Source organism: Talpa occidentalis, unplaced genomic scaffold (genome assembly GCF_014898055.3).
Source record: "Talpa occidentalis isolate TD23 unplaced genomic scaffold, MPIMG_talOcc4v2.1 talOcc4.10, whole genome shotgun sequence".
Classification (NCBI taxonomy): Eukaryota; Metazoa; Chordata; class Mammalia; order Eulipotyphla; family Talpidae; genus Talpa; species Talpa occidentalis.
Window position 1 is genome coordinate 1,816,889 of NW_023600993.1, and position 70,757 is coordinate 1,887,645.

A 70,757-nucleotide genomic window follows, 5' to 3' on the forward strand; every position below is an offset into this window, starting at 1 on the left:
CTCGCCCTTTTCCCCTCTTCCACGTACAAGCGAAAGAGCCCATCGCAGGAGATGGGGGAGGCCCCAAAGGGGGAGCAGCCTGAGCCCTGAGCGACCGCCCAGCCCGTCCTCTGTCACCTGAGCAGGAATAAGCCCGCTGTGCCCAGGCCACTGGGGCCCTGCGGCGCACGTGCCGGGAGGCACAGCCAGCAGAAAACCAGCAGAGGCATCCATCGTCGGGGAACACTGGCTGTCCGCTGCGTGCACTCCTCCCTGTGACCCCACAAACCCCACGCACGGGCACTGTCAGAGCGAGCTCCAGGAGCTGGCCCAGACGCACACCGCCACGCGCATCGCTGGGCTCGGCGCAGGAAGCCGTGTGAGCGTGGGGCCTGCCCGAGGGGCTGCTGGGACAAGCCAAGGAGAAATCAGAAAGGAGAGCTGATTACTGAAAACAAAGAAATTGATTGTAAAAATCTCTGATCAGCTAAAAATCTCCGCAATTCAAAAGTAAAAGAACCAAATAACCCTTTGCTAGTAACACTCAACTGCCTAAACTGAAAATAGAAAACTAGAGTTTATGTACCTAAGGTCAATAACCAAAGCGGGCATGTCTAATAAGGATGTTTATGATGACGTGTGCTACAGCACAGAGTCGATGAAGTCCTTATTTCTCACCGCCAGCAAGAAGACCGGTGGAATCACACAGCCGTTAAGTATTGCAGCCGCAAAGATTTTTTAATAATACCAAAAACGGTCATCAGATAATGTGATCCAGTTACATAAAGACATTCGATTGTTAGTTGATTCAATTCATTCCAAGAAAAATGTCTCCTGAGTGCCTACCCCATGCGGGCGCAGGGCGAGGAGCTGGCCCCCGGCCCCTGCCTTCAAACCACGTCCAGTCTACCCGTCTACACCCCAGAGCACGGCCTCGTCATCTATTAAACAGGAGGTTGATTATTAAGCAGGAGTCCTGGGAGGCAGGACTTCGCCTAAACTACAGGCTTAGTTTAAACTTAGCTATAACCTCAACGACAGGACTTAGTTTTCCAAAGACCAGGGGACCCCGCTCAGGTTTCTACCCAGAGCATGCAAAAGCGCCACTCGCAGGGGTGCCTGCCCCTGTGTCCCTTGACAACAGCCAAGTGAGGGAAACCCTCGGGCAGAGGAGTGGACCGGAAGCTGGGGTCTGTGTACACAAGGGAACACTACTTGGTTATGAAAAAGGTGAACTCTTGCCACCTGTGGCAACGTGGAAGGAACTGGAGTGGGCGGGACGAGATGGATCCCAACCTAACCCCAGAAACGTGACTGCAGAATGAGACACACCAGAGGGGAGGGCGGAGGGGTAAAAGTAAAGGGGAGAGGGGCCCAGCAGTCTGGGGGGCTGTGGTTGAGCGGGGGTGTCACGCACATCTGAGGAGTTGTGAGCCTGCACTCTGTAATCCCGTGCAGCGTTGCAAACCAGGGTTACTTCACAGAAAAATGAAGACTTTTTCAGAAAACGAAGTCAGACTGACAGTGCCTGCTCTGGGGGGAGCAGGGTGGGCGTGAGGGCGTGCGTGTGTCTGCGAGGCTGTGCTCCACGACCTCCCTGACGGGCCATGGTCTGTCGCTGCGAGTTCCCTGCGGAACAGCCCACTGTCGTGGCTTGCAGGGACCGAGGGGACACCAGAGGGGGTGCTGTCAGGACTGAGCCCGGAGAGTCACAGGGGAACTGTCCGGGTATGTGATCGCCTTAGCTGCCAGCCTCCATCTCGGCCGCAGAAGCCCCTCTGCTGGCCCTGGAATGGCCTCGAGCACCAGGGAAGCATGTGACCCAAGTGCCCATGCCTGGCAGCGCCGGGCAGAGAACGTCTGGCCCGGCCGGCCACCGGGGCCACGGGGGCCACGGCACAGTTCCTTCTCCCAGGGCTTGGGGGGGGCGGTGGCTGTGACATGACAGCATTAACTCAGAGGCTGGCGGGAACCCTGACGACCAGCGCTCAATTAGTGCCTCATCTCAGAGAGCCCTATTTTCAAGTTCTGAAAGCCGTGGAGCTCAACGGCATGCTATAATTTTGTTCTCAAGGTACAGCTCTGGTGTTAGAGAGTCTTCTAAGATGATCACCCTGAAGTTTCACCCTCTTTCCCCGTTTCCACAGAGATCAGTACGAGGAGGCTAAAGCAATTATAATGTTTCTTCAAACCAAAGCTGGAAAACCCCCAGGGCTGGCAGGGGAGCCCAGGGGGGTTGCTTGGTCTCCAGGAGCCAGCTCTCCTGTCAACAGGAAGGCCGCGCCCGGGGCCTCCGGGGAGAGGGCCTTGCCTCCACCCCCATCACCCTGCAATGCCTCCTGGCCTTCCCCAAAGACCAAAATAAATAGGTAGGAAGGTAAAGTCCCTCCTTACTCATAAATTCAGGACCCCAGGTCCAGGGGTGCTCAGAGGAGTAATTCATATGAATCTGAGGCTCCCCAAGGAGATTCTCAAGGAGAAAAGAGCCCGCTGATGGGGCGCCTCCTGTTCGTTCAGCTGCAAGACCAGAGGCTTTAAGTGTCAGGTGATAAAGCAACCCCTCGCAGAGCTACAAAACGGGAGTCCCTAAAATTGGCGCAACTAACCATGTAGGCCCATGCTCCAGGCTCCTGCGTGAGCTGCGCCTGAGCTGTCCTCTCCCGACCCCTGCGCCCCAGGACAGCTCCTGCTGGTCTGAAGCTCCTGCTCGGAGCCAAGTCAGCACAGTGGCCAAGCAGAAACAGGCCACTTTCCCGTTCTCACCCTTGCCTCGGGGAAGAGGACGATTGGTTTAAATAAATGATACGCTGGTTTTGGGAGACACTGACCTGGAATAGCGGGGGCACAAAGCCCGCCTCTCGGGGGGCGGCTAGCGTCCCGAGCGTCAGCTCTATGACATCAGCGCCCCACTTGTCTGACCGGACGCCTTGCTCTGTCCCCGGCCCCTGGCTGCACCCCAGCGCTGGCCTCTGGGGACCGCTTGCAGGCCACCCTGCATGGCGCCACGCCCTGGTCCACTTGCTCCCTCCACCCCCACGGCCCTGGGACAGGCGCTGGGACTAACTCCACTTTACAGCCAAGGAAACGGTGGCTTCGAGAGGTGCAGCGACTGGCCCCGAAGGACCCAGCTCCCCAACTGCAGTGCCGGGGCTTAGTCTGATTTCAGTCTTGCGCTCGGTGCTCAGAGACCTGGCTTCTTCCCAGGGGGCTTTGGGCCACTGTCAAGAAGCCTTTTGCGAGCCCCAGAGGCTGTGATGGCCACACCTCCTAAAAAGGCAGATCCCCACCACCATTTCTTGCTTCAACTGCCCCCCAAGACCTGCCTCTCACAGCCCCCCTCCGCAGACTACTGCCTGTCTCCCTCCCACTCACAGAAAAACCAGACCCCCGAGGAGACCCAATCCATCCTCCCTGGTCCTTCAGGGTCCCGTCTCCAGCAGAGCCCTCCTTCCCCCCACAAGCGCCAAGCCGCCTGCAGCCCTGTGAGGAAGGGGGAGCGAGGGCCGCACGACTCTGGGGGAAGGCTCGAGACCCAATCTGCTTGGAGAGCTCTAGAGTCTTAGCCTTGCACTGCCAGGCCCTCCCGCCCTGGCTGCACCCGGCCTTTGGGGGAGCTGTTCTGCTCCCCGCTTCCACCTAGGGCGCGAGGCCCAGTGCTCCCCGCACAGCAGCCTCAGGATGAAGCTCATGGACACCAAACAGCAGCACACAACGGGGGACGCGGGGGAGACCCCAAGAACGCGGTGGGGCCGAGGTATAAGATGTCTGTGCCAAACGTGCCGCTCTTCACGGAATTCCGAATGCGACCCTGCGCTGGCGCGTCCTGCCGGGGTCCCCAGGGGTTGCGAGCAGCCAGCGAGGACCCGTCCCCGAGTGCTCTCCCCAGAGCTGTCCGCAGGGCGAGGATGCTGGCGAGAAGGACATTCCCGCTGGGCGCCTGCCCGGGAAGGTGAGGCTGGGTCAAGGGCGGCTCTCAAAGACCCACCCCTCCCTCCGCTCCCTGGGGCGCGCGGACACCCCCTTCAGGCCGCGTTCTCAGCCCCTCACTCACTCGAAGCCAACTTTCACGCCTAGCAGGGCAGAGAGCTGTCATCACAAAGTTTGGGGAGCTTTCTGCACCTCCCTAAATCGGAGGCGGCTGCGCCACCCGCCGAGGCGCCGGAACCCACCATCCCGCGGCGGGCAGCACCCGCGGGGCGCGGCGGGGCGTGAGGACCAGGGGCCACTCCGGGCGGGCTGGTCGCTCCTCGGCCCCGCGCCCTCGCTCCGCGCCGCGCAGAGCCGCCCACGGCGCAGGCCGGCGCCCCCGCGCAGGCAGGATTGGGGGCGAGCTTCTCGGGGAGCGGCCGTGCGCGCTGCCTCCCGGCCCCGCCGCGGCCGGCGGCCCAGACAAAAAGCGGCGGCGGCTCCCTGCAGCGGGCGGCGCGCAGGATGGCGGGGCCCGAGCCGCCGCGCTGCGCCTTTGTCGGGCGGCACAGATGGTGCCCCGCGCGGGGCCGGCGGGGGCGGCGCGGGGGGCGCGGGGGCGCGGGGGCGCGGGGGCGCGGGGGCGGGGCCCGCGGGGCGGCCAATCGGCGCGCAGCCCGTCAGCTGACCGCGGTGCCTACCCCAGGTGCACGCCGGCTGCGGGCACAAAGCGGGGCGCTCCGAGGGCGCCGGCTGCGCGCGGAGCTGGGCGAGGCCGTGGCCCGCGCCTGCCTGCGGCGCTCTCGCGCGGGGAGAGGGGCCGGCGGCGCCGCGCGGGGCCCTCCCCGGCGCCCCGCGCCTTCCCGGGCCCCGCGCCCGCGGCCCCGCCCTCCGCGCCGCTCTCCGCGCGCCCCTCGCCCGAGCCGGCCCGCCCTGCCGCGGACGAGGGCCGGGAGCGCAGGCCCGCGCAGCTGTTGCTCTGGCGCCGCCTCGCCCCGGGCGCTGGGGCTCGGCCCGGGCCCCCGAGCCGCCGCGCGCCGCGGGCTGGGGGCGGACGCCGCTGCGCCCCGCCGGCCTCCTCGCCTCCCGCCGCCGCCGCGCGCCCCGACACCGCCGGCCGCGAGGTAGGTGCGCCCGCCCGGGCGGCGCGAGGGACCGCGGGGCAAACTTGCGGCGCGGCGGGCCGGGAGGGCCGGGGAGCCGCGGGCGCGGGCTCTGGGGTCGGGCGCGGCTGGCGAGCGGGGAGCGCGACCGAGTCGGGGCACCGAGAAGCCGCGGCCCCCGACCGGGGCACGCGCCGGCGGGCGGGCGGGCTGGGGGGCCGCGGCCGGGGAGGCGGGGAGGGGCTGCTCCGCGGGGCGGGAGGTCGCCGGCTGCGGGGCGAGAGCAGCGCGGGCTCGGCGCGGCCTTGCGGGTGAGAAGGCGCCGGGCGGGACCCGCGGCCGGGGCCTGGGGTCGGCGCGGAAGAGCCGCGCAACTAAGTGCGGAGGGGAGGCCGCGCGGGCTCAGCCGCGCCTGGAGCCACCCGCGCCGGCTCCCCACCGACCGCGTCCGGATCCAGTAAAGTTTGCCGGCAAGTGTCCTTTGTGCGGCTGGAGGGGGCTGTGGGCCCCGCAGCGCCGCCCCCCAAGGCTGGGGTGGAGGGGCCGCCCCGCGGCGGACAGGTGGCCAAGCCCAGCCCCGGATCAGGGCACGCCGGGCGCCCGCACTGGGGCCAGGAGATCCTGCCTGCAGCTGCTGGGGAGGCGGGACCCGGCCTGCCCGAGTTCCCGCAAGCACAGCGCTTGTCCTGCGTGAAGGGGTGAGCCCCGCGATGAACGAATGAGTGAGTGAGTGAGTGAGTAAGGGGATGCCAGTGGTTTGCAGGCTTTTGAACCGGGAGTTCAGGAAAATGAGCCCTTTTCTAAACCGCAGGGCACCCCTGCTACTTCCACTGCCAGGCCCAGAACAACCAGGAACGCCGGGTTCGTGGGGAACAGGTCCTGCTGGCTTGGCTTCTGCTGCTAGGCTTTTCGGAACATGGTGTTTTGTTTTGCCACCACCATGGCCTAAATAATTAATAGTTCTCAAATCTGTTCTTGATTTCATCGGAGAGCTGGGCCGAGGAGTGGAAAGTTCGGGAAGGCACTTTGATCTGCGTCTGGAGTGAAAGTGGTGTTGTGGGTCCCTGGGGCCATGTGTGTCCCCGTCTCTGATTTGCATGCAAATGTGAGCGAATCCTGGCAGATGTCTGGCCTCATCCATTCACACGAAGGAATTTGAAAAGACAAGGAGTCTTTAGTTGACAATAGACCTTAAGAACCCGGAATAAAGGCGCACTGTGAGTCTCTCTGTTTGGGGATTCCTGGGCACGCTGACCCCTTTATTGCAGAGCCAGTCTCCGAGTGCTATTGTACCGGAAGCTCTGCGGGCTCCTACCTGGCTGTGGGTGCTAGGCAGCGCCAGGCCGGACGTCCTGGGCTAGTTAGGGGAACGCGGGGAACGCGCTTATACGGCAGCGGGCAACTTTGGCTGCTGCTGGTGGCCTGAGACCGTGGGTGTTGACTTCTCAACTTTCCGAGCGACCTCTTTTTGTGTAATGATCCCGCTCCTGTTCACATTTGCTCTGCGTCCTCAGGGACACACCGCAGTGGAGAGTGGTAGTTGACCGACGTGACGATCTCACTGGAGGCTCACTGTCCAGTCATAATTACTCTGGTGAGGGCACCAAGCTTGCAGAACTGGGGGGACGGAGCCAGAGGGGCCGCAGGACTGAACAGTGGGGGGATGGGAGGGTGACCACACAGCAGACCCCAAAACAGGGTCTTTCTGCCTGGGCTCACATTAGCCAGGTGTACCCAGGACACACCATCCCTTCTGTCACCCGACACACCGGGAGGGGCAGCTCCTGGCACTGATCACCTTTGCCCCTGTATTTCATAGGCCTGTGCAAGGAAGGGGAAAACACATTTTTCAAAAAAGGCGTTGTTTTGAGGGCTCGGGGTGGAGGGAGGTGCAGGCCACAGAGCCTGGTCTGCTGATGTACATATCTCCTTAAGTTCTCTCCTAAGCTGCGGGCTCAGCAGCTTTTACGTGTAAGACAGTATTTTCCCAGGAGGGGAAAAATGAGCTGAGTAAAATTTAAATAAGAAACTGTTATCGCCAAGATTGCAGCATCTGTCTTCAAGGTTTCTAGACGGATGAAAGTAACAAGTCTTATGATGAACTCTTCGGTGGCTCTTGACCCTGGATTCTGCCTTCCCTAGGGGCCTGGGCTAACCAGAGGGCGCACTGGACATTTCTAAACTAGGCTGTAAACCAGTCGCTGGGCAGTGAGCACCTGGGTGTTTTGGAAACAAACGTGGAGACTCGATGATGATCAAAGCCTCGTGCTGGTGCAACCCTGTCTCGGGCTGTTGTCCTGCCTGAGCGCAGTGAGAGGGACGAAGGTAACCAAGAGCTCTTTCACGGGACGGGGTCACTCCACCGCCGCAGCCTTAGCCCCACCCGCTGCGGCCTCGGTTCTGAATAACAGCACAGGTAGCTCTGGGCTGTCTGGTAGACTCACAGGGCAAAGGAACATCCCTCCCTGCTCTGAACCTAGTGAGACCAGCCCCTGGACCCGAGCTGCTGTACCGCGTAGTCTAAAGCAGCGGTGCTCCTGGGAGCAAACCCAGCGGGCCCTGGAGAAGATCTGCCTCCGCAGAGCGGCCGTGCTGCTCCCCAAGCTGGCTGAGTAGGATATAAATATCAGAATATGAATAACCAGAACTGTTATGCCACCATCCATGGGGCCTAAGCCATAAATAAAATACGGTAAATTATAGGACCTGGATGTCATTTTACTAAACTTTCATAATGCATTCTTAAAATGTATTTTTAAGCTACAAAATAATAGTTCTTTGAATGATTCACTTAAGCACTAATGTAAGGTTGTTCAAATATTGCATTTAATTTTTCAAAATCATTATGCTAAACATCTATTTTGGGCGAAGCCAATCTGGAGATAAAGTACGTTCCACTTCAGAATCGTACTCTGGCTTCTGGGAACAGTGGAAATATCTTTAACTCATGAATAGGGCTTTGATTAATATTTTATTTAGGATGAAATTATAATTATATAGATGAAGTTAGGAAAATATGTATTCTCTCTTCTTTTGGCTCAAAGTGCAAACAGAGACAAAAATTAAAATCTAACTGTAAAATTCAGGACTGCAGTGGCTGAACAGGGATCAGGCGTTCTAAAGTCTTCAATGAACTTGGCTTCTAAATGTTCTAGTCTTAGCCTATTATCACTCACCCACTTCGTAGATATATTACATGCTGTAGCTTCCAAGTGTCAGGCACCGACAGATGTTAATAAATGGTTTCCTGACACTGCATTTACATTACATGATAAAATATTGTGTGTATTTCCAGACCTTATACGCCCTGTACTACCTTGAAGCTCATTATTCGGTAACGCAAATATAGACCCTATTGTGTGACAGTTGTTTTTTTCAGTAACATTATTCAGGCTTACATATTGTTGCATTGCTTTCATCTGGAATATTTTCGAAAGGTCTAGCCCAGGTAGGGTGTTGCTAGCAACTTTCTGAGTTATTGGTTGGTGAGCAGCTATTAGCGGGTCACTTTTAGCGAGTCTGGACCATCTTGGATCAGTCTCTTAACTGCACTAGCCTCAATTTTCTCACTGGTAACGAGGTTGCTGGCTCCTGGAGCTGGAGGGCGGGCTCCCCGCAGCGAGGGCTGCCCGGCGGGCAGGCTCTGCCTCAATACCACAACCAACGTTACGTGTAACTTGGCTGGACCCGTCACACCTAGTACTGAAAATCACCCCTCTGACATGAAGAAACCAGACTCAAACTTACAATAGACACACCGACGTGGACTGACCCGAGTGCCCACAGACTGGCCCTGCCTGCCCGGCCCTGCCTGCCCGGCACTCTGGTGAGGCCGTGATATGAAAACGGCTTTTGCACTGGCTGAGTCCCTTCATTTGCTCTCTCCAGCTCGGGGCTGGATGCTGTTGAAAGCCCCGATTGGTATAAATGAGCTGTAATTTCTGACCCAGGCCATCCTGGATCACATCTATTATGCCGCTGGCAGACGTGGACGGCACAGCTGTCCCCTCATTGTGTGTGAAACGGACACACGGGTGGCATTCTCTGGTTACCACAGCAACATGAACGCTACATGCACATGACGTCCTTCTACGTGAAAGGTTTGGGCAGAGAGTCGGCGGACCTAGAGGAAGGGGCAACTCTGGACAGTCGCAGCCACTGTGGCCATCCCGGGAAGCGAGGCACCCATGGCGGCGGCGGGAGGGGCAGCTGCCGTCCAGGGCAGCTCCTCTCCAGGAGGATGGCCACTAAATAAGCATTTCACGGTATCTGCTCTTCCTGCTACGAGCGCCCATTGTGAGATGGTGTATCAGCATCTCATCTTGAATTGGCATGGGCAGGATGGACGGCGCCACGTGCGTGTCCACCTCGGACACACCTGGGAAACGGGCGCGTCCGTCTGCACCACGGAGCAGTAAGCACAGAGAGAATCTTCGTTTGGGAAAACCAAAGAGGCTTCCGAGAAAGGAAGGTTGCTTAATTGGTTTCATGCCTATAATTTTCCCCTCTAGCAAAAAACGTTAGCATGGCAATAAAGAATATCATTAACCTGCATTGTTATTTCACAATAGTAATAAGTCTTAATTTGCATCTGTAATAATCACTGTAATCAAGTACTGTACAGGGAGTGGGGCGCAGGCGCTGCCCGGCCCGCGCTGAGGCTGAGCACGTGACCTCGGGGTCCTGCGCCCTCCTGGGCTCCACGCCCTCCTGCCAGGGTCTCCAGAGTCACCGTGGCAGGGAACCTCACCTCACCTCCCGTCTGCCCCGGGTGCCACAACTGCACGGAGAGAGAAAGGTCTGGGGGACTCAGCCTCGAGATTCTTATCTGCAAGGTGATTTTTCTGGCCCCTAATCCCAGAGCTAAGAGATGTTTTGGATCCTTTTCAAAATTTTCTCCCCCTCCCCCCCCCCCCCCCCCCGTAGGACACTCCCTCACCCGGGCCCTCTGGGGAGGAAGAACTATGCCTGGGACACAGGGTGCGGCTGTGACCGTGGAGCGAGTGGCACAGGGGCTGTGCTGAGTGCCAGCTGTGTCCAGCCGGCCACAGCCCAAGGGATAGCATGATGGCCGCAGCGTGCACATAGTGAGTGGGTCCCCACCGGCCCTGGGTTCGGGAAACATTACCCAGTGCCTGGTATGAAAAGAGCGGCCTGCCAGATAGAGCGAGCACAAAAGTTAGGGCCTGGGGGCGATTTTGCCCCCTCGGGACATTTGGGACTATCTGGAGACATTTGTCAGCTGTCAGGACGGAAGGTGGGGCTGCCACTGCATTCCCTGCACCGGGGGTGACCTCACACCCTGAAGTGCCGGAGACGGTGTCACGTCCACTCATCAGTATCACCGAGGCCCAGCGGCCCCGCTCCAGCAGACCTCACTGCTCCCTGGCGCCCTCGGGACTGGCGGGGGCTATAGAAAGGGGCTGGCCGCATGGAGAGTGGGCCGCGGAGGCTTTAAGAAACACACCAGGGACGCCACGGGACATGCCACCTCTGCAGCACCAGCACGGCACGCGGCAGCAGACTCCAGCCGCGGCGGGCAGATCCTTCTAGATGACTGTCTAGAAGCCCAAGGGGAGGAGGCGTTCCTTCCCTGGAGGGTGTGGTCTGGATTCCGCGGCTTCCGCCACGGGCAGGCATGAGGCTAGGCTGGGGCGGCCAGGAGCAAGTGGCAGCACAGCACGGGGTGACAGGAGGATGGGCTGAACTGACCAGAGACTGCGCTCTGGTTCTAGAATCCCAAGCTGTATGGATGCCCCAGGCAGGGATCGCATTTCACCACAGTGGCGGCGGCGTCCACGCTCCCTTTCTCGGTAACTAGGGGGCCATACTGTGGACAGCTTTGGTGTGGCCCTGTGTGAGCCGCTGAGCCCATGTAAGGTCTGACTGGCCAAGAAGGGGGCTCTGGAGGCCCCTCGTGCAGATCTCTCTGGGGCCGCACAGCTAGTGAGAGGGAGCTGGGGGCCTCCAGTCCTTGCCTCTCGGGACCTGGGCCTCCGTGTCAGCCTGGTACGTCCTGCCCTGGAGTCACAGCAGCTCGTGCCAGTGACTCGGCACCCCAGTTCCCAGGGAACCAGCCAGGAAGGTCCTGGGACGCGATGATTAAACAGCCACACTCAGGAGACAGAGCTGCCCTGCCCAGATGCCTGAGGCCTAAGCAGACTCGCTGAAACAGCACAAACTGATTGAAAAGCTCAAAAAATACTGTGAGAGCTGGGAGGAAAGGGTCCTAGGAGACAGACCCCAGGGCAGGAAAATGAGGTAACCCAGAACAGGTGGGAAGAAAAGACAGTGGCCCAGTGTCCTGGTTTTGCTTGATTTTTGCCTTTTCAGGGAGGGAGCTGGAGCCCCCTGCGAGGGCGGGGCAGGCCTGGCTCAAAGCAGGGAAGCTGGTGCTTTTGTTTTGAATAATAAGACCTGCACATCAAAGTGAGTTTCGGAGAGAGCTCTCTGTGGCTCTGGTCTTAAAGCTCTGGCAGCCTCACTGCCCCCACGTGCGTCGGAGAGGCCTGGAAGCTGCAAGGCCCAGAGGGGCTTTCGCCTTCCTAGTCGGGCCCCAGGTGGTGAGATCTGCCGGGCTCTGGCCTGGGGCTCAGCGTCTCCAGGACGCAAACGGAACCTTCTCACCGTCACCCCCCAGGTTTCCCCGCTGCTCCCGCACCCACAGCAGTTCTGTGCAGCGAGGTCCACGCGGCAGGGGGCAGGGAGAAGGCCCGGGAGCAGCTAGTGCTGCCGCCCTCCGGCTGCAGACTCTGCACTGCAGCCAGCCTGCTCCTGCCTCCTCAGGGGTGGGCCTCATGCAAAATGTGGGTCTCCTCAAAGTCACGAGGAGGGAAAACCAGGGGTGCGGGCAATGCTGGTGAGGGCCCACAGCACTATCCAGGTGAGTTGCAGGTAGACGTTTCCAGGTCGCCCCAGGGCTGAGTCCATTAACTAGAGTTGGGCTCCCTGCAAACGGATGCTTGAGCAGCGGGGAGCCTGGCACATAGGATCCCCCCCCCCATATTCCCAGCACGTGCAGCACTAGCACGGAGCAGGTGCCGCTCAGGGAGCGGCTGCTGTCACTCGGGATGGTGCCCGCGCCCCACCCATTTCCAGGTTTAAGGGCAGCTACAGCCAGGGCCCTGCGCCGGCAGCTCTCCCAGCCCACGCCGCCTTGAGACTCTGCCATTCCGTGGTCGAAGCAGAGCCGGTGTCGAGTGACATGGGACATCTTCAGCATTTAACCTTTGCAGCCTAGTGTTCTTACCGGATCTTCCCTGAGCTGCCCTCTAAACTAAACCATATTGGAATTATTAACAGCATGTTTTAAATCTTATTTAAGATAAATACTTTTTAATAGATGAAAATGGCCACTGAGATTGTATTCTCCTTGCTGTCACCTGCTTGTTAAGTTACATCATCTTGTCTAATTTTAGACGTCTAAGAATTGAAGCAGAAGTAAGATGATTAATTTCAAAAAAAAGGGACTGTCTTTGATATTTGTAGAGATAAGCTGATTGCGGAATCTTATGAAAGCACGGAATAATTTTTACAAGAGCTTTTTCACGGCTGGCAATATTAAAAACTACCGCTTGAGATTTGCTCCTAAAGACGGTTTTGCTTCCGGGCCCCCTAACCCGCCCGGATGCCGGGCCCGCGAGCCAGGCGCCTGTGGAGCTGGCGATTGCTTCCAAAGTGCGCTTAGTTCTGTGCCCTCAAGCAGCCCCAGAGTCCCCCTCTCTCTGCACCCTGGGGGTGCTAGCGGACCCCGACTCACAGGCGCTGGGCTGGGCCTTCGATGTCCCGCACAGAGCCCCCTGCACAGGGCTGTGGGGCCGGGCGGGCCCCGGGACAGCTCGAGGGGTGACAGCAGGAGGGGCTGTGAGGCTGAAAACTGGCACCCCTGACCGGTGTGAGAGTCAAGTGGAAGGATTGAGAGGCAGAGACGGGACCTTCCGACGAGGTGCTGGTGCAGGGGTTCCTGCGGCTGTGGCCCCCAGAGCTTTGCAACACAAGACTTCTCGAGTCTGCTAACGCGCTTGAGGACCCGCACGCAGAGGAGCACGTCACAGATGTTTTTGTTTGTCTCCAGCTTGCGCTTTGGAGCCGCTGTCTCTCCCGCTCTGACGTATCCCAGTGCCCCATTCACTCCCCTCGTAACTCACAGTCGTGTTTCTGGAGAGAGAGGACAGGCTTGGTTCACAGGTAACGCACCCCAGAGGGGAGTCAGAGTCGAGACCTTGTCAGAACTAGCAGGGCCAGGGGCGCCGACCCCAGGGTCCACTGTCAGGCGACCAGACCAGGTCACCCGGGGGACGACATGGCCACAGGTCGCGCGACTTAGCCTCCCAGCACCTGCCTGTGACAGCCTTTCCTTTTCACGTGGAGATGAGAATTAAGGGCCTTGTTTTCCTCGAACTTTGGGGGCTGGAAATAACCTCTACTTACGGAGCACCCCATGCACGCAACGCAGTCTACCCGGTCTAACCAGAGTGTCCCGAAGCGGGTACCAGCAGCACAGACACTCTGGGCTCTGGGGCAGTGGGTACCACTCACCGCCCCCCTCTCGCCCCCCTGAGGGGCCGGCGAGCACTTTCCTGAGGATGCTGAGAGGAGCACATCACCCCTCCGAGAGGGCACAGGGGGTGGGGGGGGGCTCTACTCAGGCCAATCATAGGCCTCACGGGCCCCAGGACCCAGACATCCCTGTCTCTACTCAGTTTGTCTTCATCTGGGACGACATGTTCACCTCTATTAGCACCCCCTCCGCCAGCACGTGGGTCCTGAGCCTCCCGGTGCAGTGGCCTGGGTCCTGCTCCTCGGAGCCCCCAGCACCCCCTGGGGGATGCGAAGGAGCCTCTGAGGTTGTCTGTTCTAAGCCACGTGGGGTTTCCCGCTCCTCAGACACAGCCAGCGCCTCCCAGCCTCCAGGTCTGGACCCACCAGCTCTCCCCTGCACCCTGCATCTGGCTGACTCTCGTGTCCCCTTGAGACCTGGGTCTAAATGTCACTCATTTAGGGAGACCTCGAAGCCCCCAGGCCATGCTCTCTGCTGGCTGGCGGGTTCCTCTCTGGGCTCGGACAGCCGTGCTCTCCGTGTTGTGGAGACGGGACTGAGGCTTTATCACCCACCACGGGGCAAGCTCCACTGGGAGGGGCCACGTTTCATCCGTCTCATGTGGCCCAATTCACAGAAAAAAAGACCTGCCCGGTGGGGCTGCCCTCACAGCCCTCGCAAGACTGAGGTCAGGACTGTCCCCTGCTGGGCACCAGCTCAGAGCCTTTCCACAAATGCACAACAACACTCCCCTGCGGATGACACCCTCCACCCCACCCCACCCCCGCACACAGGTCCTTCACCCCACAGACAGCGCCCTCCATCCTAGGCACGATGGCGATTAGGGCGCAAATTAACTCTTTGAACTGAGATCAGCCGGCGAGGATGTGGTGGGATGAGAGTCAAACTGACCCGTCGTGTGTGAGTCCCTGTTGTTGTTTTGCTGTGGAATCCCACAGACGGTCTCCCGACACGGCCTGTCTCTTGCCTCCTCGTTCTCGCGAGCCTGCAGGCCCACCCGGGCGGAAGAGCACCGTGCATCCACCCCACAGCCCCTTCCAACGCCGCCTGGTATTCTGCGAGCGCTCAACGAGCTCTGGAGGGTCAGCCACACGTCTGGGCGCTGCCGTCATAAATCCCGCCCGGCAAGATCCGCTTTCCACAGTAACCTCTGAAGTGGGGGCGCGTAGGGACCTCCAAGCCTCTCGGGGCCTATGACGCAGCCACTTCCACCAAACGCTGCAGGAAGTGACTCTGCACATGGTCAGCAGCGCGGGGAGGGCGCCAGTAGCCACACCTGAGACAAGACCCTCCGCCTCTCCTCTGGGTGACGTGGGCGCCCCGTCCCCGCGCCACGCACCGGGCCCCAGCGGGGGGGGGGGGTCCTGCTGCTCCGAGCTCCGAGCACCCGCCGGGGGAAGGGCCAGTGCCGGCGCGTGGACCCGCCAGGGCCCCGCTGCAAGGGCCGAGGCCGCCGGGAGAGTCTCCTGTGTGGGCAAGGGCCAGGGCCCGCAGCTTCCTCCCGGCTCGGGTGAGGACGACGCCTGTGGCGGGGACATCAGGCGGGCGGGCAGGTGAGCACTTTCTGCCACCTCCCATCGTCTCTCTCCTCACCCTGCTCTGCCCCTTAATCACAGCCGGCCCGAGGACGACCACCCAGCCCACCGCCTGCCCACCCAGCGTGCGGTGTTGCCTGCTGGCCTGGGCAGACCCCACAGAGCCGCCCGGCTTGGCCTGCGAGCGCCTCAGCCCACGGGCTGGGGTCCGGGGAGTTGTTGCTGATGGGGCCTCAGTGGAGGGCCCTGCTCCGGGGCGGGGCCATCCCAACACCGCGTCCGCAGGCTGCCCGTGACCACCTGCTTCGGCTCCGTCTCTATGTGGACATAAAACCAAAGTCGGACACCGGCGCCAAATAGTTACCAGCGAGACGGCGAGTCAAAGTCCCTGCTTTTTCAGCGAAGTGCAGAGCCCGCCTTCACACCTTCACACCTGCTCTGAGCTTCCAGGGGAAGGCGGGGTCTCCCCCGCCCCCTGCATCACAGACCTGCTTTTCTGCTGTCTCTCTGTGCCTCCTGTGATCTTAGTCTAATGGGCCAGACCTTCATGAGAAAACCTTCCAAGCTTCTCTCTAGCCGTGCTTCCCAAACTCCAGTCCCACGCTTTGCAATGCCTGCTGGATACTTGCACCCTAAAAGTCAGTGTATCACTGAAGGGTAAAGAGGGGGCAGTGGTGGGTAGAACCCTGAAGGCGCTGGGGCCGGACAGGAGAGTGGGGTGCCTCTTGCAGAGACCAGGCGGGGTGCCTCAAGCGCCACCTAGATTTTTGAGACTTAAAAAGCCATTAAGTTTTTTAATCAGCTGACCGCCCACATTGTATGCCAAGTCACCAAAGCTTACAACTTAAAGTTGCTTAATTCCCCACGAATGTAATTCTCATTTTCTGGTCTCTTTTTCAAGTTATGCCTTAATTAACCCCATTTAAATACAATTGGAAGTGATAATAAACCACCATTAAGACACATTTCCTCACTCTTGTAACCACTTGGACATTCCACAATTTTAGTGGCTTCCCCTTAACCCTAAAATTCTACAGAAAACTTTTAAGGGATCATATTAGTCCTGTAGATAAGATTGCACTCCGTTTATTCCAAAGTATATTTTATGAAGAAATAAACTTTTTATCTAGTCAACTGTTCTAAGAGATAACCGAGGTTTCGCTTCATTTAAAAAAAGATTCCGACTTTTGCAGTTCAAAGAGTAACTACAATTTCTATTCGAAAACCAGGAAGGAAAGTAATAAAAGCAATCCCAGGCCACCATTGATTATTTTATGTTTTAATGGTTATAAAGGAGAACGTGGATAGTCAAGTAAAATTATTCTTTTTACTTTTAATTTAGTAAGGCATGTGTGTGAAGAGAAGGCCGTGCGCACTGTAGTTGACGCGTCTGCCCGCATGTTCTCCCTTTGTGCCGGCTGATCACTCAGAGCCTGTGCAGGGTGTCAAGGACCATCCCGCTGATGTGCCCCTGTGACTGATGGCGCCCGGGTCACTGTGATGTGGGCACGCTGAGTATCAGCCACTGGTTTCAAACGCACCCACATGGGGCGCACACGGCAGCAAGGAGGATCGATAAGAAGCAGCCTGCCAGTTCCAGGAGGCAGCTTTCACCTAATTCTAATTTACCAAAACAATTTAAAAACCTGATTACCAGAAATCCTAATTCATTAGAATTTTCTTCCCCTGGAGTCCACTTTTAGGAGAAAAGAGGAATTAAGTTAATTACAAAGGATTTAGATATAAAACGAAAGATTTCCAATATGAGTTCACTAGCAGGGCCTTTAAGAAAAATATATAGGAAAAAACCATACCCACCTTTATCAAAGGCCAGAACATACACTAACAGCTTCCTAGGAAGCCTCCAGCTGCTCAGAAAATTACATTTATAAGCCCCCTGCCCCCAGCCTAGTCTGGCTGGCCAGGTCTCACGCTGCAGGTTAGTTCTCGGCCCGGCAGGTGAGGCGCCCAGTGTTTGGCAGCGGTGCACCCACTGCCGGGCCGGTAGGTGTGTCTCAGAAAGGGCCTGACTTCAGAAGGCCGCAGACTTGGGCTGGACCCAGCCGGCTGCGGGGATTCTGACATGTCAGCGGCGAAAGGGGAACGTTCACACCGACCTCCAGGGGGCGCTGTGATAAGGCGTGCGCTCTCCAGGGCGTGGTTCTGCCATGGGGTGACCTAGCCTAGCCTCACCACCCTTGTCCTCCTGTCCTTGGGCCAAGGTGACCCTCTCCCTGAAGAGCCACTGCAGCCCCCCCCCTTCAGAGGGAGGCTGGCGCAGGCAAGCATCTGTACTGTGTCCGTTCCCTCCCGGGGTTGAAGATACCCAGGTCCTTATTAGAACAGTCACATAAAAATAGTTTAGAAGAACTCGAAACCAAGTTTATATTAAGAGTTCAGGGACAGATGGGTTTATTTTCCCTCTAAAAAAAAAAAAGTGGTATTCTGCAGCCACACAGGAGCGCCGGGTGGAGAAGGTGGAAGGCTGCACCGTCCAGCAGGGAGCACAGCTGCCTCTGGCCTTGAGTGGGCGGGACTCGTGGCTGAAGACTGTCCACGGCCACCCACTGGTCTCCAAGTTAGTATGCCCCTGGCGTTTTCTCCGTCTAGCTTAAAGAGCACTTAGTCTTTTAACAGGCACATTCCAAGCACTGAGACCCTTCAGGGAAGTATGGCCAGTAGGCACCGGGAGTACAGGCTCCCATCTTAAGGACACTGGGGTGTTTTAGATAAAAATTATGTTAAAAGCCCAGATCCCTAATAAAGTTCACTGCACCGTGGGTTAAAAACCTAACAGAAGACGGCACAGAACCTCTCCGAGCAGCGCCAAGCACCGCCCCTGAAAGGGACAGGAGCACGCGCCGTTGTCTTGGTGAGAAGTTGTTCTCACTCTTCCAGACTAAACGGGAGTTTGGCCTGGAAGGAAAGCAGCTCCGGTCCAGCCTGAGGGACTGTGTGGCTGGGCTGGGCCAGGAATCCGCGGCCCTGTCCTCGCGGCCTGCACATCCGGGCGTTTAGACCCACCACGATGAGTCTGTTTTTTCACTGGTCTCTCTGGAGTGTTGAATGTACAATCAAGAGTCCTTACAGCAACTGGCTCCTTCTGCAACATTTATTAACACGGCAATCTGTCTGCAGTGCAAATACTAAGTGATGCACGGGAAGTGCCTGCACAGACGTGAGGAGGCTGAGCCTGGCAGGCGCATCTAGGTGCCAAACAGAAGATTTAGCATTTATTTAACGTTTAATCACGTCAGTAATTACAAAGCAATTATTTCATATCGAATGAGATGAGATGAGAATTAAAATAATTTGGTTAAAAGACGAAAATTAATTTCTTGATAGCTTTGCCATCACCACACTTGCTGGCACCGACACAGCAGCGGAAGTCGCCCGGTGCTGCTCCGGCATCTCCGCGTCCCCTGCTGTCAGCGACTCGGTCCAACAAGGTCCCGGCTGCTCCGACCCCAGCTGTGCCCATAGCGCGTGTCTCGGAAGTGGAGAAGACAGACTTTCTCGATCCTACAAGTGATCTAAGCAGATGTTTACGTTCTCCTGCTCCTACCCCGTGGCCAGTTGCAGAAGCTGAGATTTAAAAGGAGCTTAAAGACAGACCACTGGCCCAAGAACTCTTCACACTGTCTGGAACGTGACTTTCAAAGCGTCGAGGGCAGGAGCTTGGCGTACAGCAAGCGGGCGCATGAGGAACTCGGGGCCCCAGGTCCTAGGAGAGTCTACCCCAGCCTTTCATGTTAAGAAATGGGGATCCCACCCTCCCTATGGTTAACACAAGGGGTTGAAAACAACCTTCAGCCCCGAGGTGTGGTGGGGATGCGGGGTGGCGGGGGAGTCTCTCCCTGGGGGCACCAAGGCTGAGGGGACCCTCCCGCACCGCGCCCTCCAGCCCTTTCCTCCAGTGGGAAACAGGAAGGTCGTTTCCTAGCTCTCGGGAACCAACCCCACCGTTCCCATGACCGCAGGAATTTTCCATGCTAGCTTTGGAATTACTTTTATCTCGTATCTTTTGCAGTTTCTTTGACTCAAGGATCTGATCCCAAACGACATATGTTTTTGATGAGAAGAAACTAAAGCCTGAAATAGAAAACCAATGGGTACCTTGTCACCCCCAGGCTTAGTCACTCAGCCGCCATCGCCACGTCCGCACACGCCTGACTCTGGCTGCAAACTCGCCACAGACGCTGGGTTTGCAACAGGCCAGTCAGCAGCCCTGGCTGCAGCAAATCTGTGCTGTGTCTGGGGAGCCATCTTTTATGTTTCTTTTTTATGCAAAATACTCCCTGCCAACTCTTCCATTCCAAGGCGGGCGAGGGCGCAAGCTGACATGTGCCTGGAAGCCAGGAGTTCTGCTCTGGTGAAAACTTTCCTTGGCCTCCTCCTGACATTCTGAACGAAGAATTCTCCTTGCATCCCTCTGGATTCAGATGAGGAGTCTTCTCCAGAGTCTGCCGTCTTGGTGCGCTGGCTTTGCCCACCCTTGTCCTCCCTGCTCTGGGCGCCTCTGTCCCTTGGGGCTCAGACCCCAGCCGCGAAGACACTGTGAACGAGCCCGGTGACCTGCCACGGTCACTGCAGCCAACACTGCTGGGCAGCTGCGGGCCGGGCCCTGTACCCAGCCCAGGGTCATGGGCCAAGTGAGGCATGGCCCTGGGCTCCAGGACAGACTCGCTTAGAGTTTGGGGGGCCTCCAAGAACATGAGGGTGAGCAACCGGAGGAAGCACCAGGGGCGGGGGGGTGGTTTAGAGCAAAGCCACGTGGAGCCCTGTCTCAGGGTCAGCCGCGGCCAGCGTTTGCCGGGCCTCTGAGCCCATGAGTCATGGCCAGGCCCAGCCAGGAGGGCCTGAGGCTGGAGCATTGAAACTCAGGCTGAGCTGTGTTTTGTGTGTGTGTGTGTGTGTGTGTGTGTGTGTGTGTGTGTGTGTGTCTTTCATTCCGATCCCCCTATCCTGCGCCTCCATGAGACATTACAACATGCATTTTTACAAAGCTCCCTGGGTTACCGACAGCTAAGCTGGGGGGCGGTCTCGGGCTGCATCCCCCAGTGGGGGTAGTCGCTGGCCACATCTGGCTATTTAGAGGCAGTAATTGCAGTAAAAAGGGTCCACCTGTCCTTTGCACACTCACATTTCAAGGGCTCGGGAGTTACTCGGCAGCCCTGTTGGCAGCACCAAGCAGAAGCCCCATCTGCAGAGCTGTTCTCGGGGCTCAGGCGGCTGCTCCCTCCTCCAGGGATCCAGACCTCCCTGCCCTTCCTGCCGACCTTCCTTCCTCCTGCCTCCCCTCCCCGCTCCCTGCAGGATTACATGCTCTTTCAGGGCGGGTCTGGCCCTGCCCTGTCACCCAGTGAAGGCCCAATCAGCATTTGCTTAAGTGAATTCCTCTAATTAAATTAGGCACCAGTTCACTGCACTTCTTTTGCATTTAGACTGACTCCAGATTTCATCAGGGTCTGGAGAAAAGAATGAATCAGAGTAGGCTTTTCCCAAATCCCAGCATGAGGGTGAGTGGGGAGCAGATATGTGCGGGCTGCAAGCTCTGGTAATTTTTAGCAAGAGCACCGCTTTGAAGGCGCAAGGTCTGTATCGGTGCAGATGCAGGAGAGATGAAGCTGGAAAGTCAATATTTGCAAGCTTCAAATTGCTACATCTGGGCACCGGGAAGCACATTTTCATGGACTAGTCAGATATCTCACTTATCTGCCGAGTGTCTGTGAAGGAGATGGCCGGCTGCTCTGGGCCTTGCTGACTCACGAGCGGCACAGAAGTGGGGTCCCGAGAGCGAGGCTCACTGGCTCTGGTGCTGGCACACTGAGTCCTGGCCAGGACCATCCTACCCTGCAGGGGGCAGCCCAGGAGAAGGATCTGGGCTGTGGCCTCAACGCCTGGACTCTGAACCCCCACCACTGCAGACGCCAAGGCCCGGGCCAGAGTCTTATTTTTCTGAGTCTACCTTTTGTCACTTGTGAAGACAGGAGATACTGGTTCCCGCCTCACAGGGTTGTGAGCACAGAGTGGGTGCAATGCTGGGTGCCATCGCGAGCCCCTGCCAGGACCCTGGCCTGCCTGGCCGCTCCCCACTCGGTCAGAAGGACCCTCGGCGCAGAGCACATGGGGTGGGAGCAGGGGGCAGAACCCGCGTGTCTGCAGGGCTCGGCACCGTCGGGGGAGAATGCGCTGTCTTTCTTGGGCTAACAATTTCTCTTAACGTCAATATCTTTGCACCCGGAGTGACTGAATTTATAACTATTTGGGTAGATGCCCATCCCTTGTTTGCTGCTTTGCCTGGTGAAGGATCTGACTCATTGGAGCACTTCTTCCAATACAACGCGGGGCAATGCTTGGGGTATCAGCACCCTCTGGGCGCAGAGAGGTGTAGCTGGGGCCTGGAGAGGACACCCTTTCTACACAGGCTCACCGTGACACGGCACAGCTGACGCGCTAAGGACTAGCAGGCAGAGATGTAACTAGCGCTGTCTCACTAAAATAGGTGTGTGGGTCTTTTCTTATGCCAAAGATGTCACTGCCTTTGAAAACACCTCCTGGAAGTGAGCTGGGAAAACAGGGGGATTGAATTTCAAAGGCAGTCATGTGAAGAGGGCTAGGGGAGTGTGCGGGGCGAGCCTTTTCTGAGATGTGTCCTTGGTCTAGTCTGTGCTAAAAGGACCTCTGCTGACAAACCTGTGTTTCATATTAAAATACAATGCAACACAATAAAAGAAAAATCTTGGGACCTACCAAATTGTCCCGTCAGATTCAAAGCAAGTCAAATTACAGAAAAGCCTTGTACTTCGATTTAGGATCTTTCCAGCATTCCAGAATCTACGCCCCTCTTAGCCAAGGGATAGAAGATATCGCAGCGGGACCAAGGAAAACCACCGCCCCGCTCTGCTGGGATCTGTTACGCTCCCATCACTTGGAAGAGCCTGTGTTGTCTTCAGAGCCACCCGGCCCCCGGCCAGCCCACCTGCACCCCTGGCATCATGGGCGGTCCCGCTCATCTGGTTGGAAACCCGGGCTCTTTGGGATGGCAGAGTGACCGTGCGAGGTGGGCCCTGGGTTCCAGCGGGGGGTGGCGAGCCCAGCCCGCCACGCTCTGGGGGTGGGACTTGGGACGTGACTGAACATCTCACGCATCGGTTTCCTCCGTAAGAAGGAAGACGTGGTCTTGCCATGCGGGGTACAGTGAGCAACAGCGAGGGCAGCGGCGCAGGGCTGGGTTTCGGAACAGAGACAAAGTTCTGTTCGGTGTCACTTTCAGGACATGGACTCAGGCATTCGGCGCCTGGCCGGGGCCTCTAAGTTGGAGTTCCCAAGGGGACGCGTGAGGGCTGAGAGGTGCCGCTGCGTTCCCAACCCCAGACCAGTGTCCCGGAGCGGCACTGACTCGTCCCAGGGCCCAGGACCCCCAGGAAACGGTCCTTTTCTGTCTGCCTCCCGGGGCGACGCTTTCCTAGCTTTAGAGAAACACTAAACACAGTTTTTGAAAGTGCCAGGGCCCAGGTGGTGCTCCCGGCCGTGGAGTGCCGCGCAGCGCGCAACTTGAGGAGGAGAGACCTGCCAGGAGGAGCAGCGGACACGCAGAGGCCCGCAGCCCAGAGCCCTGGACAGCAGGGAGTCTTCATCTGGCCTCACCGCTTCCGAGCCCAGAGGCCAGAGTGAGCTGAGCGGGCCTCCAGTGCCCGGCCCCACCCCCACCGTGCCCTTGCGGGGGCACATCATTTCCACAACGCAGCTGGAGGCTGTGGTGACGCGCCCTCCACGGGGCTCCCAGCTCACACTGTGGGCATTTCGCTCTGGGTAATGTGTGAATAAGGAACATAATTTTTGGGAAAAGGCTGGAGAAGGAGATCTAAGAGTCACACAGGTGAGGGGCCTGTGAAAGTCCACAGGGGAAGCCTTTAAAAACGGTCGCCGCGGATGCGGCATTCACGGGGCGGTGGGAAGGCCTTTCCTCCCCAAGGCAGCTACGGAGCCCCAGTGAACCCCAGCGAACGTGCTGCCGCGACGCGGCTGGGAGGCCTCGGCCGGCCCCTGCAGACTGAGTCCTGATACCTCTCCTCGGTTCTGCCCACCCCCCCTTCCTCCTCAGCAGGACACGGCAGACCTGGGAATGACAACAGCTAACATCGACCGGCCCTTGCTGGGTGCCAGGCCCTCTGCCAAAGGCCTTACACTCACCGCCTCTTTCTTTACCTCGCTACCCTTGCAAAGTAGGTTTCATGACCTAAAAAAGGAAACCCAGACTCAGAAAGAAAGCATCAGGAGCATGCCCAAGGTCGCAGACTGAACTTGAAGCCAAGTCTGTCTCCAGAAGCCAGTGCTTACATCTGTGCTAAACTCCCGGTGCAGGAAGTGGAGCAGCCAGGGCGGGCGCCTGCAGCAGCCAGGGCCCTCAGCTCCCCCAGGGACCTCCTGGAGGGCCTGGCTCCTCCTCCCAGAAGAAGAACTGCTTTGAGCTAATGCCTCTGCTAACCCCACAGGGCAGGGGAAGCTTACAGGGCCCAAAGCCTTACCTCCCCCTACCCCCAGCCTCAAGCCAGCCCAAAGCAGATACGAATCTCAATGCTTCCCCAGGCCCGAGAGCTAAGAGGGATTTTCCTGAACGTCGGGCACATGGTATGAACTTGGCCTCCAAAGAGAACGCACAGACAGGCACAGGCCCTGCGAAGGCACTGTTCTTCCTGTTTGCTGGGGCGCTGTTCCTTGCTGTGACGACAGTGTCTGTGAGAGGGTCGTTTCCAGGAGGGAGATTTGTCTTTCACGATTGCTTGCCTGCACGCGGCTTTGATTTAGCCCTCGTGCAACATCTGTTCTCTGGATTTCTAATACTGCTAAATCCACCAATACTGGTTGGAAAATATATTAAGAATGGTAAATAACATCCACTTGTCTTACCCGTACCTAAGGGTCTTTAAAAGCTTTTGCTCATTTAACAGTGGACGCTGGTGGTGGACTGGGTGGCTGGTGCCGGGTGGCTGGTGACAGGTGCTTCGGAGGAGCACATCTGATTGTGGTGGGGGTGGGGAGGGAGACTACCACTACTGCAGTTAAAAATAAATATTTTAAAATGTGATGAAAGTAAAGTGGGAAAAAAATTGAAAATGAAAAGTCTGCTCCCTGTCACCTCCCCAAAGGCCTGCAAGGTGAGAGGAATTCTGTGGCCAGCGAGTGTCTGCAAGGGCCCTGTGTGCTGGATGCTTCCAGACTCCGGGCTGGACACTGGACGGGGGTTGCTTTATTTAGTGGCACTTTCACAGAAGGCATATGTAGACAGCGTTAGCGCTCACGCTCGCTATGGAAACGGAGGCCCACAGCACTGACAGTTTGTACAAGGAAATATCTAGTAAGTGAGCAAGTTGCAGTCTGAATTCAGCTCCCCTGATCCCCCAGGGCAGGGCTCCTGCTACCCGCTGAGAACTCGGGGTGTCCCTACAACTGGAGGTCACGTGACCGGCACGTCCTGTTTGTTTCTTTTGTACAACCACATGGGAGTTTAATGCCCAGGAGGAGGATCTCAGCCCAGAGCTCTACCAGTCCTGAGGGCTGTTGCGCTGACACCCACTCGGACCTGACAACATGAGGAGAACGGGTTGGGGAGGGCTACGAGGGTCTCTCCCTCGGGAACTGTATATCTGAGCAGAGTGTCCCAAACTCCTCTTGCTGGGAAAAGCAGTGCACCTGATTATACGGTTGCTGGTGGATTCTCTGAAACGTACCCCTTGCCAATCCTGGTCCTCCTAGGTCACGCTTGGTGTTGAGGGGACTGTTTTAAACTGCCAGCCTTGTTTGTGGGATGCCGTGCTGGCAACAGCGGACCTGGTCCAGCCAGCGCGAGAACAGAGCCGTTTCACTTTTTAAAATCTCCACCGGCCATTTTTCGTTTGGTGCAGACTTTTAGACAGTATGTGTGTGATAAAAGTCAGCCTGAATTACCATGGATTTACTTTTTTATTATGACCAAAAAAACTCTGACATTGAACTTGCCAGCGTCCACGTCCAGTGTACAGGTGCAGCGGCACGCCAGGGCTCTCCAACTGTGGCGCTTGCAAAGCTGACGCCATGCAGCATTTCCTCTCCCCGCGCCCACAGCCCTTCCTATCCACCTTTCAACTTTGTTTCGATGACTGATTACTTTGGACACTTCCTCTGGTATAATCACGCAGCCTTTCCCCCGTAACTGGCTGACCTCACCTGGGGGAGCTCCCCAAGGTTCACACTGTCGTTGTGACAAGGCTTCCTTCTTCTAAAAGGCTGAATGATATTCCGCTTTATGCACAGGCCACGTTTTGCTTTATCATTCGTCCACTCGTGGACAAAGGAGTTGCTTCTGCTCCTTGGTTACCATGAGCAGGGCTATAATTTCCAGTGCGAATATCTCGTGAAGATTCTGCTTTGAATTCTTTTCAGTGTGCACCTGGAATTGGAATTGCTGAGTCAGTGGTAATTCAGTTTTTGATTTTTTTGAGGAGCTCCGTGCACAGTTCCAGTCTCTCCACAGCCTTGTCGCACTTGTGATTTTCTGCTCTTCTGATGGTCGCCATCCCCGAGCGCGTGAGGACGTATCTCTCTGTGGTTTGATCCACGATTCTCTAGATGTTGAGCTTCTTTTCCTATTGGCCATGCTTCTTTGAAGAAATGTCTGTTTAAATCTTTTGCCCATTATTTAGGGCAAATCTTTTGCCCATTGTTTAGTCAGATTATTTGGGATTTTCTTGCTGTACTGTAGGAGTTCCTTGTATGTTTTGGACACTAAACCTCTCCTAGATACGTGGTTTGCAGATTATTTTTCCTGTTCTCTAGATTGTCCTTTCACCCTATTGTTTGTTTCCCTTGCTATGCAGACGTGACCTTTAAAGTGTGATGTAGTCCCTCATGTCTGCGTCTGCTTTTGCTGCCTGTGCTATGGGTGTCTGTGCTAGAAATCATGGCCAGGCGCAATGTTCTGAACTTTTCTCCTATGTTTCCTCCTAATTTTCTAGTTCTTGCTCTTAATACAGATGAAGATTAGACCTTAATCTAATTCCGGTCTTTAATCCACTTGGAGTAACTTGTAACTGGTGTAGGTGTGCTATGGATCCATTCTTTCGTATGTGAGTATCACACATTTGTTGAACAGACAATTCTTTTAGTTTGTCAGTCTTGTCAAAGGCCAGTTGATCACAAACAGAAGGGTTTATTTCAGAGCTTTCTGCCCCCTCGGTCTGTATGTCTGTCTTTATGCCAACACCATGTCACCGACAGACTGCTACGATATAGTATGTTTTGAAGTTGGGGAGTCTCCAACTTGGTTCCTTTCAGAGTCGTTCTGGCTATTGAGGGTTCCTTGAGATTCCGTTTCATGCCTTCCTCACTAAGTTTAATCACTTAAGTTCTTCCTTTTACTTGAACACTTGTTATCAAATCATAGCATTTAAAAGTAAAATGGAGGCATTATTCATGACAGTATTCAAAGTGTGGCCCCATAAAGGATGTTTTTCAGTGGCAGTATCTGTTTTGGGAGGCTCACGTGATTTTAATACACATTTTACTTCCTGCCATGTTTGGTTAAACTCCATCGGAACATTAAATTGGTTGAACTCATCTCAGAGTTGTGAAAGGTAGATTTATTCTTTTGCTTTTCTATTTTCAATCAAGATCAAGGAGTAATCTGTGGCAGGAATTTTCCTAAGTGTTTCTGAACATTCATCGTGGTCATTGCATCTGTTTTAGGATTACTCTAAACGGAAATACAAAGAGTGGAATGTTTGTGGTGTTAGTAACATTTGTAAATGTTATTCCCCAAAGTATGTTTTAAGTTTATGAAATTTTCTGATGAAAGTCAGAATCAGGTGATTTCCTAACATGCAGATGATACCTGGCGAGCTAGCCACACGGGGGAAGAGAACACACGTGTTTCCTCCCCAGGGAGAACAGGCGGCCTCCAGCGCTGGCCCCGGCCCCGGCCCCTCTCCTCCTCCAGCTCGCTGGCTCTGCACTGGATGGTTTTTTTAAATTTTATATCGTTAGACCAGTAACTTGGTTTGTGTGTTTTGTAAAACAAGGAAACAAAATACAGGGCTTTTCTTTTTTCCTACGAACACATGACCAGCACTAGAACTTCAGGACTGGCTCTCTGGTGGTCAGTCACAGGGTGACCATGCTTGGCAGTATCTAGGATTGCTATGTTAGACAATCTGGATTGAGCGTCTGCTCTTTGTTGGCCACGAGGCCTCACACACATGATATGCTCTATTTTGTCGAATCTTTACAAGCTGTAAGAATGAAGAAAACACTAGTCACTGAAGTCCCCTCAGCACCTGCATGCAGTGCATTGCAGCGGGACAAATGCAGAGACTAGAACTACTTTTAATACCTTAGCAAGTGATGGGTCTAGTCTTGGAAAAGACAGACACCGGATGCATATTACAGCCTTTCTACATGTGACTGGGATCCAGAAAACTAGAACCATTAACTATTAATATCATGTTTGCAAGCAGGTGGACAATACCTATTTGACCTCAGAAGACCTAATAAAAATCAACACACGACGGCTGAATGAAATCAAATATCCCACCTTCCTTTCACTTGTCCTCCTGAAACTACTCGAGCTAAAACTGAAATGGGTGAGAAATACAAGGGGATAATACATTAACTTTTATGAGCATTTCATGTCTGCCAGCCACTACACTAACTGCTTTCCGCAGAAGCCTTTAATTCTCTCAATAATCCTATGAAAGAGGTGCTTTTATGACCGGCCCTGTTTTATACTTGAAGAATCTGAGACCTCGGCCTCAAGAGGTTAGAGAAACGTACCGATGGTCAATGACTATTCAATGGCAAATAACTGTCGTGAGACGGAGGAACTGGGCATGTGAGACACATGGCCACACACAGGCACAAGTGTGTGTTTAATGAAAAACTACGGTGTGGGGCAGAGCCCCTTACTAGCTTATTTGGTAAAGATCGGAAGTGGTTATTGGACCATAAGAAAGACTGATGTCAGTTTTCCTTTTGTGTTTGTGTTAGTTTTTTTATAATATAATTGAACTAGAAAAGCATTCACTATGTCAATAGGTTGTACCTTCTTGGAAAAGAGAATTCCTGAGAAATAAATGAGGTATTCATTAAAATATAAATAACTCATAATGAATTGCAGTCTTCAATAATACTTTTCTAGCTCAACAAACTGTTTTTTAGGTTTTGTTTGTACAAAGAATAACCTTTTGGGTTTTTCTACTACAATAAATATATGTAGTTTCTGAAGTTCGCCTGTGGGCTTTTCTGAATGTTCCCACGGTATGTGGATGTACTGTGAGGGGGGTGTGTGTGTGGTATGGTGTGGGTGTGTGGTGTGTTCAGTGATTTTACCCAAATATACAAAGCAGCCCAACTGTGAAAATGGTAACACGTTTTAGTGTATGTAGTGAGTTGGATGCAAATACAAGTGCACTGCTCTGTGAAAGTCCTAGTCATTTTGAAATTCTGTTAATGGATTTGTAAGTGATTATGCCTTTTTAGTAGAAAAGCACGGAGCAACCTAACACCTGTCCTGATCTCACTTGCAGGCCCATCTCCCCGCTTGTTGGACGGAAGTGCTCTCGGGTCTCTGCGCTGTGGACATGTCTGGCACTGAGAGGCAGAGTCAAGGCGCCCAGGCGTGTCCTGCCTCTTGAGGAGTCCAGGAAAACGTCCTCCCGACGCCGGGATCCTATACAGCACATCGTGCCTGAGACCCTGCTCGGCAGGTGCGCCCCCACAGGCCCTACCCGGTGTTAGCCCTTCGCTGCTGTCCGGGGCATCAGGGATGGGGCCTGCTCAGCAAGCTGGCGTAGCGAGGATGAGCTTCGTCTTAGCCGCTTACCGGCTGGCGCTGGGCCTGCTCGTGACCTCGTTGACTGGGTCTTCCCTGCAGAACAGCGAGTGCCCACAGCTCTGCGTGTGTGAGATCAGGCCCTGGTTCACCCCGCAGTCGACATACAGAGAAGCCGCCACCGTGGACTGCAACGATCTCCGCTTGACGAGGATCCCCAGCAACCTCTCCAGCGACACCCAGGTGCTGCTCTTACAGAGCAACAACATCGCCAAGACCGTGGACGAGCTTCAGCAGCTCTTCAACCTGACCGAGCTAGACTTCTCCCAGAACAACTTTACAAACATTAAGGAGGTAGGGCTGGCCAACTTGACCCAGCTCACCACCCTGCATCTGGAGGAGAATCAGATCACGGAGATGACTGACCACTGTCTACAGGACCTTAGCAACCTGCAGGAACTCTACATCAACCATAACCAGATCAGCACTATCTCTGCAAACGCTTTCTCGGGCTTAAAAAACCTCCTAAGGCTCCACCTCAACTCCAACCGGTTGAAGGTTATTGACAGTCGCTGGTTTGACTCAACACCCAACCTGGAAATCCTCATGATTGGGGAGAACCCCGTGATCGGCATTCTGGACATGAACTTCAGGCCCCTCTCGAATCTGAGAAGCTTGGTTTTGGCGGGGATGTACCTCACGGACATTCCTGGAAATGCCTTGGTGGGCCTGGACAGCCTCGAGAGCCTGTCATTTTATGACAACAAATTGGTCAAAGTCCCTCAACTTGCCCTGCAAAAAGTTCCCAATTTGAAATTCTTGGACCTTAACAAAAACCCCATCCACAAAATCCAAGAAGGGGACTTCAAAAACATGCTCCGGTTAAAGGAACTGGGCATCAACAACATGGGGGAGCTGGTGTCCGTGGACCGCTATGCCCTGGACAACCTGCCCGAGCTCACCAAGCTGGAGGCCACCAACAACCCCAAGCTCTCCTACATCCACCGCGCGGCTTTTCGAAGCGTCCCTGCCCTGGAGAGCTTGATGTTGAACAACAACGCCTTGAACGCCGTCTACCAGAAGACGGTGGAGTCCCTCCCCAACCTGCGTGAGATCAGCATCCACAGCAACCCACTGCGCTGCGACTGTGTCATCCACTGGGTCAACTCCAACAAGACCAACATCCGCTTCATGGAGCCCCTGTCCATGCACTGCGCCACGCCGCCCGAGTACCGCGGGCACCCGGTCAGGGAGGTGCTGACCCAGGACTCGAGCGAGCAGTGCCTCCCCATGATCGCTCATGACACGTTCCCGAACCATCTGAACACGGAGATCGGCACCACTGTCTTCCTGGACTGCCGGGCCATGGCCGAGCCGGAACCTGACATCTACTGGGTCACGCCCCTGGGCAGGAAGATAACCGTGGACCTGCTTTCAGAGAAGTACAAGCTGAGTGGCGAAGGCACCTTGGAAATAACCAGCATCCAGATCGAAGACTCGGGGAGATACACCTGCGTCGCCCAGAATGTCGAAGGGGCGGACACGCGCGTGGTAACAGTGAAGGTCAACGGGACGCTTCTGGATGGCACCCAGGTGCTGAAGATCTACGTCAAGCAGACAGAATCTCACTCTATCCTGGTGTCCTGGAAGGTGAGTTCGAACGTCATGACGTCAAACTTGAAGTGGTCGTCGGCCACCATGAAGATCGACAATCCCCACATCACCTACACGGCCAGGGTCCCGGTGGACGTGCACGAGTACAACCTCACGCATCTGCAGCCTTCCACGGACTACGAAGTGTGTCTCACCGTGTCCAACATTCACCAGCAGACTCAGAAGTCCTGTGTGAACGTCACCACCAAAAACGCCGCCTTCGCCCTGGACGTGTCTGACCAGGAGACCAGCACGGCCCTGGCCGCGGTGATGGGGTCCATGTTCGCGGTCGTCAGCCTCGCCTCCATCGCTGTGTACACCGCCAAGAGGGTTAAGAGGAAAAACTACCACCATTCTTTAAAAAAGTATATGCAAAAGACCTCCTCGATCCCGCTGAATGAGCTGTACCCGCCCCTCATTAACCTCTGGGAGGGCGACAGCGAGAAGGACAAAGAGGGCCCCGCAGACCCCAAGCCCACACAGGTGGACACATCCAGAAGCTACTACATGTGGTGACCCAGTGGCTATTTCGCTTCTGGTAGTAAGGAGCACAAAGACGTTTTTGCTTTATTCTGCAAAAGTAACAAGGGGAAGACTTGCGTATTTTTGACTTTGCTGGTTTGTGGCAGAGCGGAGAGGACGGGTGGATATTTCAGATTTTTTTAGTATAGCGTATCGCAAGGACTCGACACGGCTGGCGGCGGCGCCTGCTCCGGCTGTGTTTGGTTTTTATTCTTATCATGATTATGATTATTATATTATTCTTATTCCTATTACTTTGTTTTAGTTGTTGTGCTAAACTCAATAATGCTGTTCTAACTACAATGCTCAATAAAATGATGACTGGCAGGCCGGGGCCCCTGTGCTTTCACCAGTAGCAAGAGCCCCCCCTTCTGAAGCCATCTGTGGGAGGCCCCGTGTCCCCGAAGAGCTGCGCGCAGTCCTGACGCCTGCGGGCTGGAGCGCGGAAGCTGAGGCCGGCCTTGTCACCTTCTGGAACACATTAGTTGGCTGTACTGTAACGTTGTATCAACTGAACTGAATGTTTACCTTCCAACAATACCTTTTTTGGTAATAGTTAAAGAGGCTTAGAACAAGCTAACAGGCAATAGAAATATGTATATCAGATTTTTTAATGTAACAAACTACACGTTAATTGTTACCTTATTCTTTTTATCTTTAGTAGACACTTTTAAAAGAAAAGACAATAATTTTTGTTGTGTTTGACTCACCAACGTGGTGTGTAATGAAGACGGAACTATAATAAATTAGTTTTGTTCTGATTTTTTTAGAACACTTGCAATAATGTATTGTTTCCAGTTCTTGCCAGTTGCAGGGGTGGCACTTTCCACCATGCGGAGAACCACCACCAAAATAAGTCAGCTACAGCATGTTGCTTTTAAAACCGGGCCTAAAAAGTTTTGATTCTTTTTCTAAGTGAAGAAATGCCTATTTCAATGAATGTAATTTCTATATTTTAAATATTACTGGCCAGAACATGAGGAGGGAGGCGTTCCTGTGCAGAATAAAGGTGTGCTGTAGCCCGTGAATTACACACGGGAAGAGACAGGCAGACGGTGCACGCTTCACATTCCTTTTCGGCAAGGGCTTGTGTTAAAATCCGAGCTGTTGCTATATCCCTACTCCCCGCCCCATCCACCACATCAGGCCGCCAGTGCTGAGTGACAGTACACGCACTTTCCTTCTTAACAGCCATCTACACGCCAGGGCCTCATTAGTTCACATACTCGTGTGGAAATATCTGCAGAGACATGAATGACTAATAGGAAACCCAACAACTTCTGTCCAGTTGGTATTTTTCACCCAGATAACACAGAGGCAGAGGAAGCGGCTCCGGGCAGTGGGTGAGCCTTGGAGCAGAGGAGCTGGGGAGGTGCACGGCGGCGCCACACAGCGGGAGGGGAGGAGAAGGGGCCCTTTCACGTGGGGTTGGAGAAAGCGAGAGGTATGGGAGGGCTGCTCCGGATGAGGTGGCACCTGCCGCTAGGCACGCACCATCTCAGCAGGGCGAGATCGACTGCCTGGGAGCAGCAGGCCGCACTGAGCGGCGTCAAAGCAGGGAGCAGGACGCGGCAGGTGAGGCAGCAGAAGGGGAAGGGCTGCTTTCTGCAGCCCCTTCACAAGTCACTGGGAGAGAAAAAAGATCATTCCCATTTCCAAAGGGTGGGGAGGGGGTCAGGGCGAAGCACGTGGTGCAGGAGGCGGCCGAGCGTCTGAGCTAGAGGCGCCCCCCACCCCGTGGCCTCCTGGCGGGCAAGGACGCCACGAGCCTTTGCTGCCGAGGCCCAGCAGCCACCCCTCCCTCAGGTGCGGAGCTGGTCTTTCACGGGTCTCGATGTCCTGATACCCCTGCTTCCCACACGCATTACCTTCGGTCCCGGCTCAGGCAGGACACAATCCACACATGGCACTGGGCACTGAATCAATGCTACAGGAGGCGACAGAGCTCAGAGGACAGCGCCCAGGTAGACAGTCGATGGGTTCTGACCTGTGCATGCAATTTCAAGACCACTCAGGCCCAGGGTGTAAGAACAATGGGGTTTATTTAACAAACAGAGGAAACAGTTTCCAAGGCCACAAGTGGCCGCCTGTCTCACACCAGATAGTGTCCAGGCTGTCCAGCAATCCCAAACAAAAGGTCGCTCATTCAAGATGGTGCTTTCCCGTCAGTGAGAGCCTGGAGCTCGTGGCACACCAGCAAGCAGGGGGCCAGGATCCAACTCACAGCTAGAGGTGCTCACAGGTGCAGCACCCACAGCAACAGTCTGAAGGCCAGGCTGTGTATGCCAGATGCTGGCCTGGATAGTAATAGAGACAACAGTCCCAGGAGGCCATGGCAGATGATCAGAAAAGGTGCACAGTGTTGGGCCCTTGTCAGTGCTGCACAGCACTGGCCAGTAGCACCGGTCACCACCAGTCACCAGGAACAGTGTCAGAGACACCAGCGTTAGCAGCTCTTTGTGAACTGGAATGAACCAACAGCACAACAGTCTTCGAGACACCAGCCAAGGCCCATGGTGCTCCTTTCAGGTGGGGTCAGAAGCTTGGCTCGAGACAGGTGCCATGGCCAGGTCTCTGCAAATGTCTCCAGCTTCTTTTTCTTCAAGGTCAGCTGCTGGATGCTTCTTCAGAATTGGCCGCTAATCCGTCCTTCCTTCTTCAGAGGCCAGGGACAGAACACTCTAAGCAGTCTCCTGCCCTACCCTATATGCTCGTTCAGGGACCCCACCCTACAGCCTCATTGGACCATTTCCAATCCTAAGGAACTGACTGGACCACTTAGCACCAATCAGCTTGTTTCCCACTTTCAATCCAAATAATTAACTAATGAGCTGGGACTAAACCTTCTTGGTTCATTTAGCTCTCACCCAACTGGTCCATTCTATGATCCAGATACCAAATATAAAAGGGAAAACTTGGTGCCTGCACAGAACCATCCTGCCCTGACCTCAGAGCAGGCTTGCAGGCTGGCGCTGGTCTCTGCACCCAGTGCCCCTTCAGCAGAGCTGGGTGGGGAATGTAAGGGGAGGGACCTGCAGCAGCACTGTGTCATGGGTTCCAGCTGCTGCAGAGTGGGCCCCACTGGTAGCCGACCATGTTGGCCCTGGTCTCCACAGACCTCTCTACTGCCTATGCCTCCTGGGAACCACAGCACTGGAGCTGGCCCAGTGGGTCCTATGTTCTTCCCTGCAAGCCCTGAGCCAGGGGCCTTGGGGCTTGCTGTTGCCTCCTCTGCTGGAGCTTGCTCCGGCACAGGGCAACCTTACCACTTCAGCCCCAGGGTGCTGCATATCCTGGGGCGACAAGGCAGCAGAACCACCGCCCCCCACCATCACTGCTGCCAGCAGTCTGAGCCCCCATGGGGCCATTGGTGGCAGGTGGTTAAATACCTGCCAGCCACTGCCGACTGCTACCCATAAGCACTGTGATTCTGGAGACGGGCACTAGGGCCCTGACATGGGGGTGGGGAGGGAGAGCTGGTGTTCAAACCATCTAGTGCCCGGGCAGCCATCAAGCCTGGCCCACTGGGGTGGCCATAGCACCGCAGGACGGCCTGGGTGCTGTCTGGAGGCAGCATTTCTGGTGGCCAGCAGGAAACCAGCTGCTGTCGCTGGAGCCTTACGGGCTCCAGGCTCAAACCTGGCTTGCCTCGGGGCGGGGCTGCCGGCAGGCTGCATGCTCAGAGATGAGGGCCTCTCCTCACCGCTGGAGCCTTTAGAAAGCCATGAGCTGCAGGAATCCAGGCTCAGTGTGGCAAGTACTCAGGGCAAAACAGGGGCTCTCCAGCCAGGGGTTTAGATTACCCACAGAATCCCACAGCTCTCCTGGTGACCCCGTCAGCCTGCAGGAGGATGGCCCACAGCAGGGGAGCATGGCTGACCCTTGGAAGCCATGATGTGAGCCTGGCACATCACCGCCTCCAATCATTTCTCGCTTCTGAGCCTTCTGCAAGCCCTGGAGAGTCAAGTGGTTTTGTCAGCAACTCTTTCCCTGGCTGGCTAGAGGGAGACATCCCTTTTAGCTTTTCCTCCTCCAATAAAATATTTGGGCTTATTTTTTCTGGTTTGTGCTAATTGAGTTGGTTTTCAGTTGACAGAAAGCAAAACAGCACCGTACCTTTTCCCCTAGCTATGTATTTCCATTAATTTAATGCGGTGAGTTAGACAGCCAGTGAAAGTGGACCTCCGACGAGGTGCTGACTGATCTGGAGGTTCTATGCCGCCCCAGAGAAGTGAGTATTAAAAGCCACTTTCTAATTTCATATTTTCCCTTTTGCTTCCTGCTGTCCGCAGGGCTCATAATGTATCTCCAACATGACTTCACAAGATTATTTTGGGGGCAGATTCTTAAAACTGGCATTTCTCTACTTTGCTCATTTAATTAATGACAAATTCAACTGATGCCGTGAATATATAAACAAATGCGGTGTCTGGGTGTCCATTGCTCTAATTTGGCCGCGTCGTGGGCAAAAAGGAACCATGCCCTGCTTCGCAAGCGGCCACCCCGGGCCCACTGCTCCCTCGCACCTGCTTCCTCGACCATCGGCTCACGCGCCGAGGGCCGCCCAGCCCGCGCCTGGCGCCGCTTCCTGCCCGCCTCTCTAGTCACCTCCCGAGGCAATGTCTTTTCTTCATTCCTGCCTTCACTGCTGGAAAATACTCGTCTATGCCTAATGCTTTGCTGTAAAACCATCCGCTCTGCCTTTCCATGGAGAAGGAGAATCTAGCTACTGCTGACGCATTCTGCGTACCCCCGGGAACGCCATCGTCACCTCGATTCTTTCACGCTCAGCCTGTCGCAGACGGACATGTCTGTGATCATTCACAAGGAGTAGCTGGAGGGAAACGCTGCTTCAAAGATGAGTTTTAGAATCACCATCCAGAGCTTGGGGCTGATTTTGGCGCCGATCCTCTGCAGGGCTGGGTCTGATCTGAGTGGGCGCCATCACTCTGCTTTCCCTCCACCACCCCACCATCGCTCCTTTCTACCCCAAGCCTCGAGTTTAGGGTCCACGGCAGACCCCAGATGGCAAGGAAGTGCATCCCTCGGCTTGCTGGCTCAGCATGCCCAGCACTGGGCAGCAGCCATAGGGGTGCCACGAGTGGGAGCTCTCCAGGGACACGCTGCCACTGGGCTGTAGTGGGTCTCGGTGCTATGCTGAACTGCAGGTCCCGAGAAAGAGGGGTTCCTGGAATCCTGGAAACAGTCCAGGCAAGTGGGGTGCCACCTGCTGACACTGCCCAGCCCCGCCCCTGTGAAGGTCCTGGTCCTCCAGCCCCTTCCCCTCCACCCAAGCACCTTCTGACGTGTGGGGAGGGGGCACCTTTGGCAGGGCAGGTGCCAGCTTCATTCCGAAGAGTAGAAATTCGTGGTAGTAAGGAATGGTGGAAGTTTCTTTCCCCCAATTTTGATCCCAACACTGGTGGACATAACACTGAAGGTCTTCATATCAGAGGGAGGTTTGCCCAAGCTTCTTTTCAGATACTCTCAACCCTGTCTCGAGTTATTGGTCTCTCTCCAGAGAAAGACTCAAATAAGCATCCTGCAGGTGTCTCCATTGCAGCCCGCTGCCCGGGCAGACTGCGGAAGTCACAGCGGCTTCCCATTAGGTCCGCAAATTGGGACCAGCAGTTCTACAGAAAGTGGCAAACAGCAGACAATCTGAAAGTCGACGGTGGTTTGCTGGATGGGTGAAGCCACACACGGTTCGACTTTGGGGTGCATGATAACAGCTGACCACCACAGAATCATCCTCGCAGTTAAGATGTTTTATCTGGTGATAGATCTGGGGCTGCTGCAGCGAGCAAGCTGCTGTTTGGCTGAGTTGGGGAACACACTGCATTTCTTCTATTTTTTCCTTCTCCACCGAGCCTGGGAAGCTCTGCCTTAGTCACCCAGTCTTGTGGGAACCCACCGCCCACACATACACTTGATGGAGCTGCTGGGGTGGCTGGGTCTGTGTCTGCCCCTCCAGGCGCTAGAGCTAGGCATGTGGCGGCTGGGGTGGCCGTGGTGGCCACAGACATGCCCTGCAGTGCAGTGGGGGGCACCTCCCCTCCCCTCAGCCCTGGAAGCCTTATCCAATGCAGCGCCGCCGTCCTCGCTCCTGCTCTTCCCCCGAGAACGTTGCACGCTGGAGATGACTAGTAGGTCACACACAACCTCCCTTCCACAGCTACTGGTGTCCGGCTGGGGGCGTCGGGGAAACTGATGACTGGGGAGGGGTGGACATGAAAGCCAGGGTAAAAACGCCGACAACAGGGGCGGTGCAGACAGAAGCCTGTGCTTCAGCCTGAGCCCCCCTAAAGCTCTGTGCCAGGCCCGGATCACAACCCCTCACATGCTCCCCTTAAAGGCTGCCTCCTCTCTCCCTGCTTCACTCCCCTCTTTACTCAGCGCTCCCCTAAACCAGGCTTCCCCAGACCCTTGGGCCCTCAGGTCAGCCTGTGTGACTTCCCTCCTCAGCTATTCCCCACTTAGCAGTCGTGAGGGCTGGGGACTCACGCACCCCTGGAGGCAGCGGGGCCCTCCTCACCAGCGCACCTGCCCGAGACAGCACCCAAGCGGGGTAACTCTGTGACTGCGGTTTTCTCCTGACCCCACCCCACCCCAAGCCATGCGCAAATATGTCCTGCTTCTAAGAAACAACATTTTAGCAGTAGTCCTTCAAGCTCTGTCCCTGCAACACAATTGCCCCTAAACTCTCCTGCCTGGTCCCATTGGAATTTCTTTAGAAAGTGCGAGGCATCTTGGGTTGGCCCCACTGATCTGGAGCCCCACTGATCTGGAGTCCCTGATGTGGAGGCTGAGGTCTGAGGAGAGGAGTCAGAGGGCTGCTCTCCCGCCGAGGCGCCTCTCCCTCTCTCACAGACATCTGTCCCTGCAACCTCCTGTAGCCCGGCCTCCTCCCCCTGCTGCAGCTGAGCCTGCTCTTGGAGAGGGATGCCCGCCAGGTCAGACCAGACCCACCTGGTGACCAAGTGCCCAGTCACCTCGCTGGAGGGCCGGCCCCAAGGCATCCCGCTCTGGGGTCTGGGTAGGCCGTCAGCACAGAGGTCTGGGAGGAAGCGCTCTCACCACAACAGTCCTCCTTGGATGGGCACAAACAATCAGCCGCGGTCACTGTGGGCGCAGGGTGGACACACATTCACAGGACGTGCAAAGGCAGCTCTGCTCTGCGTGTTTGCCAAGTGGTGCCTCCGACCTGGTAAATGCTTGAGATGCAGAGAACCATTTCCATCTCAGCCACGTTCTTCTTGACACCCTTCTTTTGCAGATGGAGAATTCTGGGCCCAGGGAGTGACGCCCCTTGCCCAAGACCTGCCCACCCGTGAGTGGGGAAACCGCACTGGAGCGCAGGTCCCCGAATGTCAAGATGGTTTCCCATTTCTCCTTCAAACGTTCCTGCTCACATCACCAGGATAACTGCTAAGGCTCCCGTCACACGTCACCCCGCCCAGGAGGACGCGCCTGCGGTCAAGCAAGCCGTGCTCTCCGCTCCTGCAACGGGCGAGAAGCCCCTATCTGTCCTCCCCCCACCCTGGCCTAGATCACCTGTGCTGAGCAGACCACAGACAGCGCCCGCCAAGCTCATCTCTGTTCTTCTGGAAAAGACATTTCTCAAAATACAGGGGACTTCATCTTCCCTCTCCCATTTTATGAAGAAGACAGCAAAACAGAATAACCCATCGTAATCTCTTCAAACACCCAGCGCTCTGCTTCCCGGGCCCATCCCTAGCCCGGGCCAGGAGTGAGAGCTGCCAGGCACAAGGAGCTGCTCAGCGAAGCGCCTGCCGCACCCAAGCCAGCCTGACCCGCGAGCCGTGACCTCTCAGACGGGCCTGGTCCTCCCCGGCTCAAGCCCGGGCCCCATCCTCGTCCCCGCACTGGCTCAGGGGCCCTGGCCTGGGACGGAGCCGGCCTTCTGTGAGGGCCTCTCGGCCTCAGCGCCTTCTCCTGCCCGAGCAGCTGCTGTGTGCTGCGGCGGGGGCTTCTGTCCACGGGCGGGGCCGGCAGTCGCTTGAGAACATGGACACGCCTGTCCCTGTGGCCCGGGCGGGAGAGACGCACTCGGGGTCTCACCAACTTCTTGGGAGCCCAGAAGTGCAGCCTTGATGCAAGTGGCTTCCCCGTTCACCTCAAAAAACACAGAAAGGGGAGTAGAGAGCAGAAAAGTAGGGGCTCTCTGTGGATGCTCATGGGGCAGCTGACGCCGCAGGACTTCAGAGAAGGCAGGACATCTGCACTTGGGGCAGGGGGAGTGAGGAAACACTCGCTGACCCAAGGACAGCGGGCACAGGGCGCTCGCACGGTGAGGTCAGTGGTGCTGAGAACACCGACCCCTCCCCGGGCGACTGGCGCTCTAGGCACCAGGCGGGCTGATTTCATGTCATCTTCAGAACATGTCTTGAGGCAGCGTCTGCTGTTCTCTCTGCTTCACGCGGGAGGAAGCGGGAGGCCTGGCCAGGACGGGCAGTTGGCCCCAGGCCACCCCAGGCCGCCCCAGCCCGGCGCTGATGCCTGCAGCCCGGCCCTGGCTGGGACTCGGGACGAGGAAGGCGGCGGGCCAGGGAAGCCTCAGCCTTTGCTTACTTTACTCTGCAGGCGTGGGGGGCGGGGGGGCTGTGAACTGTGGAATGACGTAACGGCTGTCTTCAGGGAGGCGAGGCAACCTATGGCCACAGGTCGAGTCCAGACCACAGACCAGCAAGATGTCCTTGGACTTCGCAGAGACAGAGGCGCCCAGCGTCCATGGCAGAGATTCCCCAGACCCATTCAGGGCCCAGGCGGTCAGCGGCAGAAAGTCAGCTTTGCTCCCACCCCCACCTGAGCAGCAGCCTCGGCGAGGGCTCTGGGGGGCCGGGGGGCTGGGGTGGGGAGGCCGGCGTCCTCAGGTGCTGGCTGGTGGGAGGTCTCACACACAAATCGCTCATTTTTTACACATGCACAGCAGCAAAGGTCACGCACCCATAGAAGCCGCGCATGCGTGCGGGGAACTGTGGCAGCGACTGACTCCCAGGGGCCCCGGCCGCCCCCACCTCCTTTCTGCCTTCAGCCACGGGAGCTGCTTAGCTTCTCGGAACCGACATAAGATGGATGCATGTTTTTTACAGCAACTTAGCACACACCAAAAATGTGAGGTTCTCCATCAGAAAGTAAGGAGAAGGACAACTTCTTCCAAGTCTCAAAAGAACCATGTGCGATTACCCGCTTTCCTGCTGCCAGGTGAGCTGTCATAAAGGAAGGGCAAGATGGTGTGGGTTATGCAACTGCTCGTCCATTGTGAGGCAAGTCTTGCGGGGTTTCCACTATGTGTCAGTCACTGTGCCGGGCTTTGGGGACACAGGACAGAGCTGACCAGCCCCGACCCTGCTTGAGTTCTGTTCCTGAAGGGCCACCGGGGGATAAACAAGTTGAACAGCTAATCAGTGGCATCTGAGATCCCAGGGGACGAGCTCAGAGGAAAGGAAAGCTCTGTGCTAAGAACCTCAGGCGAGAGGGGTCTGCTCCTCCCCCGCTGGAGTCCACAGTCCCTTCCAGGTCACGCCACAGGGGAGGCCGCCAGGAGCTGTGCTGCCGCCGCACCGGCTGCGCTCAAGGAGAATGCCCTGTTACTTAAGTGTCTCCCTAGCAGAGGACTCCCAGCAGTTTGCAAACGGCACTTCCATTCATCACTGCAGCACTCCTGAGAGGCGAGAGAGGTTCAAGCCTCATTACCTCCATTTAAGAAAGAGGAAGGACAGAGACAAGAGAAGCACTCAGCCAAGTCTCGACCGAGCAGCTGTGCGGATGGAGCTGGGCAGAGCTCAGAACCGGTCCCGCCTGGCCCTGCTGGGCTGGTCAGTCAGTGCAAGCTGGAACGCACAAGCCAGGAGGACTGCAGACAAATCGGCTCAATCTTAACTCAGCAAAAATGGCTATTTGTTAAATGAGCAAAATCATTCCTGATCGCCGTTATACAAAGTTTGTTTACCTTAACTTACAAAATGTCCCCTGTGAAATTGTATTTTTTATTTCTAGTAAATGGAATTACTGAGTGATTTTGATGGAAGTATGTTTCACTGGCCCTTTTCTCCTTTGCAAGAGCAGCAGCAGCAGCAGCAGCAATTAACAGACACCTGACGCTGGGGATTCTCTGATGTGAGTGCAGAGAAACCACCTCAAGTGGAATCCACAAACCACAGCTAGAGACTCAGGTATTGAAAATCCAAAGGACGATAGAGTCACGAACGAGTCAACGAGTGTTCTGGAAGGGATGGGACCAACCACTGAGATCCAATCTTTAATACCCAAACATGGCCTGAAGCCAAGAAAAGAAAAATTACTTGTCAAAGTCTAACAACCGTTGAGCCAGAACTCAAGTCCCGCCTTCCTGAGTCAAGGTATGGCGCTGTATTCCAGTGGGAACTACTCAGCCCCTGCAGGTGACCGGGGGACAGTATGAGCTGGGGGGCTGGCCGCACAGAACCTGCTGTCTCCGTGACACGCAGCATCAGGGCAGGACTCGGCCCCCAGTGACAGTAGTGCCTGATGCTTCCTACATTTTAAAATTTTGTCATACTCAAGACATACGAAAACGTTGCAAGAATAGAACTTATTCCCAGCTACCTTTTAACTCAGATCCCACAAATGATAACATTTTGCTACCCACCCCCTCCCAACTGGTTTTAGGAATGAGTTTCAGATATGTCGTTTTATCCTTAAACACTTCAGTGTGCATTCCCTAAAAAATAAGATTATTTGTGGCCTCCCTGGTGGTGGCGGGGTTAAAGACACAGCACTATGAAGCTATGGGCGGCAGCCACCACAGCATGAGTTCAATCCCCAGCCAGGGAGGTGACCCACATGACGCAGCAGACTTCTGCCTCCCTGCTGCTCGCCTCAGCAGTGTATTTCAGTCAATCTGCTTGTTCTACTCCCTGCTCTGTCTATGGTGAATCCTCTCACCCCCCGCCCCCACTTTTGGCCTGTACCCCAGTTCTTGTATGCTTAAACAAATAAATCTTTTTTTTTTTAAAGATTTATTTTCATTTATTTATTTATACAAGCACTGGGAACAGTCAGAAGCGCGGGAGGGTGAGAGAATTCACCAGAGCCAGAGCGGGGAGCAGAGCAGGCAGAAGGACCGAGGTACACTGCTGAGGGGAGCAGCGGGCGGCAGGAGAGGTCTGCGCGCCATGTGGGACCCTCCTCCGGTGGCCGGGGAGCAGCCAGGGATCAAACTGGCACTGCAGAGGCTGCGGGCAGCTTCGCAACCCAATGCTCAACCGCTGCGCCACCGGGGAGGCCCCTAAACAAATAAATCTTTAAAAGGAAAGTAAGATTATTTACTTAAGTATGCTAAGTATAAAAAAAGAATACTCATGGATTTGCCGAAGGTATAATCACAAAATCAGGATAATCAAAATTGATAAAACACTATTACCTAATTATAGCCTTATTCAGATTTTCCAGTTGCCCCAATGATACTCCTACTAGCAAAACAAAAACCCAAGCCGAGTTTGCGTGGCTTTTGCACTCCCTTTAACCTGGAGTGATTCTTGAATCTTTCCGTGTATGTCGTGACACTGGCTTTTTGGAAGAGGACAAACCCATGTTGGTGGGATGCCCGTCAGTTGGGTTCTCGGCCCCTCTTCTATGACTGGGTTCAGGGGAGCACAGTAGCAGGAACCGCAGGCTGGTGCTGGGCCCCCTCAGCGCGTTGCCCGCGGGCACGAGCGGGAAGCCCCATGAGCCAGTGCGGTGGTGTGACTCCAGGGGCGGCCGCCATCTTCCCTGCCGTAGCAGGTATCACTTTACCCCTTGTAAAGATCTTGCAAGGAAACTCTTTGAGACAGTATAGACATCCTGTTATCCTCGCACTTTCACCCCGTGGGTTCAGCATCCTCTGCATAATCTTGCCTGAACCAGTTATTGCTATGGTGTTTGCCAAATAATGATTTTATAATTCAATCCTCCCTTCTATGTTTATTTATTGAATCGTGACTGTAAAGAAGAGCTTTGTCTTCTCAAGTGTTCATTTATCAGTGGATGCATGGATTCTTTATTCAATAGGTCACAATCTTTTAGCATTGTTTTTTACTGCAGTCACCCAGGCCCGGCCAGCTGGAGTTCCTGGGAGCTGGCTGCTGTGTTCTTTCAACCTACTGCCGTCATTCTTGGTGCAGGCAAAGAAATTCGCACTTCAAAGGGTTTTACAGAAGCTATGAACATGAGTTATAAAAAAGCAGCCCCGAGATTTGAGTGCAAATATTGAATTTCATTATGCCAGGGGACCTCTGGGGGTCGGGGGGAGGCAGCACTGAAATAGGAAACAGAAGGAAACCTGTAGAGGATTGATTCTCGAGCAAGAGCCAACACGGACAGCTGGAGCCAAGCCTCACCGGGACACTGGGGACGCCGTGGAAAGCACGCACAGAGCTGTCCCGCTCAAGAAGTCAGGGCTCTGTGGTATTTACACACTGAGGTCAGCAGAAGAATGACCCCAAGCATGGCCACATGCTAATGACCGGAACCTGTGACTGTATTACCTGGGGCTTTCCTGCTGTGAGCAGCAGAGCAAGGTGAGACGCAGGTATTATCTGGTCATCACCAAGGTCCGGTCCCTGCAGAGCAGGGTTCGAGAGAGGCTCTGGTGCTCGGGCCAGAGAGGATAAGCCGTAACAGGCGTTGGTGCGTTGGCGGAGAAAGCCAAGTCTTGGCCTGTGGCTGGTGTGTGTAAGATGGCGTCCCTGCTGTGGAAAACCACCTGATGGCCCCTCAACGACAACATGGTTACCATGTGCCCAGCAATTCCACTCCTGGGCATGCACCCAAGAGAAGGAAAATGCATCTGCACGAAAGCTACACGCGAAGGCTCTCTGGGACAGCACGCATAGCGTCCAGAGACGACCAAGTGGCCATCAGCGGATGAATGGATGACAATCTCACCATGTGTGCGTGCTGATGTGCACGACATACGTCCTCCAGATACAACACTATGAGCGCTGCTCTGCCACAGTGAGGGACGCCTGGGACATTCGCCACGAGCAGCATGCTGAATGCGTTGAAGGAGTCCTTCCCACGGGCCCACACACTGCATGATTCTACTGGCACAACAGCCCGACTATACTGATGCTCATGAAGTCACCCGGTGAGCGCCTGTCGGGGACTGAGGGGGGAGCGGGAACAGGGAGTGACTGTCACCAGGTACGGGATTTCTCTGGGGGTGATGAAAATGTTCTGGAATTAGCAGAGATGGTTACACCATTTTGTAAAGAGCCTAATATAAAACCCATTGAAGTGCAGACTTTTCAGAGGTGAATTTTATGGCATATGAATTATATTTTCAAAACGTAAAAAATAAAAGACAAAAGAAGCCGAATGCTCCTGTATTCCAAAGGCCGTTCACTTTTACAGCAGCCACCACACACAGAGCATTCTAGCCGCCCAGATAAGCTGCTGAGTTTGAATAAACACAGCATGCTTTTTTCCCAGAAATTCCTGGGCAAGAACGTCTACACGTTTCTACGCACTTACCACTCATGCCTGATTTCTGTCTGGAGGCCAATGAAGCTCATGCTGTGACCTGGCCAGCAAGAGCCCTCTGCACATGGGGAGAGCAGAGGGAACATGATCCGAGCGCTCACTCTCCTGCAGCAACCTGTAGTCACTCCCTGCTCCCTACGGGACAGGCCCCCCACCCGTGGGCTCTCCCCAGCACAGTTCGGCCTCTAGCCCTTAGCTTCTTGCCCCCAGGCACCCTCCCTCCAGGGGGCCAGCCTCATCCCATGCTGCCTTCACCCTCCCCAGGACCACCCCATGCTCCAGACATCGCCCCTGCACACGCCCACCCCACTGCCAGAGCTGTTCCTCCGCCCCGTCTGGGAACTCCTTCCTGCTTAGGGATGCATCTGGGCACACAGAGGCCCTAGTGTCTGGACTTGCCCGTGTCCATGCCCACAGCCTGGGGTCATGCGCCCCCACGCCCCAGCTTGGTGGGGTCACCGCTGGCTCACTCCCTGCACTGGGCTCTGAGCACGTATGCGGCACCAGCAGACATTCTGTAACTGTCTGTTCACTAAATGCAAGATGAATATTTGAAGACATTTCGCAAATCTAATTTAGAAGGAGGGCAGCTTGATCTAGTGCCCAGACTCCTAATGTGAGAGCGAGCAGACCAGCCTCTGGCTCCGGCCTGCAGCTCGGCCGCTGCGTGACTGGAATCAAGACATTAACATTCTCCAGGCCTTAACATGCACATTTGAAAATGAGAGACTTGGACAAACTGTCCAGGGAGTCTCTTGGCTCTACCTTTCTAAACTCTTAGAATTTAGGAAACCTTGCTGTTAAGAAACATCCAAATAGCATGACGTGAAACAGTAAACTGTATAATCTAGACTCCTACGTCCGGAGCTCAGAGGACAGGAGAGTGCGGGGCTTGCACAGGAAGGAGACTTCGGGAGTCTCTTCTGTGGCCTGCTAGAGGCACTCCCAGAGGAGCTGAGAACAGGCCCCCTCCTCCTCTTTTAATTCCTCCCTCAAACCTGCCCCTCCTCCCTCCCCAGAAACACAGAGCTTACAGGAGCTGACAACCAAGTTTTTAAGGAAAGAGTAAAAGAAGTGACTTTTTCTGCCGAGAGACACAGAGCCGAGAGGCGCAGTACGGGGTGCTGAGGGGGGAGCAGGCTTCTACGAGCAGCTCTGAGAAGCCCAGGAAGGAGGAACCGACAGCCAGAGCCAGGAGGGTGAGTCTCCCCAAGTCCTGTGTGGCCGGTGGGCTGCCCTGGGGAGTCCTGTCCTGACAACTCCGCCAGCACGCTGCACTCTAGGCCACAACAGACAAAGACCTTAGATCACAACTTCCTGCAGAGGGAGGCTGAGCTCCCTCCCAGCCAGGCCCACCCCAGGCCGGAACAAGGGGCTGCCCCCTGTTGTGGGCCTGCCCTTTAAATGTCTCCTCCATGTCCCTGCAAGGAGTCCTGGACCTTGTCTCTGCTGCTCTCCTAGCGGTTTCCAGTGTGAGTCAGTCTTCAGAGAGGACAGCGCAGGCCACCCTACTGTGCGCACATCCAGGAGCCTTTCTGCAGCTGCCCCCTCCCTGCAGGACAGAGCCCGCATCTGGGGCCTCACTCACTGCGGCTGGCTATTTGCTGCCACTAAAAGTAAAAGCCACCTTAACAATGGGTCCCTGTAAGTCCAGGGAGGCCTCTGAACCTCTGCACCCAGGCCTCCGCCCTGCTCTCCTGCTGCTGGTTTCTGGTAAGTCACGGAGGCAGCGCACACATGAGGTTCCTATGGGGAAACCCTTGACAAGGAATTCAGGTAGGGTCACCACGGCCCTGCACATTGCTAAGTGGCTCCATCCACAACTAACATGGTGACCTTGCGGTCGCCCTTGTCAGCAGGAACCTGACACGGTGGCAGTCCGTGTGCAGTGGGCCTGAAGTGGAGCTACAGGCAGAGAGAAGACAGTACATAGCTGGGATCTTCCTATTTTCCAGGGTAGTCAACAGCCGAAGTTGAAGTCCTCACAGCACTGCCTGGCAAAACTGGGGGTAAAATCTACTGTGATGAAAACTCAAGAATCATCTGTAATTAGTAGTTTTCTAAATTCTTTTTTTTTTCCATGACACCAACCTCCATCATAACTTCCCTAATTTTAGGGAGGAAATGCCATTGAATTCTGGGCGGGGCTGTGGCTGGTATTTCTGCCCATTGGGCTGCAGCCCCGGGGAGCAGAGGTGCCAGGCGTGCGGACAGGGAGACTGCACGAGGTGAATCCTCCCCCCGGACGGCACTTGGCATGTCTCGAAGGTGCCGCGGTGGATGTCCATGTGAGAGGTCAGGGCAGGGCAGGGTCAGCTGTGGGGTTGGAGATCATCCCTGCCTGAGGGAGGGGACCCTGACCCTGGCCCTGAGGCCTAGAATGACCAGGGGACTCTGCCGTGTCTGACAGTTCCCATAGCTGCTAAATTAGGGGGTTAGCAAAGCTGCTCCCTGAAGGTCTCCTCCAAACTTAAAACGCCATGAGCCAATGCACTGTAATGACTGTGTGACAGTTCAGAGATAATTCAGTCCATCAAGTCATACTGCCTTCACCTAAATGGTCTTTAGTTTCAAAGTTCAAATGTAATCACAAAGAGATGCCAGGGACAGACCTGAGTCACCACTTAGCGGGAACAGCCCCGTGGGGCGGAGGCCCGCTCCCTGAAATGCACACTGGCAATGAGCAATTAGCCTCTCTGGAGACGCCCACGGCCAGGGGGTCTCCCTGTCCAGCGCAGCGCCTCCCTGCCCAGCGCGACAGCGATCTGCCCCACGGTGGCTGGAGATGGTCCAGGTCCTGTGCGCTGAGACTGGCTCTGGGCCTGGGGAAGCGGCTTATCCATGAAGGTGTCGGTGCGTCTGTGCGCACAGAGGACAAGGGGCCATTGTGTCACCTTCTCTTGGTGGCCAGTAGCAGAAAACTAAGCCCACCCCAAGGGAAAGATGGGTGCAGCCATGGGAGGTCCGCTCCCCGCCCGGCCTCAGGTACGGGCTCAGAGAAGCCCTCGGGCCCAGTCTCGGGCCATACCCGCCCTGAGCTGGCTGACCCCAGGGAGCCGGAGGCTGAGGGTGTGTTGATCTGCACCGTTATAAGCAACCTGTGCACAGCGACCGGGCCTTCAAAGTGCTGGATGACACCAGGGCTTGCGTTCGAGCCACAGCCTGGAGAACACAGTTCACTCCCGAACAGAGGAGAGGAAGTGGAGGCACTCAGCACCGCTACGTTGCACGCTCTTCCCCCTGAGTTCTCAACTAGGCCCGCGGTGTGGGTGGCTTCCGGGGCCGCCCAGTAGCACCATGTCCCCTGCTCTGCCCTGAGCCCTGCAGGCCCGAGCCTGTCCCCAACTGGCCAGCACCACGCAGTGACCTGTCCCCTCACCTGCCTGTCCTGGCTCCTTCCTCAGCTCACATCTCACTTCCTCCTGCCTGCACTGGTTTCTCCTGGGGTCACCTTCCCAGGAACCACTTCCACTCAAATTCTTCTCTCAGGGTCTGCTTCTAGGAAAACCGAAATTAAGACATTCTTCCTCCAGCGCTGCTTCTCCCAGCAGGTTACAAGGGCAAGGGAAGGGAGGCAAAACAATCAAGAAGTTTAGAGTCTGTGATCTCCATTTTCAATTATTTAAGCAAAAAAGAGAGGGAGCTGTTAGAAAGTCAGTCATTTAATAGCCTGCAGCCTGTTAAATTCACTGCAAGTCAAATCTGCTTACAGGAGTCCTGGAATGAAGTTGACAGTTGTCTTGGAATCTAAAATGGAATGGGCTAGATTTTTTTTTGCATTTCTCTGGCTATTTCCATTACAGAGAGAAATACTTGGACGCTTGTCCCCTGGCTCTGGTTACAGCTGGAGGCACCTTCAGAAATCCTTCTACTGAGCTGGAAGCCCCGCTCATGCCAAGTTGCCAGCTCATCCTCCAAGTCTCACAGCTCTGGCATGAACACCAGGAGCGTGACATGGGCAAGGAACCTAGCAGACAGCCCAAAACACCGTGAACAGGTCGTGCGCAGCCGCACCGGCCGGCGGGACTGCCGGAGGCTCCCAGCTCACGGCGCGCTCCGGTCCAGCAGGTTACCTAAGTCCAGGGCCGGCTTCATCATCATTCTTCTGAACTGTCTGGTCTCTCCCCAGAGGGGAAAACTGGAACCCAGAAACATGCAGCCAAGTGGCAGAGCTGGGCTGACGCCTTCAGAGCCGACACGCGAAGAGCAGGTGAGATCTGAGGAAAGCATGACCCTGAGTCGCAGCTTCACTGTCCGCCCATGAGCGGGGAAGGACATCCACAGGCTCAGAGGTGCCACCCAGGTCAACACTCCGCCTGACGTGATTTCTCCACCCTGCGACCGGGCAGTCTACCCTGGCGATGGAGGTGCCTGCTCGGCTCAGGCGCCAGCACTGCTGGAGGGAAGGGATGCCCTCGGCCTGCAGCTAGGGGGGGAGCACATCCTCCGAACCCCAGGACAGCTGGCGCGGGGACAGGGAGCGTGAGCTCTGGTTGTGACCTGGAGTCTCGGACCGCTGGCAGGGGTCGGAAACGCAGCCACCAGGGGTGTGAACTGAGGGAGGGCAAGTGGTGAGGGTCCTTGGAGCGCTGATCCTCCGCGCCGCCTGAAACAAGGGTGTCCTTTCAGGAGAACTCTAGAAAATCAAGGCAGTGGCCTCTAGAAAGCGAGCATCCACAGGAAAGCAGAAGTGTGCTGCTCATCGTGCGGCCAGGAGACAAGACATGGTGAACACTGTAGCCTGCTGCGACGAGGGTTGATGAGCACGGAGGGGGCTGCAGGCCTGTCTGGGGGCTCCCGTGGGTGGCGCAGCGGGGAGCGGGGAGCATGTTCCCGGTGTGCTGGGAATTCCCTCACTCGATCATCCTGAGATAAATACGCTGAATAAAGATGACCTGACGCTTTCTCTCTCCTCAGGTAAGATACACTCTGTCTTCTGCCCTGTCCCCAGTGACCCAGGAGGCCGGAGCAAGCCCTTAAATAAAGCAGTGACGAGAAAACAAATCAAAGCATCTCTCATGAAGAGAGAGCCCTGGAAGAGCTCAAACATTTCGCCCAAAACCTCGTTTCCTCAGTCTGAGCACCGACAAAACTGGCGCTGGACGCTCCCGGCAGCTGGCTGTATTGCTTCCATTTTAGAGACGATAAGGCTGAGGTTTATAGGGAGGAAAATGTAGACACCAAGCCATTTTGGGGTCTACCAGCCCGTAGCTCCACAGCAAACATCGCTACTGAAGTGGGAGGGCATGTTACCGGACTGTGTGACCAGAGAAGTCAGCTTGGCCTCCGCGGTTGAGACAGACTTTCTGTTCTTCTCCGGGCTGCGCGCTGGCTCCACGGCTGGTTCACATGCCGGCTGGCAGTGGAGCAGTAATTGCCAAAATAATTCCCGGTTATTGCTCGGCTCTCTGTGTGCACTTTTCTTCAGTAAGACCTTATTAGACCCACTAATCAGAACTATGAAAATGCCCTCCAAGACCTCTTTTGAAGTCTTGTCTTCAAGAGAAGTCTCTTTTGCAACCTAGGAGTCTTTTGTTAGTTTCCCCCCAGAAAAGATTTTTCACGGACAATGTTCTTATTTGCAGGAAGTTACCAACATTAGCTGCCAGGTCTTTGGGGTGGGGAGGCTAAGCTGGGAGCCGGAGGCTAGGGTGCTAGCCTCACATAGGGCGCTGCTTGGGTATCTGCTCTTGGGTAAGGCATTTAATCATCCCAGTCACAAATTTCTCATTTGCAAAATAAAGAAACTGGAATGCAGGGTCTCTGAGCCTCGTCTCAGCCCTAAGTCTGGTATAGTCCATGATAGACACTTACTTAAAGAGCAGATGTGGAGGCCTGGACCGAGCAAGTGACAGCAGCACCCTGGGACTGACCATGGCTGACCTCAGCTTCATCCCCCTCTCCGGCTGGGCTGTCCCTGGCGGCCACCGCTTGGACTCAGCCCCAGGGGTTTCCTGCTGCAGTGACCATGCTGCAAATCAACGGCCCTAAGATGTCACTGCACTTGACACTTCTGGGAGTGACATGGCTCCAAAACTTAGACTTTCCCACTCTGAAACCTTCACTCTATTTCTTGGCTTATGATGGTGAAACGACGTCCCCAAAGAAAAGGGTGGAAAGCCGCTGGGGTATTACCCAGAGAGGCTACCCTGAGCTGCTGCTCAGCAGGGCCCTGTAGACAGGAGGCCCAGAGCAGCCAGGGCAAGGCAGGCCGAGGACAGGCCGTGCTGGTGCTGCGGCTCCTGACGCCCACGGTGCTGCGGCGGATGTGGGGTCTGGGGTCAGGCTCGGGAAGGAGAGTGACGAGAGCGAAGAAAAGGCCCTGATGGGCGCTGGACTGCAACTCCTGACAAAATGACAGCTCCTGTTTCATCCTCTGAGAACACTCCCTGAGGTGCGAGCGAAGACCATGTGGGAGGTAAGACAGGAAACCGCGGGAGCCGAGACCCTCGACAGAAGCAGCCAGGCTTGACGGCCACGGTCCCGATTCAAGTTAGTTCAACTCCATTTCCCATTCCCATTTCAGCGGCTTTTTGTCTAGCTATTCAGTCATTCTAATAATTTCAAAATGATATCTATATATGTGCGTGGGTGTATTTCATAATGAACTCAATAAACTAGGACTAGAGCATCACTGCCTGCGGGCTCCGAAAGCTCGTCGTGGGGAAGCTTACCCCGCAGAGACCTGGGACAGGGCAGGCTGGGCAGAAGGACGACCCTGCTCATCCTGGTTCCGACTTTCACCAAGCTGGTGGGTGCGTCTCGCGGCAGATGGCTGACTAGAAGCAATCACCCAGGCCAACGTGACTCGTCTCTTAGGTGAAACAGGGAGCACTTTGGGAAGGTGCCCATTTTCAAAATAGCAAGATCTAGCCTTTGTCAACGCTACAGACCCCATTTTTACCCCAGAGATCACAAGGAAATTAGAAGGGGTAGGCCCAGAAACTGGAGTTCCAAAGCCAGTAAACCCAGGCCAGACTCCTATGAAGACAAGAGGAGAACAAACTGGTATTAAAGAAGATGCTGAGGAAGGAAAGCTGAAGTGGCAGAGTCAGGGCTGTCGAGGGGAAGCCCTGGCTCCCGAGGGCCCATCTCTAAGTGGGGGAGGGGTCGTCTTGGTATTCCTGGCTCCCCAGGAGATGAAAGGGGCAGAACATCAAGCACAATCCTATTGCTCACTCGGTCTTAGGTCCTCTCCTCGGGGCTGTGTTGAGGGCCATACATCACTAGAACAACAAGACAATAGATTTAACCCAAAGACATTAATGTCCTAGATTTTCAAGCCATTCCCTGTTAAGTTGAAGGTATATGGAAATCATCAGCTGAGTTCATTTATCATATTTACCAAATGCGATGCTCTATTTTACAAACTTTTAGTATCATAAAATTATATAGATACAAATGGACCTAAAACCCAGCGGGATTGGATGGCGTTTTCCTTAATCAGAAAGCAGAGTTGGAGCTCAGAGTCGGGCTCATACTTTGCAGTGCTTTGCTTTTCCATAATCAAGGGAACAATTGTCCTTCCTGCACTAATCAGCATGAACTCTGATCCAGCTTTGCTCTAATTGGCCCTAATGAAGTGAAACGGTTCCAGCTTTTAAGCTTTCCTCCGTGTCGCTTCGGTTTGCTAACACACCTTTTAAGCAGGCTTTTAAGAACGTATTTTAACAGTGTTTTTGCATCTTTAAATGCAAAATATATCAAAGAGTTTGTATTTGCCAGGTTATTAAGCCAGGATTAAATTAGGTGTTTGGGAAAGTCTATTAAAATGGTAAAGTCCTAATTATAACAATAACAATAAACATCCAAGGCCTCCCAGCGCGGTGATGGTGATGCCTGGAAGACAGCGGCCGGGCGTGAGTCCTGCCGCGCGGCCCCACTTCGGTTCCCTCACAGCTCAGGACCTGTTTTGCTGGCCTAAGAAGTGCAAATAATCCCAGTGTCTACCTCCGGCACCTCAGAGCCACGCTGGAGACCAAGGCCCCTCCCAGGAAGAGGTGGACTCCAACTCCCTCTCCCCAGTGCAGGCTGGACACAGTGACCTCCGCGCACAAGGAGAGCAGACGAGGAAGCTTGGGTGCCCGACTCCACAGAGAAAAGCAGAAGGGAGAGGACAGGATCGGCAGCCTGAGCCTGGAAAAACGGGTATCTTCTTGAATTCCCTCAGAAAGTAAGGGACAGGACAAGAATGGTCATTCCAAAAGAAGGTGGAACAGCCCAAACGTCTAGATGAAAGTAAACATAACATCGCCGCCACTGTGAGAAGGAAAAATGGAGTCCTCAAGCGTGTGTGACGACTGTCATGCCAAATCCGGATGATCGTGCAGTGTGCACTGTCACGACTGTAATTCTGGGTTGCATTATAAATGCAATTCTTTCTGATACTGTTTTTAAGTTACCCATGATGAAAAAACTGGAATATATCTTCTTCCATTTAATTTTTTTTAATTCCCTTTTTTGCTGCTTGCAATTGGTCACCGAACTTTTTTTTTCACTGAACTTAGAAACACCCAACAAGAGACTTCCTTCCAGCAGCAGTCTTTGAGAAGGCACAAAGGCACTGGAAGAAGCCATTGGCTTTCAAAATCATCTTTTCCTCAAGCAGCAAACAGTGGAAAAACCAGATTCTCTTCCCCAGGGCAGGCCCGCAGTGGGCATCTAAGCCTGCTGGGAGGGCACGCGGCTGCTGGCTACTGCTCTTTCCTTCCTTTCTGGAGTATGTGAACAGTAAAGTCCCTGACACCTGAGGTAAATATGGTTTTTTTTTGGCCACCAGAAGGAAACTGGTTAAAAGAAGAGAATCTTAAAACATTTAATGTTTCCATTTTTGTCCTGGCAACCAGGAAGCCTTTGCCAAATCTTCAGGGGGGCTTGCTACTTCTAAAGGTCAGAATTCTGCTCCTTTCCTCTCCTTGGTCATGATTTCCCAAAGTCCTGGACATAAACTCCGCATGTCCACATGGGCGCTAGATGCCAGAAGTTTCCGGAAACCAGTTGCTCAGTCTTTGGAGGGTCAGGCAGCCAATAAACCGAGACGCCCATGTAGGAGCTGCCGAACTTGCCTTCTCTGATGCACTTACAGTGGCTTCCAGCATCAGGGTCTTTGGGTTTCAGCAGCGTCTAGTTTGTCTCACAAAGGAAGAGAGAAACAAAAGCACCCACAGCTTCCAAGGCTCAGGCACAAGCCTGCACAGCGCTGAGGGAGGGCCGCGGTCAGCCCGGCCTGTGTCCCCGTGTCTGAGCCCGAGACGGAGACACCCCTCTCCTGCGTGGGGGAAGAGCCATTTGCGTGACACTGCAGCATGGCACCTAAAAACACCCTCATATCTCTCTACTTCAGGAATGTTCTCTCCAGATTCCCAAAAGGTATTGTGATGTGAAACTGGAGGGGAATACAGTCCCGAGGCCCAGCCACCCTGACGAGACCCCCCCATGCCGCCCGCCCTCCCCTGGGCCTGCTGCCGCCCAGCCACACGAGGAGCAGCCGCGGGCTCTTAACACGCAATCCTGCATCCACACTCATACCTGTGAGTCTCTGAAAGGTGCAAACGAATGTCTAAGCTTCCCAGGCCCTCCCACTCTGGCCGGAACCCAAGGAGGTGACACTAGGGTAGTGGATGTCTTCTTAGACATCCAGTTGAGTTGCCAGTGCCAGTCAGAGGGGCACATGCACCCGGCCTCAGCAGGCGTGAGAACAGAGGGGCACGCTGACACCACTGCCCTGCACGCCATCCCCCACTGGGCTGAGGACAGACATTGCAAAAGCAGAGCCAGGCACGAGTCCACCCGCACGAGAAAACTGAAGGTGAGGCGCGAGGCCAGACGTTGCCCACCATGATGGGGGCGTCAGCGCTGTCAAGTCCCTGCGAGGCTCAGCGCCACACGAGCGGCGGCTCTGACAGCCCCATCCATCAGCTGTGTGCAGCCAGCACGAGCGCAACGTGGTGTCACTGCCGACCCGGGAAACACACTTGCCGAAGGAAAAACAAATGCAGCGATTAAATTTGGTTTTGAATAATTGGTTTGTTGTAATTCTTGGGCTGAAGCAAAGTGGCATTTCTAATTCATAGAAATCGCTATTTGAAATAGAGTTATGGCTGCTCGGAGAACCCCTGGAACTAAGAAAATTTAAGTTGGCACATTTAAGAAAGCCATTAAGGGCACCTAACTACCCCGCCCCCATTATCGCCCCAGGAGTCCAGCCCCTCCTCCCGGGAGCCAGAGGCGGCTCAAGGCCTCTCACTCCCACGTCACCTGCCAGCGCGGGAGCCTGCTGTGGCTCAGGAAGAACGTTCTGGGCAGGAAAGGCGGAGCGATGAAACAGACATGGAGGTGTGAAGTCGTGCTCCGAAAGTGACGTCATTACATACCCAAGGGGCGAGTCGGTAAAGCTTGAAAAACCCAAACATTCACATTGGCCACTCCAAGGCCTCCTGGGGCTGCTCTCATGGGTGTGCACTGCGTGCTTGCTGGAAAACACCCCCACTGACCAGCCCTGGGCATGGGCCCCCTCATTCAAAGGCACTCCAGGAACATGAAGGGCCAAGGGGTCAGCTGGTTCTGAGCCTGGCCCGTGCACCATCCACCGCAGGATCTCGCCAGGGCTGGCAAGACAGGCAGATTCTGAGTCCACCAGCACCACCGCCCGGATGCTGGCGGTGAGCCCCGATGCTCCACTGCAGCCACAGGGTCATGGTATGTGAGGCTTAAGTGTCAAACACACTGAGCCCTGGCTTACCAATAAAGAAACTGAGGCACAGCGAGGTCACCGAGACAATGCGGAACGCCTTTCTGCCTCGATGCACCTTTCTGCTGGGAAGCCTGCCCCCCCTCCCCAGGGGCTCACCCCAGGCCTGGGCACCTGCGTTCCCCTGCAGTGCGTTTCCATCCGGGGCTGCAGCTCACAGTTGCTCAGCAAGCACGTGATGGATATCCCTGCCAACCAAGTCGCCTCCCAGGCTCCAGGCAAGTCCAAGAACCAGCATCCCAGAATCTGTGACCAAGGAGCGCCTGCCTCTGGAAGTGAAACTAAACAGGATGTCTTTCCAAACACCGTGTCTCCCGTCTTCCTAAACACCCAAGCACTGTTGATATGATGAAGGTTTATTATGTGATAAGAACTGCTGACAAGGCAGACCCCAACTCCCTGAATAGGTCTACCCACGTCAAAAACGACCCTGCCAGACCTCTCACCTAGAAACGGAAAATACGCCTCCCTGCAGGGAGGCCTCGCCCAGGCAGCCCCATCTCTGGCTGGCACAGGGCTCAGCGACACGCTCCGCGGGGACAGCTCTTGCCCCTGCCCAACTCGGCCTGACCCGAGCCGCACCAACGCACCGACGTGCTCCCAGGCGGGCTGAGCCTTCTCTGCGGGCGTCTTCCTCGTTCTGCTGCCTGAAGTCCATCATGGAACGCCACCGATCAATACATAAAGCACCATCCTTTGAGCAAAACAGGGCGCACATAAAGCAGACCCTGAAAAAAGAAGTGCCCCCAGTGGCGTGAGGAGCAAGCCCCAGGGCATGGCGCTGGGAGACCCAGAGAGCCAGACTGAGAGGCAGGTGCACACGCTGGACAGGGGGACATAAGCATGTCGCCCCTAGTTAGCCCAGCAGCTTGCAAGGCACTGGGCTGAGGGCCATGGTGGGGGCACGAACAGGCCCCCTTGTAGAGCAGAGGGGAGGTATATCAAGGGGAGTACAGAGAAGGGAAAAGCAGAAGAACGTGGGGTTTGAAGATAAAAACAGCGGGGTCCTCGCATGCCGCAGAGAAAGCCCTGGGCGCCTCGGCTGCCAAGGCAACAAACAAGAATCATTTCTGCACCCTTAGGTACAGCATTTTGCATTTTATAACATGCTGAAGAGCCACCGTCTCCCTGGCACGACCTCGTCACCCCATGTCCTGGCCACAGCCCACCCTCCGTGCACCACGTGACTCTCCCCGCAGCTCCACGCGTCGGCCAGGCCGGGGACAGCCGTGAGAGCCGGGCGGGGCGGGGGCGTCTCTGTGGCGTGAAGCCGATGCGGCCCATCCCCGGCGTGTGTGCCGCAGAGGCTGCCAGAGCTGCCCAGAGACAACCCTGCGATGCTCCCAGGAGATCTGTCCCTGGCAGTCGCCGAGAGAGCAGTCAGTGTCAGTCAGCAGCAGGAAAGGGAGCCCACGTGGGTAGAAAGATCCCGCTCATCGCAACACATACACACAAAAGTCACCATCGCTGAAGACCTGCGGAGCAGAGGAAGCGGCTGTGACAGCGCATCGGGCCGCTGAGAGCAGGGCCCGACCCCAGTGTGCGCCTCGCGACAGAATAAATTGCCCTCCCAGTCTCCCGGAGCCCGGCGGGAGGCCCCGCTCCCGGCAGACGGGCTCGCTGGCAGAGTCCCCTGGCCGTGTGGCACGCACCCACCGCACCCGCTCCTGCCACCCGTGGGATGATAAATAGCCATTGCTAAATAATTTGTATTTTTTATAATTGCCATGGAATTCCGTGCCTGCAAGTGAAAGGCCTTCTTCCTCTTTTCCCGCTTACTTCTATTTTAAGTGACCCTATTAATGATATTTCTCTACTTGAAATAATTGGATAATCTAAAACTGAGACATAAGCACTTTCCTCTCCTCATTGTTTCTCCTCTCCTTTATCTCCAACAGCCCCGGGAGATCACAAACATTTGTCCTGAGGGCAGCATCAGCAGTTAATGATTCATGCTCCGAGGCTGGGAGTTGTCTAATTGCAGGACGCGGCAATGTGTCACGGGCACGGTCTGCTTTCGAGCTAACAGCACGCGGAGCAGGCGAACGCTGGGCGGCACGCCGGTCTCCAAGCTTGTGGCGGGCTATTAATCCAGAACTTCCCAATTTCATTTTATCTGACCCAAACTCCGAGTCATTACAAATGTACCGTTTTCATGGGTTTCACTCTGATTTATTGGGGCCTTTACAGCACAGTTCACACATCACCTCCTCCTATAATGTGCTCGTAAAAATCACTTTTCAGTTTTTATTAAAATATGCACTTGATTAATGAAAATAACATTAGCATATTTTCTGTGAAGTGCATCCTTAATAGCATCAGTCATTAACAAAATCCGACTCTTAGATGGTCGCTCGTCCTCTTAATGGAGAGGGTGGCCGGGCTCAGCATTCCCTCAGCAGCACAGGGTGGTGGAATCCCTGCCACTTTGTCATCACGACATCGTGAGTTTTTACAGAAAGGCTGACATTGAGGTGACAAGTATTGACGTTTCCCAAGCCCCAAGATGTGTGTCTGCTGCCCGCGGCTGGAGCTCAGCAACAGACCAAACCACACACTGCCGTAGAGTCGCGGGTGCTGAACCCGGCTGACCGGGGAATGACGTGTGTGCTCCCCACAGGGCCTGCAGCCCCCCGCCCCACCCCTTCTTCACAACCCTGGCCCTCTCGGCCGCGTGCACACCAGCATTGGCGACTGCGTCCCTGCTGCGTCGCGCGGGGAGTCCTGGGTAAGACACACGCTCTCAGCGGAAAGGGTCTTGGTTTCACTTACTCTCCCTGCTTTCCTCTTCACGCAACCTGGCTGAGTGACAAGTTCCAACTGCAGTTTCCTTGCCTGATAACGAGCACGCGGCACCCTCTGCCTCACAAAGCTGACGGGGAGGGCGAGCGTGAGGAGGTGTGGGGTTTGCTCGTGGTTAGTGCTCACAAGTGTTCCCACGCACCCTGGTGCCGCAACCCACGGATGAGACCACAGTACCTACGTTCACGAAGAGAGGAAATAAACGCGTCAGTAAAATGGGTGTCCGTGTTCTTGGGCAAAGATAAGAACAGCGATTTGCCTTAGCAGCAGCTAACAAGGCAAAACCGTCTGCAGACCTGGGCCCTTCTGTGGTGGGCCTCTGCAGAGGACGCTGCCTCCCGAGCTTTCTGAGCTCGCTACCCATCAAGATATCACCCATGTTTCAAAAAATGAACCAAGCAGGTCTTTTAGAAAGAATGTTTAACAAATTACTGGGCAGAAATGGCGCGGGCCGCTCTCCCCGATCACTGCCAGTTTATCTGCAAAGAAGCAACAGCTATGAAATTGGGTCTTTGTTCCCAAATACTCTTCCAAACTCAGAAAAATAGGGAACAGATGATATTCTGGCAGTCAACTCTCCCACTTAAGAGTCTGCCACTCTCCATCTTTGTCAAAGCAGGCCTCTCCTAATTAAGAATCATGGTTCTCAGAGGAGACAAGCTGCAACTCAGTAGCTTGAAACCTGCAGAAAATTCCATCACATCCAGAAATGCCCGCACGCTCCAGCTTCCTCGCCTACCCTCCAGTCCCAACGGCTCTGCTGAGCGAGGAAAGCAAGAAAACCGACTCTACGAGAACACTCGAGCAGGCGCCCTCATTCTCCAGTGGCAAGTCCTTGAGTCACGACCGTGAAGAAAGTGAGGAAGAACATCTCATTAGGAGGAAACAGACGGGGTAGCTTGGTGTCTGGGAAGTGCCGTCACAAAGTTCTTTGACCCAGGGTTCCCATCAGTAACTTTTTGGCACCTTGTGAAATCTCAAGCCAGTTGTCCACCTTCTCAGCTCCCCTGAGCACAGAGGAACGAAGCTGCGAGGCCCTGGCCCTGCTGGCCAGAGCTGCTCTCCAGGCAAGCACAGAATGGCCCGGAGACTCTACACAGCAGTGAGACCCCACTCTCTGGCCGGACTTGGCCCCCATTTTCTGAACATGGGATGTACAACAAGGCAGGTGCCACAGAAAAGCTCCCCCGACTTCCAAGGGGGAAACCACCCGCTGCAACCTCGCCTCGTCTGCTTCTCGCCAAAAGGGCCCGAGCTCTGTGAAAACTAAGCAAAGGCCTCTGAGACAAGAACCACAAAGACCTGGGACCTTCGGAAAAAGAGGCCGCCTGTTGTGGATCTCACAGAGCTCCCATCGCTCTGATTACCTCACATCAGCCAAAATACATGACAAACTAAACTCTCAATCACTTATCCTGCTGACCGCGGAGCAAGGGACTCCACAAGCCACAAAACAGAACACGCAAGTGGCTCTGGACCCGGCCACCTCATTTCTCCCATCTCCTCCCACACTGTTTCTCCCTCCCTCACCCCCTCATTCTTGAAGCTTTCCTGGCTCGTACTGCATGAGGAGGCGCCCCCAGCTGGCCTCACTCTCTGCTCCAGGAACGTCCTGCTCACTCCACACTGCAAAGCTCCTGTTCCGGGAAACAAGGCCGCACTCCCTTCCGGGACGGCGTGACGGCGCTGTCTCCCTGGGAGTGAGGTGCTGCTGGGGAACCAGAGCTGGGTGGTTTCTCCTGATATGGAAATGCAGAGCCCGTGGCTCCTTCTGTTGATCAAGGCCATTTTTCTCAATAAAACGACTTTGTGTGACTGCTCCAAGTTGGTCCCTTGTCACGCTCATCAGTCATTTTCTGAAACAACTCTAGATAGCACGTTCCCCCTTCAAGCATCTGGCACTCAGTTTTACAAAAGAAATGAAAATGTATGTATTATATTTTCATACAGAAAAACGCCCTTTGGATAAGAGCTGAAGCATGTTCCTTAGATGTGCCATCAGCACAGGCACTTAATTGCCGAGGGGGGCCGCAGTGCCCGCGACCCTCGTTCCCAGCTCCAACAAGGGGCCACGCGCTGCCTACAAGATGCGTGTTTTGTGGTTTCCTTTAAAGTGGACACGGCCGGATAAGCGAGGAAGGGAAGCATCCCAGAATCCCGCACACCGCTAGCTTCTCACAGTGGGAGTAAGCCTCCCAGAGAGCACCCACAGCACTGAGCATCACCCCCACTGTGCAGAAACAAAAAGGAACATAACTTTATTGATGCGATAGTAGTTGGAGCTGGAAAGTTGCAGCATTTTAAATTCCAGTAGTCTACAAAGGGGCCCTAGCTGCTCAGCGTTGTTAAGAATTTCAAAATCCATCATCCTCAGAGTTAAGAGGGATTTCCAACTGCTATAGTTTGGAAGTGGCCACATATCACTAGAAAGATCAGGAGTCGTGGCCTACAGAAGAATTAAGGAGATTTTTAATAAAATAAAACAGGGATAACAAAGGAGCTCGCACCACGATGATGCCCAGGCTCAGGCGGCGCATTGTGGGAAGAGCAATCCCCAAAGCCCGCGAAAGGCGCTCTCTGGGGTGACTTGCTCTTCTCTGTGGTTAAATTTTGAAGCCAATCATAGCTCAACTTTCAGATGAAACTTTAAGTGTTTTTAAGTCACTTAAAATACCAACTAGAATACAAATAAACATTAAAATTTTCTAACGACAACGTGAACATTAAAAATAAGCATGAGCTTGAGTCAGATTATTGTTGTCAAAATAACGGTGCCCGCTATTTAGACTCTACCCTGGGGACACAGCGACCACCCACATCCCTGCTGATGCAGAGACACACCGCCGCCTGCACAGTCACAGTGCGGAGAGCCGCAGTGCATCGGGCCGCCTCTGGGGGGCGCAGCAGCTGCGAGGAGGCCAAGGGCATGGGCCACCCCTGCAAGGTGGCAGCAAGAGCGGCAGCGATGAACATGACTGATGTGAACCGGCCAAAGCATCAGGCCGCCAATGACCCCGTCTGCAAGCCCACGCCCTGCAGACAACAGAGTTCTAGCACCTTCTTCTGCCTGAGGGTGACACAATGTCATGCAGAGGACAGAACTGCTTGCAAACTGCCTCCTGATGGCATCTCCCTCCTCACCACCACTGCCCGGGACCCTGACCCCCTGGCCGCGGGTGCCCTTGCCCCATTCGGAGGTTTGTGAATTACATCTCAGCGCTGTCAGGTCGGGTCCCCAGGCCCCTCACACGACAGAGGCAGGAAGAGAACAGAGAATGGAGCCCTTCCAAAGAAATCTATTCATGGTAGATAGCTCCAAGCCCCGTGGCATGAGTGTTTTTTTTTTTAAGATTTTTTTAAATTTATTTTTATACAAGAGTTGGGGTACAGGCCAGAGGCACAGGAGGGTGAGAGGACTCACCAGAGACAGAGCAGGGAGCAGAACAGGCGGACGACCGAAATACACTGCTGAGGGGAGCAGCGGGTGCGACAGTAGAGGTCTGCTGCGGGATTCTCACCGGCAGCCGGGATTCTCACCTGCGCTGCAGAAGCTGCCGAGAGCTTCACAGCACTGTGCTCCACCTGCTGCACCACCGGGGAGGCCCGCATGAGTGTTATTTATGCAGACTTGCAGGTGGCGGTGAGCCCAAGAGGTGACACCAGGACCACGGCTCACCCACCTCTGCCCCACACCGCGTGCAGCCTCCATGCCTGGCGCCCGCCTCCCTCCTTCCGCCTGCTCCTCTCCGCGCACCAGGTCCACGCTGAGACAAAACTTGGCAACCATCTCTGCATGTTAGCGTGACTCTCCACCAGCAACCCCAATGTGTGGACTGCAGAGGCTGCCAGGTGCTGTCTTTCCTGAACCTCTCATTTCAGTGCTTGGGGCCCAGCCATACAGGGGAGCACCAGTGGAATCCGCAGGGCCCTGACCATAGAAAGGGGCAGGAGCACTGTCTCCTGAGCCTGCCACGTCCATAAGGTGTCTCCCATAAGTTTGTCTCTGTTTGGCAACAGAAGAGCTTTGACCTCAGAAGAAGCTCACACACCAGGGGCTAAATGGGCAGAGCGCGGAAGGCCCGGAGTCGCAGGCGCCCGCACACAGTGTTGTGGGGCTGCTTACCTTCCTCCAGGCGAGTCCAGCTGCCGGGGCCGTGGGCCAGCGGGAGCCTCCCACCTGGCAGGGAAGGGATGGTGGCCTCCGCACCCCTCCACACTCCAGGTCCTGTAGAGCAGCGAGCACCTCTTCTCCTCCCCGATGGGAGCCAATGCAACCATCCGCCGAGGCCCCACCGGAAACCATCACTGCATGAAAAAAAAGAAAAAAGCAACAATAATATTTCAAATAGATCATTTCTAGTAGCTGAAAGAAGAAAAAAATAGACTTTTGCTTCCCAATTATTTTCCTTATCACAGATTTCAATTTGTCTCGAATTACAAGGAAAAGTAGATTGAAATCTATAGCTGAATCCTCAGGTGCAAAGTTTCTTTTTCAAAAAAGTCAATATGAAGCTGAAGTCATTTTCTGCTCAGTGGCCCCGGCCTGCAGGGGCGGCTGTTAGGCTGTTTAGTCACCCTGAGAGCTGACGGTCCTCGACCTGTACTTGTGTTTTGCTCTCAGTGTTGACGCCCCGCATAAACAGGAGGCCTCAGTGTCGTGGGTTTGAGAGCTTCTGGCCATCAAAACAGCTGTCCGCCCAGGCTGGGGATTTATGGGTATTTTGCATTAAGAGGGGAAAACCGTAAGAGCCTGACTGCTCAGAGGGGTCACCCAGCTTCAGCTGCGACTGTTCAGCTTACGAAACAGTCGGAGAGCTGCGAGGGACGTAGGGAGGGCAAGAGGAAGCCAAGCCACTAACGGAACCTCCTTCTTTTAAAATGACACATCTGAGAGCCAGAGAAAGCAGCAATTAGGCCAATATAACGCCCTAACTCCGAGTGGACGCCAACCACATGTCCTAATCACAGCTCCAATGCCTTCGTTTGGATTTTCCCAGAAGCAGAGCCTGAGAAAGGCCTGGGTGCAGCTGGCTGATCTGGCGCAACCACAAGAAACAGAAGCAAAGAAGCAGGGGGTGGAGCACGAAAGATGAGGCGCTGATCTGGCTGCCCTGTGGGCGCCAACCCGCCCGGGTCACGAGCGACACCACACAGCTCGGAAGGCCACATGCCTCACCCCGTCCCTGCCGAAGCTGCCCCCTAGGGATGGGTGGCCCTGAGTTGCCAGGCATCTGCACCTGTGCTAAAGCAATCTGGGGACCGAGAGAAAGCCCAGGGTGAGGAAAGCAGTGAGACCCAGAAAGTGCTGGGTCTGACCGCTGAGCTGCTTGGCCTCACAGCTGGAATCAGCAGAAGCAGGGCTGCGCCGGTCTCGGGGAGAGGTGCGGGGGGTGCTCAGGACACGGCTTCTACTCTGTGCTGCCAGGAGCTGAGGGGCTGTGCGCAGAGTGCACAGTGGTGCCGAGGAGGCCAGACAGGTGCATGGAAAGACTTGAGGGCTCCCTCCCTGGCCCAGAGCAGACCCCAGCTACCTGCCTTTTGGGAGAGCCGCTGCACCAGGCCTCATCTGAAGGGGAGTAAAGATTCTCTAGTGAGTGCACAAGCAAACCAGCTCGATGAAACAATAGATGTTTACACAACTGAGCAGCGAGGGCCCAACGCAGACATCAGGCGTGCTGGTTCAGCTTGGAGAGCTTGTCCGGCTGACAGTGTCTTGGCGTCAGCCTCATCCTGTCCTCTTTCAGGGGAACGTTTCTGCAACATGAAAGACTGGCGGCCCCACCTCCAGGGCCACATCGCCACAGCTCAGCAATGGTGTCGGGAAAGCCAGCCTCCTCCTTCCAGCGTTCACACAATGCAGCAAAGGGCTCGCATCCCTGCTTGGTGCATCCGACTAGCCTCGTTCCACTGCGCATCGCCGTGGACGTCACCCGAAACCTTTAGCATACATCAAACCCCGGAGGATTTGTCAGAACAGCCATTTGCCACGCCCTTCGTGCAGTGTCTGATTGGAGGCCTGGGTTGGGGGGGTCAGAAGACATGCTGGTCCAGGCACCGCACTGTGCAGCAGCGAGCACAGGGATGAGGCACCCTCGCAGGCTGCGTCACGGGCTCAGCCCAGACGCCAGGGGCAAGGACAGAGAGACCCATGACCCCTCGCGTGACGGGAAGGCAGGGTGGCAAGAGCCTCTAGAGGAGACATGGAGGAGAGGCCCGGCGGGGGAGCGGCTGCATCCTTGGAGGGAGCGGGTAGAGAATGAGGCAGCTATCCCAGTAAGTGAGGAGAGGATGGCTGAGAATTTTCTAGAACTAATGGCAGACATCACCCCTGACGTTCAGGACTCCTAGAATAAAGGCCAGGTCAACCTGCCAGTGCCCAGCAAGGGGAAGTGGCTAATAAGAGGCAGACGGCAGAGGGGAGCTCTTAAGAGCTGCTGACCAAAGGTGATGTAATACTTTCAAGAACAACTGCGCGCTAAAAGGTGGCCTGTGACCCAAGAAAAGGTGGGTTACACACCTGACTTGTGCAGTAAAGTACTTGGCAGTCAAGTATTCTACCTGGAACAAAAATATCCATCAAAACTTACCGCAAATTAAAAACATTCCATGACAGAGGGAAAAAAATGTAGACCGAAGATATAGCTGGGCTCACAAGAACGATGTTCACCTTGGAATGCATCATTTGAAACGGAGAATGGCTAAATATTAACAACTGAAGTCACAGGTCAAGAAATTAGGAAAACCAGCGCCAAATCACCCCCCTCCCCAAAAGAATGAGGAAAGCAATGACATTAGGAGCAAAAATTAATGAAATTTTCAAATTCAATAGCAAAATCAAAAATACCAAATAATGGTTCATTAAAGTAATGAGTAAATTTGATAAACACCTAAAAATCTGAGTGAAGTAGAAAAAGGATGGTACAAATTTCCAACAAGAATGAAAAAGCAACATCACTTATTTAAAGACAACAAGATGGTTATTATGAACAATGCTAATAAATTGAAATCTGAAATTAAATGGACTAAGGCCTAGCATAGCACAACCTACAAACCCAGCTGTGAAGAAATGAAAACCATGGCTAGGCCTCTCCTGGCCCCCAGGAGAGATGAGGAGGGGCGGGGAGGGAAGGCACCCTCTGAGTCACTTCATCTGGGGGGGATCTGCAGCATCGGGGGAGGTGCCCACCACCAGCCTCCACCCGGCCATCAAGGCAGACGTCAGGACACGCACTGCGCCTGATCTAGGCGTGGCTCTGTGGCTGGGGCTGCTCTGGAGCAGGGGCGCAGCTGACCGCCCTGGGACCGTGGTGCAGGGAGGGTGGCTGTGACTGTGCTAAAAGGTCTATTGGCTGAAATTAAGCACAATTTAACTTCCAAGCTTTCCCCTCGAGGTTGGAGATTTCAAAGCCTCCAGGGCTCTCGGATAGTCACCGCAGAGAGTTGGCCAGAGCGGAGCCATCTGGACAGGGGCACAGAAGCCCAGTGCGGAATCCTCCCTCCAGCGTGAGCTGGAGGACTCACACTAATAGACATGAACGACTTTCCAAAAGCTTCATAACTCCGATTTAACTGTAGCTCTAACCATGAAAGTAATGCAATAAAGTTCAAGGATATAGCATAGGAAAATTTGACCCTGCAATATATTCAGCACCATTTCAACCTCAAAGTCTTAATGATTACTAAGTTATGATACTAATTTAGGGACATGGATTTCAGAAGTGTCTCTTCGTTCTTTTATTAAGATTATTAATTGATGTTCAGATTAGCAAGTGGTTGGTTGTTTTATAGCTTGAACATATAATTGCACTCAAACCCCCAGTATTTTCTGTCTAAAAGACTGCAAGAAGTTAGAGAGCCTCTTTTCCCACTGCGTTTTCACGAGAGACAACACAAATAATATTCCCTGAGGAGTGCTGAGTTTCCCCTCCCCGCTGCTAATACCCTGCCCCGGGCCTGGGAAACAGAAGAGTGGGCAGGAGAAGCAATGACCACTGGGAGGCAGCGCCTCAGGAAATGCTGTGAGACTGTCCAACACGTCACCGACCGGCCGAGCTGCGTCCCTGAGTGACAAGTGACGACAGTGAAGGAAGCCGTGACTGCGCACATCTGGAGGTCACCAAGGAGAGCATCAGGGAGGGCCACATGAAGGACAAGTCATCACAAAGGTGGGCGAGCTGCTCGGGAGGACACTTGGGTCCATGGGGGTGACCTGAGGAACATAGCTTTCTCCTAGTTAGAATCGGGGTGACGCGGTGTGTGCCTCCCCCGGGATAGACAGCACACTAGATAATGAAGCAAGAGCAAATGCTAAATGAGCTGAAACACTATGACTACCCACCCTTTTCAGAACAAAGTATTTCTGTTGTTAATATTAGTGTGAGCTAAAAAAAAAAACCTCACAGGATAAAATATTTAAAACCGAAAAGATCTTTGTGGCGAATATCCAGAGAGGCAAAGCGCCTTGCTCAAGGTCACGTAGCCAAGTGAAAAAGCCAACAGAACCTGGTGCCAACGGCAGGCACCGCTTAGTGGCATCCTGCGGCCACAGGAATCAGACAAAGGACCTAGGGGGCTTTTTTCACTCCTGCCAATGGGTAGCTAGGTGACCTCACAAGCCTTCCCCAGGGAGCAGCCGGACATGGAGAATGGAGAGGCTCTTCAACAAGCAGTGCTGGGCACACTGAGCAAGACTTATGCAAAAGAACGAAAGTAGCCCCCATCTCAGAGCACACACAGAACTAACTGCAAACGGATTAGAGATGCGGACGTCAGCCCCACAGCCATGAAACACGCCGCGGAGAACACAGGGAGAGCAATCGTGGCGCTAACTCCACCGATTTCTCTGAGGCCTCAGCTCCAAAGGAGACAAAAGTGAAAATGAACAAATGGAACAATGCGAAACAGAAAAGTTTCTGCACAGCTAGAGGAAGAAACGATGAGAAAAACGAAGAGGAACTGCACCGAACAGGGCACGGACCTGCACTTCAGAGATCCACGGGTGCCGAGGCAAGGCTTACAAAGAACACAAGAAAAAGAAAATATACAACCCAATCAAGAAGTGCAGCAAGGAGCGAAACAGATGCTCCTCCCAGACACACAGATGCCGAGAGTCAGATGAAGAAATACCCGCCCTCACTTATGAGCGAAATGCAAATGAAAAGCACTGAGACACAGCCGCGGCCCGTGAGAAGGACCTTCTCAGAAAGACCAGAGACTACAAGTGCTGGAGGTGTTGAGAAAAATGAATCTTGTCCCTGTTGGTGGAGAGGTAGACGGCGCAGCCCCTATGGAAGGTCACACAGAGTTTTCTCAACACATTAAAAATAGATCTACCATGGCGTCCAGCAATTCCAGGCCTCTACCCAGAAAAAGCACAATCACCAATTCAATGGGACAGCCGCACCCCCACCCCCTGCCTCTGCAGCACCACGTACAAATGCCAGGTCATGGAACAAGCAGAATGTGCAATGACAGAAAAGTAGAGAGGGAAGATGTGGTATATTTACACGGTGGAATACTACTCAGTTGTGAAAAAAGACATGAATCTTACAGTTCGTGACAGCATGGATGGAACTGGAGGGGGTGATGCTGCATGAAATAAGTCAGAAGGAGAAAGACAATTATCAATTACTTTACTCAAATCTGGGATCTACATAAACAAAGCAGAGGAGCAGAAAAATATCCAAAATAAGCCCTAAAAATCCGACTTTAAAATTGAGGCTGCCAGAGGGGCAGGAGCAGCAAGGGGCCCCAAGGAGGGCTCGGGGGCCGGTGCAGGACGGTCTGGTGTGTGTGCTGTGGTGACAAACATCCGCACGGTGGAACCTACGGCTCTGAGTCCCATCCCCTGCTGTGAGCCAATGTTACCGTGACAAAAAAAAAAAAAACCCACAATAAAAGCAGTTTTAAAACAGAAAAATTTTAATTTGTTGAAAAATCTTCTTGAAACAAAGGAATTCAAAACTCTTCATAGTTAAAATAATAGCTTATACAGTCGATCTTTTTTTTAATGACTGGTCTATATGATTTCAATGTTGTACTTAAATGATATCCATAGTTTTTTGCGGCTATTTACAGAGATCGTGAACTTTTTGTGAAATCGAGCCTAGTAATCTCAGCAATAATTAGCTCCTTAGGGTACAACCCGACCTTTCAAAACCTGTAGTGGAGACACAGAACAGCCTTTAGCTCTGCTTCCTAAATGTGACACATTTACTACTTATTCATTATTGCATACTACATTTGTAAAGAAAACTATTTTTTTCTTAGAAATGCCGGCAGACATTCTATCTACATCTTTAAAATACTTACAAATGAAAAAGATTTCATTCTAAGTAGATGATTAACAGAGATAGAAAAACTAATACACCATAGAATTTACAGCCTGGCAAATTATCTTTACAACGAAAGGTCAATTCCGTTCTTCCCCCTCCCACCCCCATTTCACGATCCCCTGGGGCTCCAAACAGACAAATTAAGTGCAATGAACACTCTACTTGCTCAGGACAAGTGACTACTTTGAAGATAGAAGTACTAAGTGTATCTCTAAATAGTTCATAAATAATCACATTAAGTGTAAATGCTGAATGCTAATGCAAATATGTTTTAACATTTATGCATATGGAGTTTTATTCTAAAAGGGTTTTAAGTGTTAAAACCAGAGAGACTGGTGTATGTTACACTCTACACTAGAGAAGTCCAGTGAATAGATGGGAGGTGGGTGGGTGGATGGATGGATGGAAATATGCATGATAATGTTATTATGTACATAATATAATTATATATAATATAATGTTAAGACTTAATTTTGTATGACTCTCAGTGCTATTGCTACAACCTGATATAAAATGAGGCAATTGTGTTGAAAATAACCCTAAGAGTCAAAGCCCAGAACTGCAGTGTTACGTGCTGAGATTCCAAGCTTTCATCCTGACAAGCAGCTAAAACCATGGTGATGGTCTTTTTACACACTGCACAAAGAAAAGCATGTCTAAGTTGACCAGAGTCCCCTAGAAACCAGACTGGCTCTTCCACAAGCGCTACAGGACCTTACAGCAGAGTGGCTAGAAGGAAAAGCTCCGGCGAGAGTGGGTCAACATTTGAAAATCATTGATATAATATATAATTAAGCTAAAAATGACACGATAATATCAATCGATGCACATAAGACATTTTACAAAATCCACCATCCACTCTTTAGAAGACCAAGAATAGTGATGAACTTCCTCAACTTGGTCAAGAATAGCTACAAAAACCCTATAGTTCACATCACACTTAAATGGTGGGAAATTGAAGCTTTTCCTCCAAGATGCTCCTCACCCCTTCTTCTCAATACTGTGCTGGAGGTTCCAGTTAGTCCAATAAAACAAGAAAAGTAAATAAAGGCATCAAATAGGGAAGGTGGAAATGAACCGCCTGTGTTCACAGATGACATGATCTGATCTTCTTGGTCAAAAAATCCCAAACAACAGACCAACCGCCCCGGAGCCGATGTGCTGTAGCACCACGGCTACAGGACACAGGTGAGGGCGCGGACGTCGGGGCTCTCAGGAGACCAGGCTGAACAGGCGGAACTGAAACTGCAAACACAACGTTGCTTACATCAGCACCTCAGAAAAGAAATATTTAGATAGAAGTATAATAAAAATATACTCTGATGAGAGAAATCAAAGAAGAATGAAGAAATGGAGAGATACTTCCTGTTCACGGGCGGGAAAGCCCAATATTGTCAAGATGTTAACTCTTCCCACAGTGATCTATGGACTCGATGCACTCCCAGTCAGAATCCCAGGGAGTTATTTTGTGGCCATTAACAAACTGATTCTAATGTTTATTTGGACAGGCAGAAGACTCTGATCAGTCTACATAATATTGGAAGAGAACAAAGTTTGGGGACCTACGCCACCCCACTTTAGACTCACTGTTAGATGACAGTAGTTGAGACACTGTGATCACACCAGCCCTGGGGGAGGGGTGGGGGCTGGGGGGTGGCCAAGCGCTTCTGGAACTAAGCAGGCCTCACCCTGGATGTCGGCTCCACCTCGCTGCTTGATGAGCCTGAACAAGGTATTTCAGTTGCCGGAGAACCTGTTTCTGTTCTTAAACATGAAGCCAACGTGGACAGGACAGGCGGGGTAATGCTGAGTGAAATAAGTCAGGAGAAGATGAGGACTCTAGGGAAACACCGCAAAGGGCCGGTGAAAACCAAACCCATACTAAACTCCAGCCTCTGACCCAGCCCGAGGCCTCAGCAGGCGAGGGTGGCAGGTGGGTGCGGGGAGGGGAGAGCCCCAGGGACCGAGATGAGGGTGGCTGGGACACGGGCGGGGGCAGGGTGTGAGAACACACACTTGTGGAGGTTTGAACCCATCGCCCTCAGAGAGGCTACAGCAGTGTAACCTACTTTACCTCAGTAAACATAACTTGGGGAAAAATAAAATGAAATGAAGGGAAAATGTCAAAACAGAAAAAAAAAATGAGCCTAAGAACCCTACAGGGTTAGTGTGTGAGGACAAATGTCCCCTGGTCAGGCAAGCTCTCAGCGCGGGATTATTTCACTTCGGACTCCGGAGAATTCCGCTTTAATTCTTCTCGGTACGATTAGCAGACTTCT

At 54.4% G+C, this 70,757-nt stretch overlaps 1 protein-coding gene across 2 annotated transcripts; it reads left to right on the plus strand.

The window, feature by feature from the left end:
- Window positions 1–4,971: 4,971 nt before the first annotated feature.
- LRRN1 (leucine rich repeat neuronal 1) lies at window positions 4,972–32,155 on the plus strand. 2 transcript variants are annotated; one of them, XM_037522028.2, is made up of 2 exons: window positions 4,972–5,009; window positions 28,646–32,155. In XM_037522028.2, the coding sequence occupies exon 2, from the start codon at window positions 28,885–28,887 to the stop codon at window positions 31,057–31,059; it is 2,175 nt and encodes a 724-aa protein (XP_037377925.1). In that variant the 5' UTR covers window positions 4,972–5,009; window positions 28,646–28,884; the 3' UTR covers window positions 31,060–32,155. The 2 variants fall into 2 exon arrangements, with proteins under 2 accessions (XP_037377925.1, XP_054550547.1); XM_054694572.1 differs by lacking the exon at window positions 4,972–5,009 and adding an exon at window positions 5,670–5,686.
- The last annotated feature ends 38,602 nt before the right edge of the window (window positions 32,156–70,757 follow it).

What these genes read in the sequence shown, in the direction of transcription:
- LRRN1 (XM_037522028.2), top strand. Translation starts at nt 28,885, where the DNA reads ATGGGGCCTGCTCAGCAAGCTGGCGTAGCGAGGATGAGCTTCGTCTTA.